The sequence below is a fragment of the Maniola hyperantus genome, chromosome 27 (assembly GCF_902806685.2).
Source record: "Maniola hyperantus chromosome 27, iAphHyp1.2, whole genome shotgun sequence".
In the NCBI taxonomy this organism is placed as follows: domain Eukaryota; kingdom Metazoa; phylum Arthropoda; class Insecta; order Lepidoptera; family Nymphalidae; genus Maniola; species Maniola hyperantus.
In genome coordinates this window covers 1,647,744-1,708,691 of record NC_048562.1, presented here as the reverse complement: position 1 = coordinate 1,708,691, position 60,948 = coordinate 1,647,744, and the positions used below count along the sequence as shown (strand labels likewise).

Sequence of the window (60,948 nt, the reverse complement as noted above, 5' to 3'; positions counted from 1 at the left end):
AAATATCGCTTCCAACTGATGAGGGCGTATTGAGATAAATTCAGGATTTGTACAATATACGAGTACTAGCTTACGCTCGCGACTTCGTCCGCGTGGACTACAGAAATTTCAAACCCCTATGTCACGCCCTTAGGGGTAGAATTTTCAAAAATCCTTTACGTAAAAGCCGACGTAATAATCTATCAACGCAAAGCTCAAACCACTGGACGGATCAGGTTGATTTGGCACGCAGATAACTATTATGGCGTAGGCATCCGCTAAGAAAGGATTTTTTAAAATTCAATCCCTAAGGGAGTGAAATCATCATCATCATCATCATGATCAACCCATCGCCGGCTCACTACAGAGCACGGGTCTCCTCTCAGAGTGAGAAGGGTTTGGCCATAGTCTACCACGCTGGCCATGTGCGGATTGGTAGACTTCACACACCTTTAAGAACATTATGAAGAACTTTCAGGCATGCAGGTTTCCTCACGATGTTTTCGTTCACCGTTAAAGCAAGTGTTTATTAAATTACATAAAACGCACATAACTCCGAAAAGTTAGAGGTGCGTGCCGGGGATCGAACCCCCGACCTCCGATTGGAAGGCGGACTGCTTTTTTATGGGGTGAAATAGGGGGTTTAAAATGTGTGTAGTCCACGCGCACAAAGTCGCGAGCATAAGCTAGTCAAGCATAAAACCGAAGAGTTAGAAGTGTGTGCCTGGAATCAAACATCAAACCCTGGACCTCCCGAATAGGACGCCAGCGTCTTTACCACTAGGCTATCACCGCTTCCGCAAACGTCAGTTACTTCATCATTATCAACCAATAGACGTCCACTGCTGGACATAGGTGTCTTGTAGGGACTTCCACACGTCACGGTCTTGCGCCGCCGCCATCCAGCGGCTCCCTGCGACTCGTCTGATGTCGTCCATCCACCTAGTGGGAGGTCTTCCAACACTGCGTCTTCCGGTGCGAGGTCGCCATTCCAGCACCTTGGGACCCCAACGTCTATCGGTTGTACGAACTACCTATGTAAGTTACTTATTCCCACTATACCTAATGTTTATTAGGGTTCCGTACCTCAAAAGGAAAAACGGAACCCTTATAGGATCACTTTGTTGTCTGTCTGTCTGTCTGTCTGTCTGTCTGTCAAGAAACCTACAGGGTACTTCCCGTTGACCTAGAATCATGAAATTTGGCAGGTAGGTAGATCTTATAGCTGACATTTGGGGAAAAATCTGAAAACCGTGAATTTAGAATTAGATCACACAAAAAAAATTAAATTGTGGTCATGAACTAATAATTAGTATTTTCAACTTTCGAAGTGAGTGACTATATCAAGTGGGGTATCATATGAAAGGTCTTCACCTGTACATTCTAAGACAGATTTTTATTTATTTTTATGCATCATAGTTTTTGAATTATCGTGCAAAATGTCGAAAAAATACGACTGTAGTACGGAACCCTATATACGTTTTTCTTATCAGTAACCTTCAGCGTACATTTAATAGTTATACAACCTACAAGTTCGTATTATCATACCTACCTTATATGTACCTCCCTACAAAAATATTAGAGTTAATTAATAAAATAATATATAGAGTTTCTTCCGAGTTTCTTGCTGGTTCTTCTCGGTAGGAAAGGCATTCCGAACCAGTGGTAGATGCATCCGACTATTCGTAAGTACTTGTAAAAGTTTATTCGAATAAAAAAGATTTTCATTTTATTTATTTATTATGTTAAGAAAATAAGGATTCATATTTTCATACAAATAATCACTAGGTAGGTACATGATATAATTATTCCTACATATTTAACTACATATAATCTATTAGAATCTAGCTCTAAGAAGCTGTGATAGGATAGTGGTTAGGACGTCCGCCTTCTAATCGGAGGTCGGGGGTTCGATCCCGGGCACGCACCTCTAACTTTTCGAAATTATGAGCGTTTTAAGTAATTAAATATCACTTGCTTTAACGGTGAAGGAAAACATCGTGAGGAAACCTGCATGCCTGAGAGTTCTTCATAATGTTCTCAGTCAGTCATTCAGTAGGTCACCTTTTCATTTTATATATATAAAAGATTTGTTAAAAAAATCTATCGTAAAAAAAATAACTTACCAGTTTTCAAAACGCAAATTCGATTTTCAAAATCACTGCACTACGCATAATATGCACTCCATATAATATTATTTACATACCTAGCTCTTTGGTTTTCAAAATCAACACAACACAGATTAAAAATCGAAATGAATATTTATTTGTTGTGAATATTTAAAAGTCACACACTTGAAAATCATTTTTCCTCGTGTTAATTATTAAACTCGGTTATTTATATTTACACCAATCTTATTATCACTAAAATCCTTAGAAACAAACAAAATGAACGTGTTTCTATACAAAAACACATCTGAGGGAATTTTTTTACGGAAAATTTGTGGAACGGAGAAATGTTCGACACGTCCGCTCCTAACCGGAGTTCGATGGATACTGAACTGAAAATTTTCCCTGAAGCTGAAGCGAGTAGAGTAGAGCTTTCAGCAAATCTATAAGAGAAAGTACACAGTATTAGTGTCGCTTTCTAACTCGTTGGTTTGGTCATACTGTCTCTTTCTTTTCGTCCTGGGCCTGATTGCTACTTTTTTTTTAAATGATTTTCACTTCGGTGAAATTATTTTTTTTCGTCACAGCTATTTCACGGGTGATTTTTTAAAGAAAATATTTTCAACTAGATGATGCCTGCGACTTCGTCCGCGTGGATTTATGTCTTTTAAAATCCCGAGGGAACTCTTTGATTTTTCAGGATAAAAAGTATCCTATGTCCTTCCCCGAGATGCAAGCTATCGCTGTGCTAAATTTCGGCAAAATCGGTTGAACGGATGAGCCGTGAAAGGCTAGCAGACAGACAGACAGACACACTTTCGCATTTATAATAGTAGTATGGATTTTCGAACTTACTTGCAAGCTAAAGTCGTTTGTTGTCAGACAGACCGACGATTTTAAGGTACGGAACCCTGAAATTTAAAAAATCTGTAATTTGTAAAATTTCACGATATATTGCAAATAAAACATCTGACTGACGCTAGAGGTCAAAGAACGTTGCGTAAGAAGGCCACTTGGAGTCAATGCCGCGTCGTAGGTGGGGCATTGACATCAGTTTTGCACGCTATACATTGCGGGTTTGAAAAATACTAAATCACTTAAACTACTTACAAAATGAGGTAAATACAGTGCGACAAGGCTCTCTTGGCACTTGAATGGCATTGACAGGGGGGCGCTGTTGGAGAACAAAGGCTTAGAATATTCAAACAAGAACAAAGGGGACACTTGACGGCAACGTTAGTTCCGATTTTCGCCACGCGACAAGATAGCCTTGTCGCACTGTAGTTATTGGTATTGGATTCTGTTTAGTTAGTATAACAATAACGCTAAGTTTTTGCTAGCGTTCTGGTTTTACCTTGTATAAAAAAGTTTTTCACATGAATTTTCATTATGCTGTGAAATTGTCCGTCTCTACCAGCTGAAGTAAAAAACGTGGTAGCGTGGGACAATATTATCGAATTATTCTCCCGTTATACGTTCTTCGACAGGATCACGAGTGTAAACAAGGAAACTGTGATCCTATAAGATGTTAAGTTTCCTGCTTTAGAATAGAATAGAATAGAATCATCATCATCATCATGATCAACCCATCACCGGCTCACTACAGAGCACGGGTCTCCTCTCAGAGTGAGAAGGGTTTTGGGCATAGTCTACCACGCTGGCCATGTGCGGATTGGTAGACTTCACACACCTTTGAGAACATTATGGAGAACTCTCAGGCATGCAGGTTTCCTCACGATTTTTTCCTTCACCGTTCAAGCAAGTGATATTTAATTAATTAAAACACACATAGGTAACTCTGAAAAGTTCTATGGTTCTCTATGGTATCTAAGTTACTAATTCTGGTACCTAAGTACTATTTACCAAGGGCCACTGCCTACTAAGTTAGCAATTAAGTTAACCAATAAAAGAAATTAATCTTGCAAAGAAGATAAAATAGTTTATTAAGGACGGTACCTACTGGGTGATCGTTAATTCCCCCTCCGTATCATAAATTTTGTCTTAATGTCCATTGGGCGGCCATCTTTTTATACTTCCGTATCTAATCGAAATAAGCGGTGAATGATAAAATAAAATAAAAATCTTTTTTATTCAAACTTTTACAAGTACTTTCGAATAGTCGGATGCATCTACCACTGGTTTGGAATGCCTTTCCTACCGAGAAGAACCAGCAAGAAACTCGGCGGTTGCTCTTTTCAAATATTTGATATAGTTATGCCATGTACTAAATAGTAGGTATTTGCAGTCTTGTGCGTTGCTGGAACGAGCTGCAGGTCAAATCCACGCTCTTTTATCATTTAGATAATCTTCAATTGTGTAATATGCTTTTTTCTGGAGCATATTTTTAATAGATTTTTTAAACTTGTGCAAAGGTAAGTCCAAAATAGTTTGCGGGATTTTATTATAAAAGGTAATACCAATACCCACAAATGACTTTTGGACTTTCCTGAGGCGGAAGGTAGGAGCTGCAAGCTTGTTTCTGTTTCTAGTTAGCCTATTGTGTAGATAGATGACAGCGTAGTGGTTAAGACTTCTTCTTCTTCTTCTTCGTCGTAGCACTCTTGAAAGGGCGGTCGTGGTCATCACGAAGCGACGTCTTTCAGGGCAGATGTTATACGCCTCATACGACATAGCTTTACGGGTTGCGAAGCTGAAGTGGCAATGGGCAGGGCGCATAGTTCGTACAACCGATAGACGTTGGGGTCCCAAGGTGCTGGAATGGCGACCTCGCACCGGAAGACGCAGTGTTGGAAGACCACCCAACATCAGACGAGTGGCAGGGAGCCGCTGGATGGCGGCGGCGCAAGACCGTGGCGTGTGGAAGTCCCTACAAGAGACATATGTCCAGCAGTGGACGTCTATCATTTGATGATGATGATGGTGATGTCTGTACCTATAGTGTGGAAATGGGGATGATCATTCAAAGGTGTGAGAAATCTGCCAATCCGCACTTGGGAAGCTCGGAGGATCATGGCCGAAACCTTCTCTTGCCTCTGCAAGGAATCGAACTTATAACCTCCCACCTATAAGACCACCACTGCGACTTAGAGGTCCTCAAAACATATTGGATGATTATTAATTTAATGTTAATCTATGTATGTAAGCTGTGATAGCCTAGTGGTTAGGACGTCCGCCTTCTAATCGGAGGTCGGGGGTTCGATCCCGGGCACGCACCTCTAACTTTTCGGAGTTATCTGCGTTTTAATTAATATCACTTGCTTTAACGGTGAAGGAAAACATCGTGAGGAAACCTGCATGTCTGAGAGTTCTCCATAATGTTCTCAAAGGTGTGTGAAATCTACCAATCCGCACTAGGCCAGCGTGGTAGACTATGGCCAAAACCCTTCTCACTCTGAGACAGTGGCGGATTTGCCCTAAGGCCCAGTAGGCCCGGGCCTAGGGCGGCCAGGTATAATGGGCGGCCAATCATGAAAAAAATTCACTGATGTTAATTATGATAAAAGTTGGAAATAAAAAAATCGTTAAGAATGTAGTCTATTATCATGAGTGCTAAGAAAGGGGCGGCTGGTACCTACTTACTAGATGGCCTGGGGCCTAGGGCGACCAAGACTACAAATCCGCCACTGCTCTGAGAGGAGACCCGTGGCCCTACCGCGGTTGTTTGACAGCTACAATGTCACGATCGCAATCATCTCTGATTGGTTAATGCTCGCTCACTATTGGCCACAATGCATTGTTGCAACAAGAATCGCACAAATTCAGCCAATCAGAACAATTGAGATTGTAATAATGATTGATGCAGGTTTTAGACAATCGCCCTACTGTTCTCTGTAGTGAGCCGGTGATGGGTTGATCATGATGACGATGATCTTATGTACAATGTTTCTTGCAAATAAAATTTCATTTCAATTTTAAAACTTCGTTTAACGACTGTGCATATTAACTTTTAGAAATCAAATTAAAAATGGCGGACCGCGCGGCGTCGTCACAAAGTTTGATTGTAAAGTAAAAGTATGATTGAAAACTTTTGTTTACCCGATTCTTTCAGGATTCCGTATCCGACGAGTGCCAATGGCACCCTATTACTAAGCCTCCGCTGTCCGTCCGTCCGTGTGTCAGCGGCATGTATCTCGTGAAATTTTCGCAGAATGTGTACAGTGCGACAAGGCTATCTTGGCGTGTGGCGAAAATCGGAACTAACGTTGCCGTCAAGTGTCCCCTTTGTTCTTGTTTGAATATTCTAAGCCTTTTTTCTCCAACAGCGCCCCCCTGTCAATGTCATTCAAGTGCCAAGAAAGCCTTGTCGCACTGTAAGTATTTCTAATGCCACTATAGCAATAGATAATAAAAAATTCAAAATGTCCACCATGAAAATTAAAATAAAATTAAAATAAAAGTTTTATTTCCTGGATTGTACGGAACCCTACGTGTGCGATTCTGACTCACACATGACTGTTTTTATAGTGGCAAGTAAGTAGTTACATAGACCATAACTAAGTTATGGTTTAATTTAGATTCCTAGATTCTAGATAATAACTTAAAAGTCTGCATTTTATTAAAGAATCTAGATGGAATCTAGACAACAACAAGTTGTTTATAGTCCATACAAAATGACTTTTCACCATTCGCCATTTTAACTCTATGGGTCAACTGCGTATACTGAGTAAAAAATCTAGACAAAGGAACGTTTGCTTTCTCATTCACACTAAAAAATTTGAACACGATTTGTAAACCGGTAATAAAGGTTGCAGCCGGAGTGAAACCGGACAGTGTTAAGCCGCCCAAATTTATTTTTATCTGTGAACTTTGACATTAACATTTGAAAATTATTATTTGTCTGTGTAACGTGTCAAAATTTTCAAAAATTCTTCGTTGCTAAACGGTGTTGCTAAACACTTGCTAACTAAACTAAATAATTTTAAAAATTGAAATTTTAAAATATGTTGATTAAAAACTAATATTTCTTACCTCTAGGTATAAAATCCCATTTTTCAACGGTTCTATGCTTATTCCCAGTTTATAGGCAAATTCGTTTTTTCAAGTGTAAAGTTAAGTATCATAAATTTTTACTACGATGTCAAAGGTGAAATTAAATTTGATAGCGGCGGCGTGCGAGAACATGGGTATTGGAGCGAATGGTACACTACCATGGAGACTCAAGTAAGTGTTAATTCGTCTACCATTCAATAAAGTGAAGAACTTACCCTGTACCTACTTAAGAAACTTCAGTTGTTTCACCATTTCAATTCGCTGGCCCATTATGGAACATGGGCCTCCTCTCAGAATAAAAAGGGCTTAGGCCATGATTTAGGCTATGGTCCATCACGCTGGCGAAGTGTGGACTGGCAGGCACACACAAGAACAGCGAACATGGGAAATGTTCAGGCATATGATAGGTTTCCTGTTGTTAAGTTAACTTAATTTTCACTTCATTTTAAGTGAAATAATGCATGTAAACAGTGAATGTAGTAATAAGTTGCAAGTTAAAATTTAGTTTGCAAGTAAACAAGTAGAATAGAATTTTGTCTATTTTTCGGCTATGTAGCTATAAGTTATATTTTAAGAATTAAGTATTTTTTTTAAATGTATTAGTGTAAGTAGCCGTAAGTTATCCTAATAAATAAAATAAAAATGAAATAAAATAAAACATTTCTCTTTCTTTATTTTCCAGGAAAGAAATGGCGTACTTCACCACAATGACAAGCAAAGTGTCATTGCCGGACAAGACAAATGCTGTCATCATGGGACGTAGGACATGGGACTGCATACCATTGAAGTACAGGCCTTTGCCAAATAGAGTCAACATCGTACTGACCAGACAAGTTGATGCTGTCAAAGAAACGGTAGGAGTTGTAACAAACTTCATGACTTCCCTAAATTTCATGATTCTAGGTCAACGGGAAGTACCCTGTAGGTTTCTTGACAGACTGACAACAAAGTGATCCTATAAGCGTTCCGGTTTTCCTTTTGAGGTACAGAACCCTAAAATCATTTTCAACAGATATTAATTTGCTGAACCCATTTAGCTCATCAAAAGCCTTTTTCCTCATGTTTTCCAGGTACCAGAAGGTGTGGTCGTGGTTCCAGGTCTCGATGAAGCCATCAGCTACATTGAAGGTCGAGAGGATATTGAATCCACCTGGGTTATAGGTGGCTCATCCATTTATAAGGTGACTAGCGACCTGGCCCAGATTTGCACGGGTATCTTATTACAAATTTAATAGGGATCTCTAATTCTTTGAAAATAAAATATAGCCTACTGGATGATTCATACAAAACCTTGTAGATATATGCACTCTTGAGGTTTTTTTTTTCTTATTTTTTATTAATTTGATTTTTTATATTTTATTTTCCAGGCAGCAATGGAGCACCCGAACTGTGGCAAAATATACCTAACAGAGATACAGAGGTCATTTGACTGTGATACATTCTTTCCCAACATCGACACACAACAGTTCCACTTAGTGGACGAAGAGGAGGTGCCAGGGGAGAGACAGATGGAAGGCGATATTAGCTATTACTATAGAGTTTATAAACGATTATAAACTATACGATAAGAACAGACGCCAGAGGACTGACGAGGATGTAAAATAAACCCTATTACACTTAGTGAATGAAGGGGCGATGCCAAGGGCCATCAAATTACACTTACTAGGGGACTACCGAGTTTATATAAGCAATTATGAACTATACGATAAGAAAAAGTCAGGGGACTGACGCTGAAGCAAAAATATTTATACAAGCCTAGCTAAAAGATCTGGTTTTGCACAATGCACAGTCAAATGCTTCGTCTTCAGACTGAACTACTTACTTTGCGCGCACTATAAATAAGCAAAATATCTTAAATTCCTTGAGTGTATTCACAGGTAATAAATAAAACACGCAATGATTAATATTATTTTTAATAGCTTGTCCAATATTTATTACATTAAACTTATAAACTAAAACTATTCACAAGGCCCCGAGAAATAAAGTAATACTCAACCTAAACATACTGCAATGGAAATTGCATAGGATTTTGTCATAGAATAATGCATTAGACCAGTATCAATGCCTATATTAGGTAAGAATACCACAAAAAAAAAAACAGTTAAGTAAATAAAATATTAATTTTAAAAAACATTATTTTTTTAATACACATAAAATATTGTATCAACATTTCTTAATTTTTCAAAATAACCAAATTAGTTTTGTAAACAAAATTAAATTGACATAATTAAAAAATCAAGCAATTCTTTTCATGGATGAAAAATGGAAAATGGGGATGGAAAAGGAGCTTTAAGTTTTGTCAATTTAGTTCTATTTTGGATCAAACATTAGGCATTTTTAACTGTAAGAAAAGTTGTTAATTTCTAGTATTATTTATTTATTCTATGACATTATGGGGGACCTATGTGAAATAAATCTATACTTAAAATAATACCTTATGAGTAATCGTTACTAGAATACAGTAAAGTAAGATTACTTAAAAGATTAAAGTAACGCCTTATTTTATGTTTTTTTTCTGGCGCGAATAAGTTGTTCAAGGTTGCCAGTTTTTTTAATTTTAAACTAACCAATTTTAATTAAATGAAAATTTGTATTTCCAAACATAAAATAAAGCGTTTTTTTTACAATAATACAAATTAGAATTAAGGAAATAAAAAACTCAAACCACTTACAAGCTAAGTTATTAATAGAATTTTTTAGGTGTTACGTCACAGTGCTAGGCCGTGGTACACATCGAGTAGAAATACGGGTGTGCTTGTATTTTTTGAATACGTCCAAATTCGTGTGGAAACGACCTTAAATTTTCAAAATATTATGGTGAATATTTTACAAAAAATTAGGTGAAGTGAAAAATTATTACGTACGAACGCGGTTAAAAAAAGCTACTAAAGTCCGTACGAAATGACTTATCACGCGCCATTTTAATTCTATGGATCATGTAACTGCCATGTCAAAAGTACGATTCATCTTTAAAATAAGGACTAAAATCGTACTTTTGACATGACATTGACACAAAGTTAAAATGGCGAGTGAGAATTCATTTTGTACGCATTATATAAAAAATGCAGTAACTATTGCTAAGATGTTTTAAAATGGTGTGGAGTATTTTTTTTTTCAGAAAAGTATGCGCGAACGTACGTTTGATTTTTTTTTAAACAATTTGTTTTTTTTAAATATATAGTACGTAAATGGGAACCGTATAGTAATAATAAACTAAGATTTTTTTTGTCTTTTTGTATTTTTTTTAATTTTTTTTTTTAATTTTTGGGGCACTACCCCGGAGTGGGTAAACATAGTAACATACACGACGACATATACTTTCAGATGATAGGTACAATAATAATATAACTAAGTAAAGTTTAAAGAGAAAAAAAAAATAATGAAAATTTAATATTTCTACCGTATCAGTTTTGAAAGTTCAAAGCTGAAATTGTAGAAATAAAAATTACTACCAAGTACCAACTCGCATTTCATTTGATTACTATGGGCAATTTTTTTTAAATATTGGCTCTGGATTGTCGCCTTTTTTACGATGTTGATGTTTGGCTCTGAAATTTGACGTTTTTTTTTTAATAACTGACTACAGAGATGTGGATTCAAGCCTTTTGAGTATAATCAAGGTATTGCTATACACAAAAAAAAATACTACTAAAAATCAAACGAAATCCAAGTTTCTACAATGATAATACACTAAATCTAAATACTAAGAACGCGACTTGTTTTTAGCGCCTTACCACTATGCAAGCAAGTGATTTTACATGAAAAAGTGCAATGGAATACTGTTATTTTTTTTAATAATACACTTGAGACAGCTTTGAAAAACTACTTTAACTATACCAAAAAAAAAATTGCTGTCATTCGAATCCTGAAACGATTATTAAAATTTAAGGTTACCTTCTAAATGACTTATTTTGACGTTTGGACAAGGACAAGTTTCGGCATTTCTCGTCAGAAAACGTCACTTGACACGAAAAATGCCATACAAATTAAATATCGTTTCAGTACACGTTATACTGTCTTTGGATACACCAAAAAACTACCACTACAAGAGAAATAATATTTTACTTTTTTCCCTCATTAAATTGACGTATCGAAAAAGCTACTAAAATGGTAGAAATTCGTTAGCTGACAACACCAAAGAATGATTGAATTACGTGTTGTAGTGCAAGATGTATTAATTAACTGTTGCATATATACTTAATTTGAAAAACTACCACTAGTACACTACATGAGATTTTTTTGTAATATGAAACAAAAAAGATTTTTTTTTAATAAAATGGTCAAAAAGTGTGGTTTTTTATTTTTTGTTCAGATACAAGTTAGCCCTTCACTGCAATCTCACCTGGTGGTAAGTGATGATGCAGTCTTAAGATGGAAGCGGGCTAACCTGAAAGGGGTTTGGCAGTTTTTAATTGAGAAAAGCTACTATAATGGTAGAAATTCGTTAGCTGGCAAGACCAAAGACAGTTAATTCATGTTGTAGTGCAAGAAGATGTATTCCGGGTTGTTTATCTCTTGCATGAGCGGCGAGTTGGGCGGTAACAGCTGGAACCCCATGAACATGAAGGTGCGGAGCAGGGTGGCGCGATCTGAGCGATTCTTGAGCACGCAGATGATGCAGCTGGAAAAATTATGGCAACATTATTATAGGCCAGGAGTAAGTGATCGTTTTAAGGGATCCCTTTGTATAATTATTGCTCTTGCGCTGGAACCATGTCTCATTAACATCGGCGTGACGTCACCCGAAATAAAAATATACAGTCAGCAATATTTTTTTAGAATCAGAACCCTTATTATAAATGCGAAAGTGTGTTTGTTTGTTGGTTTGTCCTTCAATCACGTCGCAACGATGCAACGGATTGACGCGATTTTTTGCATGGGTATAGATAAAGGTAACATCATTTCGGAAAGTAGATTCTACTGAGTAAAGTAACACCTAAATACTCACTTGGTGCAGCCGAGACGCTCCTCAGCGAAGTCCAGCAGAAGCATGAAACTCTCCTTGCTACCAGACTGCAGGATGCCTGGCACGCGCAGGTAGATGGTACCACCTTTTACCACCTGCAATAATACCATACATGGGGTTATTCAAGGGGCGGACCAAAAAATTCCTAAAAGGCCGGCAACGCATCGGCGGTTCCTCTGGTGCTGCAAATGTTCATGGGCGGCGGTAATCACTTAACATCAGGTGACCCGCCTGCTCGTTTGCTCGCTATCTCTATTTTTAAAAAAATGTAAAAGTGTGTCTGTCTGCTAGCTTTACACGGCCCAACAGTTTAACCGATTTTAATGAAATTTAGTACAGAACTAGCTTACATCCCGGGAAAGGACATCGGCTACTTTTTATCCCGGAAAATCAAAGAGTTCCCACGGGATTTTTATTTTTTTTATATAATTTAAGCAGGTTTTTTACAAATATTCCAAACAAGCTGATGCCCGCGACTCCGAACGCGTGGATTTAATTTGTCTAAATCACGTGGGAACTCTTTGATTTAAAAAAAACCAGCTAAGTGCGAGTCAGGCTCGCGCAACGAGGGTTCCGTACTCAATCGTATTTTTTGACATTTTGCACGATAATTCAAAAACTATGATGCTTAAAAATAAATAAAAATAAAGTTTTAGAGTGTACAGATGAAGACCTTTTTTATGATACCCCACTTGATATAGTTATCTTACTTCAAAATTGAAAACACTATTGGTTCATGACCACAATTTAATTTTTTTGTGTAGTGTAACCACAAATTTACGGTTTTCAGATTTTTCCCCGAATGTCAGTTATAAGACCTACCTACCTGCCAAATTTCATGATTCTAGGCAGACCGACAGACAACAAAGTGATCCTATAAGGGTTCCGTTTTTCCTTTTGAGGTACGGAACCCTAAAAATAATCTACTTATTTAAATAAAACAAAACACTCACAGCCTCCCAGCGAGTGAGAGTGTTCTCGGTGAGGAAGATCTTGAAGTCGATCTTCACCGGCTGGCGATCTTTGCGCTCGAGGATCTTGTTTATTACCTGCAATTTTAAAAAAAACTTTACTACGCAATATAGAGAAACAAATGATGAATTAGTATTTAGTTCCACATTAGTATGATGAACTAGGGGAGAAATGAAAAGTGAAATAAGGATCAATTATGAAAGAAGCTGTGATAGCCTAGTGGTTAGGACGTCCGCCTTAGTTATGTGCGTTTTAATTAATTAAATATCACTTGCTTTACCGGTGAAGGAAAACATCGTGAGGAAACCTGCATGCCTGAGAGTTCTCCATAATGTTCTCAAAGGTGTGTGAAGTCTACCAATCCGCACATGGCCAGCGTGGTAGACTATACCCAAAACCCTTCTCACTCTGAGAGGCGACCCGTGCTCTGTAGTGAGCCGGCGATGGGTTGATCATGATGAATTATGAATGGAATAAGAAGTGAAATGTGAAATGAACTAGAGGTAGATTGTATGATGAATTAGGAGTGAAATGAAAAGTGAAATAGGGATAAACTATGAGTGAAATAAGGATAAGAAGTGAAATGTGAAGTGAAGTAGAGGTAGATTGTAATATGAACTAGAGGTGAAATGAAAAGTGAAATAGAGTGAAAATGAAAAGTGAACTATGAGTGGAATGTAAAGTGAACTAGAGGTTTATTGTATGATAAACTAGGGGTGAAATGAAAAGTGAAATAGGGTGAAAGTGAACTATGAGTGGAAAGGGAAATGAATAGGAATGCAACGTGAACTAACCGCTTCCCGTTGCTCGGGGTGTAGAGCAGGATGGGTCTGCGCGGCCTCGGTGGCGAGGCTTTCGGCGCTGCTGCTCAGAGAACTGGCGCTGGCCCATAGCAGGGCGCTCAACAAGTCACCTGCAAGACAAATATGACGGTTTTATCATCATCATCAACCAATAGACGTTCACTGCTGGACATAGGTCTCTTGTAGGGACTTCCACACGCCACGGTCTTGCGCCGCCTGGATCCAGCGGCTCCCTGCGACTCGTCTGATGTCGTCCGTCCACCTAGTGGAGGGTCTTCACGCACCCAATACAAAATCCAGTTAATGATTGCCAACCTCCGATAGGAGATGGGAAAAGAAGATGTAACGGTAATGGTGACAGTGGTATAACTGTGGAGCTTTTGATGAAAATTTCTCTAGCGCGACTGAAGTATATACAGCGCCACCTAGTTTGTAACATGGGAGTAGTTGGATACTTACGGTTGTTGTCGTCGTGGATGGGGGTGGACGGGGTCGCGGGGCTCGCGACCCCGCTCCTCACCCCTCCGGGCGGTGCTGATCCATGAGCAGGGACATCAGGACCACCTGAACACACAGACAGATATCAGTACCCTTATTATAAATGCGAAAGTGTGTTTGTTTGTTGGTTTGTCCTTCAATCATGTCACAACGGTGCAACGGATGGACGTGATTTTTTGCATGGGTATAGATAAAGACCTGGAGAGTGACATGGGCTACTTTTTATCCCGGAAATTCAAAGGGTTCCCATGAGATTTTTAAAAAACCTAATTCCACACGGACTAAGTCGCGGGCATCAGCTAGTGAAACTATAATGTCAATAATTCAATTCGTTTAGCCGAAATGAACTATCATTTCGGCTAAACGAATTGAACGAACGAATTGCTTGTTAGAACTATCTAACAAGTATAAGTGATTTTGTAAAGTGGTAGTAGTAAAAAAGAATATTCGGCTGAGTTTGTTGTAGGCTCTTCTCAGACCCGGGCGCGTTTGGAACCCTCGTAACTTTAATTTTAAGTTTACGTAATCAAATTATCACCACTACATCATTGTATTGCAAATTCAGCAATTGCCTATCAGAAAGCGTATAATATAATAATACCTAATCTGAATAAATGATTTGAGTTGAGTTGAATATTCAGTTGAGTTTTGGCGGAATATTCCATTGAATTTTAGCCGTATATACAGTAGAAATTCAGATGTATATTAGGTTGAAGTTTAGCCGAATATTCAATTGAGCTTGAGTTGGATTTTAGCTGTATATTCAGTGGAATTTTGGTCGAATATATGATTGAAGTTCAGCCGAACATTCATTTGAAACTTAGCTGAATATTCAATGAAATTCAGCCAAATATTAGCTTGCGTCGAATATGAAGTACCTTAACTGCCTCATTACCCGATCGCCATCTCCAACTGTCGCGGACTATACAGTCATATGTATGACACTAGGTACAAAACAAAAAGCTAGAAATAATTTTCGATTTAAAATGAGATGATCACTTACCACAGAGGCCCGGCACCCAGGCAGAGCGAAAAACACTCGGCGTCCGAAGCCGACAAAGCCGAGCGCTTGCTTCCGGCCGCGCTCAGAGACGCGCCGTCGCCACTGCGAACAAATAAACACTATTAGCCGAATGCGACGAAAAACAGTTTAGCCGAATATTCAGTTGAGTTTCGAAAAATTGACAGCCGCGCTCAGAGACGCGCCGTCGTCACTGCAAACAAACGAAAGCAATAAGCCGAAGGCAACGAAAAATAGATTATCTGAATATTCTGATGAGAATCTTCTAAAAATATTTAATTTAATAAGTCAGTTGAATATTTAGCCAATCAAACAAGTAGTTGTTTAACCGGCATAAGAAGACTCAATCTTGATTAATTTTAACTGAATATTCGGCCAGGCCGAACTATCCGAATGGGACCAAAATATTGTAAAATATTGTAGCCGAATATTCTTGAGCTTTTTAAAAAACCCTTATCCACGCGTACGAAGTCGCGGGCATCAGCTAGTTTATAATATTAGTATGGAAGTATGGATCATCATACTAATATTATCAAAAGTTTGAATGGGTGTGGGTGTATGTGTCTACTTGTTACTCTTTCACGCAAAAACTACTGAACTGATTTGGCTGAAATTTGGAATGGAGATAGATTATACTCTGGATTATCACATAGGCTACTTTTTATCCCGGGAAATAAGAGTTCCCACGGGATAAAACCTATATCCACGCGAAGTCGCGGGCACATCACATTATTATTTTTGCCGAACCGAATTTGCAAATAGTTTGCTCGCTATTTGTTATCAAAAAAATAAGCTTTAATTTCTAAATCGTACCTGATTAGTTTCACGACCATTGCTCTTCAAAAAAAAAAAACCGAAAAAGAAAACACTTGAGTTAGCCCTAATATTAATCAATATAATATTTATACTAACAATAAATATTTAAGTAGTTAAATACACTTCAAATCACAGCAAATAATTTAATAACAAACACACTTTCGAATATCACATCAAAATGGAATGTTTCGAATTTTCAAAAAAAAAAAAAAAAGAAATAACACAAATTTAAAATTTATCGATTTTTGAGCGGTATTTTACGATAGACAATCCGTAAGCTGTATGCCGTATACAGCATATTATTTTTGGGATTTTTTGAAATCTATTTTAATAGATTTTTTTTTTGGGAATTTCTGTCGTCTATTGATCCGCCCGATTAAAAAGGAGTTTTGATATGTACTGACGCTAAATCCCATCTGGAATCTGGATACAAAATAACTAACCGTCTTGCCAAATTATATAAATAGATATGTTACGACGTAAAAGACAAAAGTGATTATTTTCGGATGGGGATAATTGGGTATTTGACTACATCCATCTCTACTCTCTACATAGCATAAAATAAAGTCGCTTCCCGCTGTCTGTATGTATGAACGCGTAGATCTTTTAAACTACCCAACGGATTTCAATGCGGTTTTCACCAATATATAGAGTGATTCAAGGGGAAGGTTTATAGCTATAAATTAGTTCTCAAAAAATTAGAGATCCCTAGAGAAATTGAAATAATGTGAATTAGGTCGGAAAAAATCCTCTCATTTGAGAGTTTCCGAGGCAAATGGGCCTTTCTCTACTAACTGGAAACTTGTCTATTGACAGTTGTCCCAACCCTATTTTTCTAGAAAATTAAAAAAATAATATGTTAAGTCGATAGATAGTTATAATATAAATACATATAAACAAGAAACCATTGTAATTTTTCCTTATTTTTCGAATTATAGGCAATTTTGTAAAAAATGCGGCAGAGGACTGTTTCGCCACCCAGAGGACTGTTTTTTCCACCCCAGAGAACAGTTTATGTCAATGTTAATATGAAGAAAAACACAATATTAATTATTAAATGTAATCAAATAAATTCTCTTCTTTATTGAATACTGTATCACATACAGAAATTAAATACTTCTAATTATCAGGAACAAATTCCGAGTTTAGCTCTCTAAGTAACGAATTAAAATAATTATAATCAAAATTAAGCTTAGGTACTAAGAATCAGCCTTGTTTACTTATCAATGCAGACTTATTTCTCAAAAACAGGTACAGGTATATTAAAATAATAAAATATTCGTTTCCCTTTTAGGGCAATGTCTGGGTTTGGCAACTTCTTTAATACTTGGTCAAAGGACACATCAGAAACATCATTTTCATCGACTCTGAATGTGTGTCCTTTGTCATCACAAATTTTTAAGAAGGTTACTGTTAGTTCGCCTTCTTCCATGTCTATCTTATTGATTACTGCAGCATAACAATATTCAGTGTTTCTTACTAGAAATTTAACCAAGACGTAATCACCGATGGTGTAATTCTGTTGGTTGATTGAACTAGGTCCAGCCAGTGCAGCGTCGTCGTCGGTCTCCATTGTGGAATCCTGTGAGTAGTCCATGTTTTCACTTGCAGAGTCTGTGTAAATATCATCTACGTTAAGTTTTGTCTTGTTTTTGTACTGTAACACTCCTAAATTGAAATGCTGGCACTCGTCTTCACAAGGGCAACTTAAACTTTTCATTATGAGTTTAGCGGCAATTGGAGCTGATTCCAGAGGACTTCTTAATATTTCAGCCTTTACTTGATGTATTTTTAGAGTGCCACTAAAGCTTTTTAAATTAACTGTTTCATTTTGAAGGTCGTCTGTCAATTCTTGGATGGCTTTATCGTTGATTGTGAACAAGGTAATTGCGGAACATCTTCGTTGAATAGCCTCTACAAATGATTCCAAGCTATCAATATCACCTCCTGTAGCGACGACGGCATCAGCGGTCCTCTTGCAGGTTGCTCCAATGCCATCAGGGGCCCCTTTGCCATGGCCACTCTCAGAATAGTTCCACGTAAACTTCTTCACATTAAAAACCTCTTGTTGAAGCCTTGATGCCAGGATGTAAAACATCGTTTTGTTTCTGTATTGAGTTACGGGTCCATCGCTGACGAAGTGGATGCTCTTTATGTTAGGTGTGAGAGTTTTAAAGATTGGCCGCAAATGTGCCCATATAGCAGCTGGTGAATGTGTGAGATTTTTGGAAACGGTACAATAAGACTTGATAGAGTTTTTGGTATACACCACCACAGTATGAAGACTTAGCTGAAGTCTCGACCCTCCAAAATGAAATGCTTGTATTTCTTGACCGTATTTGGAACAATAATTTTCTGAAAAATCCATATGTATGATAGCGTCTTCGCCAGTAAGGTTTTGTTTGTATTTCTTGATAGCATTGTATTGATGGGTAATGTTTCTCTCGTGTTGATAATAGGCTTGCAAATCCTCGTGCAGCTCTTCTATTAGTTCTCGAGGGCGAACCGTGAACGTTTTCTTTAGGTATTTGGTAACTGTTCGAGCATTCTTGGTCTTGGGGTCGTTGTAAGTTTGTTTCTCGGATATCCATTTTTTAAATTCAATAGGCTTGCTGTCATCAAACTCCCTGTAGTCAGGATTCTTGTCGATACAGCGTTGGCAGGTTCGTGACAAACATAGCTCGTCATAGCGATTACAACATGTTTTTTCAAGCAGTGCAGTGTGACTATTGTAAGTCAAAATTCTTCGCCTGTGCAATGCTGTCAGTTTCAGATCGATGTTCGCGTGCTTTATGCAGAGGCACGTGTCACGTTCGTTTACATTTGGTGTTATGACCCAGAAAGGACGTAGACGACAAAACGTTGTGTAGCTTATTTTAAAATGTTCAGCTTGAAACTTCTTGTATAAATTTGCGATGCTATCCGATAGATATCTTTTCTGTTTTTTAACCCCTTTTCTGGTCAGGCATTCTCGTTTTCCTGCGCCAAGTCTGCTGTTGTCATCATTTTCATAGAAGGTTTGTACAGTATTTATGCAATCAGATGAAATTTTGTCTTTACGAGTCCGAAGCTTGGGTACTGAAACTGATTGACGCGCTGACTTCTGAATTGTTTTATAAGATATAGCACTATCTTTGCTTCGCCATAACTTGTACTTGTGTATTAGTTGACCGGACACGACTTTTCCGAATATTTGTTTTTCTTTGCAGGTTTTTAAATTAGCGTAGTTTTCTTTCAGCTGTGCATTCAACACTTCACCGAATAGCGCCTTTTTGACTAGTTCTCTGCGAGTTTCTGGCGAATCACACATTTTGGTAAGTTTAGTGTTAGGTGTGTCTACATTTTCCTTTGTCTTAGCTTTTTCCAAACGTTCTAATCTCTTCCTATACTTCTCTGATTTTTTTTTTGTAATACTCGATCTTTTTGTCTTTATCCTTTATAATTTTGTCACGTTTCTTTCTAGCATTACGCTTTCTCGCATTACTTGCATCACTTCGTGGAATGGTCATAGTTAGTATTGATGGAGAGACAGAACTTTGAGGAGGTGAACCCTCGGATTCGGGGGTATTTTGTCGTACAAAATTGTTTGTAATTTCTTTCAAAGCTTTTTTTTTTGCGCGATAGGTAGCACAGTGCTTTCTCCATTCTTTAGTCACAGCTTTGTGTTCACGTCGACTCATATCTTTAACTGGCTTTCTTGTACCTTTGTCCTTCTTTCTCTGGTAGTTTCGTCGTTCTTTTTCCTTCAATTGCTCTCTTTTTACAGGGTCATTTTTTAGCCGTTGATATCTTAATCTTTCTGCAATTCGTTTCTGCTCTTTTATTTCTTCTTTGGTTTTAGGTTTCTTCTTTGGTGGCATTGCGGCAATACTAAAACAATAAAACATACTTTCAATATTTAAAAAAAAACGTACAGGTTTAAAAACACGTATGTTACGTTAACTTTACGTTACTAATTACTATTATTTTATATTCCAAAATCCATAATAATAGAAAACAAAAGACCTGAATTAGCGTGACAATATTGGTAAGAAAGAAAGAGGCTATCGACAAGCAGTAGGTTAGCGCAGACTATAAAGAATATTAATAATAAACACGGACGTCAAATAAAACAGTCCTCTGTCACATTGAACAGTCCTCTGTGTTATAAATTTCCAGAAGACTGTTGCACAGAGGACTGTTATTTTTACGTAAAAAATGTCATACCACGTATCAGTTTAAATATTACTTCATAACACAGAAACAGCTATAAATTATCACACTGAGCAATTATTTTGTTAAATAAATATAATTACAACACATAAAACACCGTAAAATAGACTTACCAGAGGAATGTTCACTCGACACTACAGAAACGTGGCCCCCACACAGACGCGGAGTTGTCACTGCGCAAAATGGCGGCGACTTGTTTAGCATGGCGACCGAGCAAACTTCACACTGTTAACGTTCGGTTTCAAGGGAAATGTAACCACAATAGTGTTTAATATTTTTGTGGCGCGATATATTCAAATTGTTCAGAGGACTGTTCAAAAATGTATGGACAAAATTCGAACACTAGTTTTTAGTACTAAAAAATTATCTAAAATTATAATTGTTTTTTGTTCACATGCATTCAATATTCTTTATGTTTATAGAGTTATAAGATTTTACATTTTTAAACACAACTAATAAAAACCGAACCGAATCATACTCGATCTGGAATTAGGACATAACAGAGGACTGTTTTTAATGGCTTTTAGACCGAATTTATTAAATGATAATGATTCTAAATATTGATTAAGCTTGGCTCCTTAAATAACAGGTTATATATTGTGTGTTTTAATAAATAAAACTATGCATTAATATAGCCAAAGTAAAAAAAATGCTAGGACAATGATTTTCCTGTTAGTAGAGAAAGGCCCAAATACACCTCAATGACACCACATTAGTATCTACATTGCACCCATGCGAAGCCGGGGCGGGTAGCTAGTACTATCCATACTAATATTATGAATGCGAAAGTGTGTCTGTCTGTCTGTCTGTCTGTCTGCTAGCTTTTCACGGCTTAACCGTTCGACCGATTTTGACGAAATTTGGTACAGAGGTAGCTTGCAACCCGGGGAAGGACATAGGCTACTTTTTATCCCGGAAAATTTAAGAGTTCCCACAGGATTTTTAAAAACCTAAATCCACGCGTACGAAGTCGCGGGCATCAGCTAGTTATAAAATATGTGAAAGTGTGTCTGTGTCTGCTAGCTTCTCAGGGCCCAACGGTTTCACCGATTTTGATGAAATTCGGTACAGAAGTAGCTTACTTCCCGGGGAAGGACATAGGCTACTTTTTATCCCGGAAAACCAAAGAGTTCCCACGGGTTAAAAAAAACCTAAATTTACGCGGACGAAGTCGCGGGCATCATCTAGTAATCAGGAATAATGTAGCTTTCTACTGGTGAAAGAATTTCCAAAATCGGTTCAGTAGTTCCAGAGATTACTCCCTACAAACAAACTTACAAACTTTACCTCTTTATAATATTAGTATAGGTGATGACGTGTGCGTTCAAAAATAGTTCTATAATGATAATGAGTATAATATTATTGTAACGATTGCCAAAATATTTTGTGGCAAGTGATAACTTGGCATTTCTAGACGAACATGTTATTTATTGTTTGTTTTGATGAAAAAAAATTCGCTAAAAACACTATCAAGTATCCAGGGTAGGCTATAGGAACTCATATCGGCGGGGCAGCGTTCGGGAAACTCTGATAAATCTCTATCTTATAATATAAAAACCGGCTAAGTGCGGATCGGCTCGCGCAACGAGGGTTCCGTAACACAGTTGTATTTTTTCGACATTTTGCACGAGAATTCAAAAACTATGATGCATAAAAATAAATAAAAATCTTTTTTAGAATGCACAGGTGAATCATGTGATACCCAACTTGATATAGTTATCTTACTTTTAAAATTGAAAATACTAGTTATTAGTTCATGACCACAATTTTTTTATGTGATGTAATTCACGGTTTTCAGATTTTTCCCCAAATGTCAGCTATAAGATCTACCTACCTGCCAAATTTCATGATTCTAGGTCAACGGGAAGTACCCTGTAGGTTTCTTGACAGACCGACAGACAGACAGACAGACATACAGACAATAAAGTGATCCTATAAGGGTTCCGTTTTTCTTTTTCTAAAAACTGTCATCGGAGCCAGTATATGTCTTCTCGTCCAAAATTCCTCAGTGCTTGAAGACCAAAGTCTTGGAACAGTGCGTGTTGCCAGTGATGACATATGGATCCGAAACATGGTCGCTAACTATGGGCCTCATAAGAAAGCTCAGAGTCACTCAGCGGGCGATGGAGAGAGTTATGTGCGGAGTTCTCTACAGAAATGAGATCAGTAGGAGAACCAGAGTAACCGACATAGCTCAACGGGTAGCAAAGGTGAAGTGGCAATGGGTCCCAAGGTGCTAGAAGCGCGACCTCGCACCGGAAAGCGCAGCGTTGGAAGACCCCCCACTAGGTGGACAGAGTACATCAAATGAGTCGCGGGGAGCCGCTGGATTCAGGCGGCGCAAGACTGTGGCGTGTGGAAGTCCCTACAAGAGACCTATGTCCAGCAGTTTACGTCTATCGGTTGATGATAATGATGATGATAGTTAAAGACCAGGGAGAGTGACATAGGCTACTTTTTATCCCGGAAAATCAAAGACTTCCCATGGGATTTTAAAAACCTAAATAGTTCTAGTTTGGTACATAATATGACCTCTTTTGTCAGGTTATGTGATTTATCAAACACACTACTCATAAAAACTTATGGCGCAGTTTCCCCCTACTGTAATAGTGGAAAATTACAGCTAGCAATGAGACTAAATAAATTCAATAAATAACCCGTTACTATGTTGATACTAAACTAGGTACAATCAAACAATACTAATCTAAGTACATACATACATTGTCTTGTTCGTTATCATGCTTATCAGTGTGCAATACTTAGGTATAAGAATATAGAATGAGAAACTGTCGGTTTTACGAACTATGTGCCCTGCCCATTGCCACTTCAGCTTCGCAACCCGTTGAGCTATGTTGGTTAATCTAGTTCTCCTACTGATCTCCTCATTTCCTCATTGATCACGTAGAGAAACTCCGCACATAGCTCTCTCCATCGCCCGCTGAGTGACTCTGAGCTTTCTTATGAGGCCCATAGTTAGCGACCATGTCTCGGATCCATATGTCATCACTGGCAACACGCACTGTTCCAAGACTTTGGTCTTCAAGCACTGAGAAATTTAACTATACCCATGCAAAAAATCACGTCGAGCCTTTGCGCAGCCTTTGAAGACTCCCACTAGGTGGACGGATGACACTGGGAGAGTTACAGGGAGTCGCTGGATTCAGGCGGCGCAAGACAGTGGCGTGTGGAAGTCCCTACAAGAGACATATGTCCAGCAGTGGACGTCTATCGGTTGATGATGATGATGTGTAATGTGCGAAGACCTTTAGGAATTCAAATTTGGAAGTGCAGGCGTCGGCCATTTTAAAAATAAATGTAAACAGAATTCGCGCCAACTTTCCACGTGACATTGTTTATTTGGGTTGGGCATCATTATCTATGGTTAGGGTTGCCATAACCAAATCTCTAGATCCACGGTCGATATTTTAAAAGTGGCTGTCAAGTGTCAATAACCAGTTGTTTTTTTAGGGTTCCATATCTCCTGAGAAAAAAAGCTATTTAAAAAACAGACTTCTAATGGCTATAAGACCTACCTAACTGCCAAATTTCATGATTCTAGGTCAACGGGAAGTACCCTGTAGGTTTCTTGACAGACCGACAGACAGACAACAAAGTGTCCATCATTGACAACAAGTGACATCCTATAAGGGTTCCGTTTTTCCTTTTGAGGTACGGAACTCTAAAAATAACCGGAAAATTCCGGTCCTGCTGCGCTATTGCGGTAAATTGACAGCTACAATGAGACGATCGCAATCACCTCTGATTGGTTGACGCTCGCTTACTTACAATGTATTGTTGCAAGAAGAATAGCACAAATTCAGCCAATCACAACAATTGAGATTGTAATAATGATTGTTGCAGGTTTTACTAAATCGCCCTGCGTGTGGTAACCCTATCTGCGCTCGATATTTTACAAATGGCTGACAACAGGCAGCTGTTTTTTTTTTATATCTGGCAATGTGACTCATCGATATAAGGACTTTATTATATCAGGTGTTGTTGATGTATTGTTTTTTGCTATCAATAATTTTGATAACAGGTCCTTGCCATAACTCATGATATCACATTTGAGATAGAGGCAGGTAGCCTTATTTTTCTTTGATTTTACGTCACCATAGCCTAATAAGTGACTTATCGTCGATTCAGGATCAAACCGAGAGTTCGCTCACTCTAGTTCACTTTGCCCCTAGCCTAATATTTGACATCAAACTGAGTTTCCTCACTCTAGTTCACTCTGTCACGAGGCAGAGAAATATCGACATCATCATCATCATCATCATCAACCGGTAGACATCCACTGCTGGACATAGGTCTCTTGTAGGGACTTCCACACGCCACGGTCTTGCGCCGCCGCTATCAAGCGGCTCCCTGCGACTCGTCTGATGTCTGTCCACATAGTGGGTAGTCTTCCAACACTGCGTCTTCCGGTGCGAGGTCGCCATTCCAGCAAATAGGGACCCCAACGTCTATCGGTTGTACGAACTATGTGCCCTGCCCATTGCCACTTCAGCTTCGCAACCCGTTGAGCTATGTCGGTTACTCTAGTTCTCCTCATGTCCTCATTGATCATGTAGAGAAACTCCGCACATAGCTCTCTCCATCGCCCGCTGAGTGACTCTGAGCTTTTCTTATATCAACATAGGTACATAATATTATTACTTATCTTAAAAAACGTTCTAGATCTTACATTATTAGCAAGGTCAATTCTTTTATTGAGACAACATACAATTTGCTCCCACGTACTCTCAATTTACAACCTTATCTACATACATAGTTAGAGCTAGTTTTGCCTTGACATAAGTTGCGACAGTGTTTGGATGAATGACCTATAGATTGTGACGTCATTGTAAATTGATCCCTATTGTCTACGTGTTTAAGTGCATTGGTTCATGAACCATGATTGTTAAAAAATAATCACTCATCAATCACTACCCAACCCGTATTATAAATGCGAAAGTGTTTGTTTGTTGGTTTGTCCTTCAATCCCATTTGGTTCCTCCCGGTTTTGGCCATAGTCTACCACGCTGGCCAAGTGCGGCACACCTTTGAGAACATTATGGAGAACTCTCAGGCATGCAGGTTTCCTCACGATGTTTTCCTTCACCGTTAAAGCAAGTGATATTTTAATTACTTAAAAACGCACATAACTCCGAAGAGTTAGAGGTGCGTGCCCGGGATCTAACCCCCAACCTCCGATTGGAAGGCGGACGTCCTAACCACTAGGCTACCACAGCTAATTTTGTCCCTTTCGGGTATATGCGTCTGAAAAGTCTCTTGATTCTTAGTCTGGGGTCACCGGGCTATAATCTCATGATTTTTGTTAACTGGCTTTACAGCTCTGGGTTCTCTTTCTCTTTTGAGCCTTGCATATATCATGACAGTAAAAATTTTCAGATTATGTAGGTATTTCTAACAATTATAAAAAAAATCCAAAATGGCCGCCATGTAAATTAAATTAAAAAAAAAGTACAAATTTAATAGTGTTAGGTATATGTATATCTTATACAATGGCACGGAACCCTACGTATGCGAGTCTGACTCGCACTTGACCGGTTTTATTGGTACAAATTGTGGGTGTTCTCCCTTCAGTCATATGTGGGTCCAGGTTGTACCAAAATTAGGAAAGGTAGGTAAGTAGGTACTTAATTTCAACAAAAATAATTGACTGAGTGCCTAACTATCAAAATATCATAAATATTCATAAAAAATCTACATCTACATTCCATATTCAAAATTTAACCTAAAAGTAAATTGTACATTGCATCATTGTTAAACAAAGAAGCGGAGGCATTTCAACATTTCAGTAGATAGTAAGTAGATAGTGATGGTATGATATTGATGACGTAGTAGGTATGCAAGTTAGACCAAGGACGGCCATGGTACAAGTCCCACTTACTTTTCATATCATCACAATAATTTAACACGTGTCGTATTATATAAAATGTAGGTAAAATAGTACTAAAATGGCACTTACTAGAACTTCTTGAGCTGGGGTGACTCGGGTTCTAAAATGGTAGTCGCGACGTCATAATAATTACTACTACTAAAATTAAATTGTTGTAATAACTTGGTCATCTTGGATAATCGTAGTTAAGCCTTGACAAAACGTGGAAATAAAAACACGGTCGGACCGCTGGTTATTTCGATATCACGACGAAAATTACGCACTTGCAAAGTCGCTTGTTTCACTACAGCAAAACGAATGGCGAAAAAATTACAGGATTTCACAAAACTTTCAAGTTTCAAGTCAAATGCAGAACTATAAAAAACAGAAACGTCAAAAACAATAATCCTATATAATTAGAATAATGCTAACTTTGTATAGCAAGAACACATGTTTTGCGGTCGTCTAAAATTAGCCGCATAATAATATTTTCACTATGGCCACCGGTTCTGACGTTCATAGAGCGTTGTACGTTCCAATTCACGTTTAATTGTACAAAATGTCAATTTGTTATTTTGCTTCAGCAGGCCGATTGCGAATCGACTGCATCTATCATTTAATGACAGCATCAATGTCAAAATATGGTTTTCCTATCACGGTTCGGTGAGACAGTCCACAAAGGATAGATGTGGACAAAAAAATGTTTTGACAGTTCATTTACACTATCGATAAAATTTATTGTATGAAAAATGCTATTGCGGACGCGTTTTGAAGTTTGATGTCATATAAGAACCTCGACAAATGTTACGTCAAATGAGGTTTTCATTGAAACAACTCGAGAGGTGTTTTTATCAGTGACATAAGCTATCCGCAAATCGTTTTACTACTCATATTCATTAAAATAAAGTTATGAAAGGGATTAAAAAAGGCTATAGTAATTCTTCTGCTAGATAAGAAATCAATTATTAATTTTAGAAGCTAGTATAATAGTATAAAAGTATTTTTAGATTAATGTAAGTCTCATAAGTACTTTTAAAAGAATATGTGATGACTCTTTCATTAGTAGGTTTGATGCACAGAGTACATTAAATATAGAGGTATACTAACACTGAGAAATGAGAATCACAGAGTACTTTTTACACGCACCTATAACTTTTTGGAGAACAGTTATGTGCATTTTAACTAAATAATTAAATATCATTGCTTTAACGGTGATGGAAAACATCGTGTGGAAACCTGCATGCCTGAGAGTTCTCCAAAATGTTATCGAAGGTGTGTGAAGTGAAGTCTACCAATCCGCATTTGGCCAGCATGGTAGACTATGGCCAAAACTCTTCTCACACTCAAGAGAACCGTACTCTATAGTGAGCCAGCGACAAGCTGAACATAATAGTATACCTTTGACTCCTTTGAGAACAATATGGAGAACTCTCAGGCATGCAGATTTCCTCATGATATTTCCTTCACCGCTAAATCAAGTTAAGTATAATTAATTGTTTAAAACGCACATAACTCTTAGAGATGCGTACCTAGAATTGAACCCCCAACCTTCAATTATTCAGAGGTGGACATCCTAACCACTAGGCTCTTCGGGGAACTTGTCCAAAAGTCAAATCATTTTCTGATTTAATTGATTTAGCTTTAGAAATTACTTTGGAATTTAAATTATTTAGGCAAATAAAACAACAGTTTGATGATTTTTTATGTATTCTTTTATTAAAGTAGATTAGATTCTGACATTTTAATTATATCACCATCTGCTTCTTATAAATCTAATCTGGCACCGTTCATTATTTTATTTGTCTCTGCACGGGGTCCAAGAGCTCGAGTTCACAACATATCCCAATCCATATCTTTGTCAGGATGAAGAAATGAATGCAGCACTGTATCACCTTTGCCTGAAAAAAAATTATGATAACTGAGTAAGTGACCACTGACTGTGTTGCTTAATCTATACCACTAGGCACTACCAGCTTCTGTTTAGGTATGACGTTGTCTGCGAAGACTTTAGAATCAGTGTATATGGTATCTTTGTTACTAATTTAGCTAATCCAAATTGTTTCTTTAAATATTTGTGGTGTGAAGGAGTAAGAAACATCCAAACTTTCATATGAAGAGCAACGTTTTAGGCAGCTCTAGATACATAACGAAACATACTCGAGAAAGCACTTGTACGGTGGAGGTACTTACTATGAAGTCATAACCACCAGTAGCAATGGACTCAATTTGTATAATAGGTAGGTACTTTATGAAACGCTGTTAAAACTCCTCTAACTTTTCGGAGTTTAATACCATTGTAACAACTAAATATCACTTGCTTAGCTGTGAAGGAAAAGGAAGATCGTGAGGAAACCCGCATGAGAGCCTTTACTTGTATTGAATGATAACGTTTGTTAACTTACGAGTTCTAACTTCCAAGCAGCCACAGTCCGTCAATAAGGGTCCCAATACTTAAGCAAATCAGTGCCCAGGCATTTGCGTATAAGTTCAGTGAGAAAAACTAAGTCTCCGGAGTCCGAGGAGCAAGCAAAGTTGCAGAATTAATCACAAAAAACAAACGCGTAAACTAAGGAAAAACAACAAAAAATTGTACTTTGTGGTCTGGGGTTCTAAATAGTTACCACAGACTAACTACTTATTTGTAATAAGTAACGTAGCCAAATTTAGGAGACTGTTATGTCCATGTAAATTGCTAGATTACCAAGTGATTACCATAGATATTCGATTTAGTCGGGTTATAAATAGGTCCGTGCTACCAATACGTCATCAAAATGTCGATAATGACCAAATGCGATATAGTGCATTAGTCGTCCGCGATAGCAAATTTATCAACTGTAACGATCACGATTCTTAAGGATATTTCTATTGCGATGTCACATGTCAGTTTACGGCAATCGGCCTGCTGATTAAAAGAAATTAACTAATAGTTACCTATTATTAATAATAGTTCATGTAGGTCATAATATACCTAATTAGAATTAAAATGTGGTTGTGAAAATCAGTCGTAATAGGTTAAAAAATATAAAGCTTTTAATCTAAGGAACAAAACTAACTAACTACTTGTTTCTTTAATTTATTAACATCTCAATAAAAGATGGTGTCTTTGAAACAACGGTTCTGTTTGGCGGCTATTTTAAAACACGGAGAATTTAACTATACCTAGTTAGTAGTTACCCACGTCAAAATGAGTTAAACGGCTGGGCCGTGAAAAGCTAGCAGACAGACAAACAGACACACACACTCTCGCATTTATATACATACTGGTGTAACATTAGTTGGAATAAAGGAAAGTGAAAGCGAAAACTAACTTTCAGTTTGAAACTTTCATCACATCGTTCCGTAAATTAATTAATATAGAGAGCGTGAAACGAAAGTAAAACTGTATCATGACAATCTGCTAGTCAAAACAACCTCCATCCGTTACGTCACAGCTACGTCAGACCCAATCGATAGTGTTGCGTAGTTACGAACGCCGCATTCTGTTATCGATTATTTTTCTTGCCGATTTTTAAGACTTACCGATTCCGAAATATTAATGAGGGCATACTCGTCGTCGAATCAATACTTTTTGTTTTAAACTTTTGTTCTTGTATCATGTAACTAGCTGCCGGCTGGGCATATAACGTCATAACTTCACTTTGATTTGCACTTCGCACGGAATTAAACACTTTTTAAGGGTTTATTTTTGGTTTTTTCACTTCGATGCACATTAAATTCGGTGGGCGATGCACTGTTTTGGATTGTTCTAGAAAGGGGGATGGTGGGTAACGACATTCAGGCTTGGAAGCGTGTTCTCTACTGGCACCGCAGAATGCTATACCTACATGTTATGGATATAACTGAACCCTCCCCTCTGTTTGGGAGCGCTTATAGGGGTGCTGTTGTACATTAGGGGAGTTTTTTAACCTTTAAGTAGGTACCTATAGTTTCTTCATAGAATAGATCAGTACTCAGTATCCTTACTATTAATGCGAAAGTGTGTTTGTTTGTTGGTTTTTTGGTTTAAGTACCTACCTATTGGTTTGTTGGTTTTTTGGTTAGTCTTTCAATCACGTCCCAACGGTGCAATGGATTGACGTGATTTTTTGCATGGGTACAGATAAAGACCTGGAGACTTGGAGAGTGACATAGGCTACTTTTTATCCCGGAAAACCAAAGAGTTCCCACGGGATTTTTGAGAATCTAATGCGAAAATAATCCACGCGGATGAAGTCGCGGGCTTTAGCTAAGTACTTATTTAATAATTTAAAAAGGTAAAATATTTTGATAGGTAGACAAGAATCTCATGAAAAATACGAAAATGAAATTCCAAAGTTATCAACACTGTACTCTGTTATGTGAATATCCTATGTACTATAGTACACTGAAGTGAATATTGTGGTGAATTATGAATATAATTATACGTGATTGAAAGAGAGGTACCTATTTAAGTAACATTTGGCGGTAAAGATATAGGGAGATAAGGAAATGTAATAATATAAATAAATTTAAGAATAAATTGCATGATTTTTTAATAGACAAGACATTTATGAATTTTTTCAACTTGGACATTTTTACATTTTGAATTTTACCATAGACAAAGACAATGTACGTCAAATTACTTATAGTTATTGTTTTACTAGGTTTACTAATTATTTTGCATGCCTAATATTTAAGGCGTAACATTTCTACTGGACAATTTTATGTAATAACATCTCGTTGTAAAATGTTTCCGCAAATAAAGAATCTTTGAATCTTTGAATCTTTGTTATTTTCAACATAATATCTCTTTCTCTCTCAAGAGATAAGAGAAGGAACTACGCCATTACCTCAGACGCGTACTTATACCCGAAAGGGACAAAACAACAAAAGAAATCATACTTACGTATGAAAGGTTATGTTTCATAATTTGCGTTCGCTACCACTTTTACAGCCGATCAAACAGTAATGCACCTTAAATGGCTTCTACACATATTCAACACTAAATTTAAAACAGAAAACTAAATAAAAACTCACACACAGAGGTTTGTTGGGCACAGGTGAGAACTGTGCCCAACAAAAACAAGCTAAACTATGACAAAGATAAAAAATGTGTTTTTGTCTGTATCACTCTTCAGAGCTTTTCTATACACCTACCTTGCTCTAACAAGGTATTATTATTTTGATGCCAAGTCTCCTTGATTCTTGGTCTGAGGCCAGTGCCGTCGAAGGGGTACGCCACTGACAGTGGCGTGCACAGGGTTTGAACCTAGGGTAAGCATTAGGTAACTAACTACCTATTTAATGACAGGTCATCATGAAAAATGAGCACTAAGCCTTTTCAACTAGGGTAAGCAGTGCTTTTATGCCTCTATGATCTGCACGCCACTGGCCACTGAAGGTATATTCTTCGGGTCACGTAACCAAGTGAGCCCAGTCTGGTACTAATACCAGACTGGGCTCAGTACCTCAGTAGTTTTGATGACCTCCCTGGCGCAGTGGTGAGCGCTGTGGTCTTAATAGTGGGAGGTCCCGGGTTCGATTCCTGGTAGGGGTTTGGAATTTTATAATTTCTAAATTTCTAGTCTGGTCTGGTGGGAGGCTTCGGCCGTGGCTAGTTACCACCCTACCGGCAAAGCCGTGCCGCCAAGCGATTTAGCGTTCCGGTACGATGCCGTTTAGAAACCAAAGGGGTATGGGTTTAATAAAAACTGCCATACCCCTTCCAGGTTAGCCCGCTATCATCTTAGACTGCATCATCACTTACCACCAGGTGAGATTGCAGTCAAGGGCTAACTTGTATCTGAATAAATAAATAAAAAAAACCCCTCTTTTCTCGTCAAAAGTGGGTAAAACGTGTCAAAGAAAAACCACCCCGTGTAACACAACAGCAGTCTTCGCACATGCGCGTTTCCCTCCATGACGTCAGGTTGTTTACACCATCTCCATTCGATTGTTTTGAATCCAATTTTTATTTTACACTAGCTGAAGCCCGCGACTTCGTCCGCGTGGGATTAGGTTTTTAAAAACCCGTGGGAACTCTTTGATTTCCCGGGATAAAAAGTAGCCTATGTCACTTTCCAGGTCTTTGACTATACCCATGCAAAAAATCACGTCAATCCGTTGCTCCGTTGCGACGTGATTGAAGGACAAACCAACAAACAAACACACTTTCGCATTTATAATAAGGGTACTGATTAATACATAGTCTATGACTTTATCATTTTATTTTTATACTTTTAGGGTTCTGTACCCGAAAGATCCTATTACTAAGCCTCAGGACTTAATCTGTCCATCTGTTCGTCTGTTCGTCCGATCGTCCATCCGTCCAGGATCTTGTAAACGGTTAATAGGTACAGAGTTGAAATCTACACAGAATGTGTATTTCTATTGCCACTATAACAAAAAATGTCATTTTCAAAATGGCCGAAATGAAAATTAATTAAATTTTAAAAGTATTATTTCCTGTACGGAACCCTCCGTGTGCGAGTCCAACTTGCACTTGGCCATTTTTTTACTGGCTAATCCTGGCAACTTCATTGGCATTAATTTAAGTTTCTGAAAATTGTTGAATTTCTTAGAATAATGATGTAATCATAATAATTAATTAACTTAAAACTAAGTCTACGAGGGTTCCAAACGCGCCCAGTACCCGTAGTACAAGATTTTACGTCTCACCAAACCAAACCAAATTCGAGAGTCGAAATACTTCCGCGTTACAGTAAACTGGATCTTAAATGCCTTGTTTTAAAGCTCAAGTTTGTTTAGACTTCTACAACCAGCGCTCCAAGCGGAAACATTGCGAAATTAAAATCAGTGGCATTGAATATTTGACTTCAATTCAAGGCTGTTTAGGTCCATTTTACTGTAACGCGGAAGTATTTCGACTCCCGAATTTGGTTTGGTTTGGTGAGACGTAAAATCTTGTACTACGGGTACAGGTCTGAGAAGAGCCCACAACAAACTCCGCCTTTCTTTTTTTCAAACATAGGTAGGTATGTTTGAAAACTTTATTAACTAATACTAATTTACTGCAACAAAATAATATTGCAAAATAATTTATTATCAGTGAAATGCACAATTGACACATTTTAGTGTACAAATTCAAAGTATACTACTTTTATGTACAAATGCACTACTTATTATCGAAATATAAGTAGATAAACGCAATATATCTGGTATATAAATAGTTTACATTCAGTACATTATTATAATTCTTCAATAATAAGCTACAAAATGAAGGCGGTGCTAATTTTCGTTTTTGGTGTTTTCACTCTGCAGGTACCTATCTTTTTTTTTTACTCAGATACAAGTTAGCCCTTGACTACAATCTCACCTGTTGGTAAGTGATGATGCAGTCTAAGATGATAGCGGGCTAACCTGGAAGGGGTATGGCAGTTTTTATTAAACCCATATCCCCATTAGTTTCTATACGGCATCGTACCGGAACGCTTAATAACTAAATAAATAACTCCCACTAGACCAGACCAGAAATTTAGAAATTATAAAATTCCAAACCCCTGCCAGGAATCGAACCCGGGACCTCCCACTAATAAGACCACAGCGCTCAACACTGCGCCAGGGAGGTCGTCAAAAGGTTTTGCATTCATTGCATCAGTTTTTTAATTCGTAACTTGAAGTACCTACTTATATAACTAATTTTAATATTATTCTTTGTACATAATATCCTATTGTTTAAGAAATTCTAGTTTTCAATAATAATATTTTATTTCGCTTTTTTAGGGTTCCGTACCTCAAAAGGAAAAACGGAACCCTTATAGGATCACTTTGTTGTCTGTCTGTATGTCTGTCGGTCTGTCAAGAAACCTACAGGGTTGCAAAACAAACTTTGAGAATTTGTGGCGTAATTGTATTTCTCATTAGTTATTTACTTGTTTTCACATAAAAAACGTTTAATACAAATATTATTGATCGTTAATACAAATTGACTACTAAACAATGGTAATAATTGTCGTGTTATTCATCGTTACGTCGTTCTATCGCTATCTCATACGAGGTTACACAGTACTTCAATCTACCTTTATTACTCTACTACCTGACCCGCCCCGGCTTCGCTCGGGTGGAATTTAGAAAATCGAGATGGGGGATGAATTTCCAAAAATCCTGGAACACGTATTTCTTCATTTGTGACCGAAAACCCAAATACCAATTTTCATGCAAATAACTTGAAAAATAACGGACTTTCTTACAAACTTTCATCCCCTATTTAACCCACTTAGGGGTGGCATTTCGAAAAATCCTTTCTTAGTGGATACCTACTCTTTACAGAGAAGACACCCTCAAAATTTCATGTCTCTAGGACCAGTGGTTTAGGCTGTGCGTTGATATATATGTCAGTCAGTCAGGACTTTGAATTTTATATATATAGATCTACGCTATATACCTAATGTTTTTTTTCAGAACACCTACGCCCAATGCATCGGCACTGCCCCTGTGATCGCACCGATCACCCAAACCAACAGCGTTGGTGTTAAACTAGCTGACACCCTGTCTCTACTCACCGTGTCCAGCCTTCTTGCTGAGAAGCTACCCTTCGACTACCCCTGTGGTTGCAGCACTTGTATACCCCCTTGGGACTCCCCTTATTGCCCATGGGAACCCTCTTGTTGCCCTTGGGACCCCCCTTGTGGCCCTTGGAACCCCCCTTGTTGCCCTTGGAACCCCCCTTGTGGCCCCTACTACCAAACTTACGCCCCTGTTGAAATTACCCCGATTGTGAATACTTGCGGTTGCGGCTACAATGGCTACAGTTACCCCTACAACACTAATTGTCTATACTAATCTATACTAATACTAGCTGACCCGCCCCCGCTTCGCTCGGGTGGAATTTAGAAAATCGAGGTAGGGGTTGCATTTCCAAAAATCCTGGAACACGTATTTCATCATTTGTGACCGAAACCCTAAATACCAATTTTCATGAAAATACCTTGAAAAATAACGAACTTTCATACAAACTTTCATCCCCTATTTAACACACTTAGGGGTGGAGTTTCGGAAAATCCTTTCTCAGTGGATACCTACTCTTGACAAAGAACATACCCTCAAAATTTCATGTCTCTAGGACCAGCGGCTTAGGTCGTTTAACTAAACAACCACTAAAAATAATGCTGAGCTTTTGCAGATTTTCTTGCTTAACTAAACCCTGCCTTTACTCACCGTGTCCAGCCTTCTTGCTGAAAAGCTACCCTTCAACTACCCCTGTGCTTGCAGCTCTTGTATACCCCCTTGGGACCCTCCTTGTTGCCTTTGGAACCCTCCTTGTTACTAACTACCCCACTTACGCCCCACGACGCCCCACTTACGCTCATTAACTCAACCTTATTACAGGTCCCCGATTTCTAATGTCACCCGGACTCACGCCACGGCCTCGGGGGCGTGCGGACTAACCAGTAGTCCAACAACTCTACCCATCCCAACGTCATCCTAAGCCGTGGTCCGAGCCTCACAGGAGGCGCCCTTAGGAGGACGTTGCCCCCCGACCTCTCGAATTATTTCTTCGAGCCCTATGGCTCACCCCTAGGCGGAGCTTCGCGCTCGCCAACCCCCCCGGTGACGCTGTAGCGGCCAGTAGGGCCTACGCAGCATAGTGAATTCGAAACAACACACACAAAAATGTGACTTCTAACACGACAGTTGACACACTATAGAGCAAATATGGCGAGTCCTTTCTCATAAATGACGCTTTACATATCACATAATATGTACCACCTATAGACGCCTAATAACCCCGATCGCCAAGCTTAGGCAGTTGCTTAGCATAAAAGTCGGCCCGCACCCGTTCGTTACCCTCATTCCGCACATTGTCATCATAACGTGACTTATGAGTCCACCAATCACCACAAAGTATTCTTCCCTGTCCCCCGACAACATATTACGATTTCATGCAAAACCTTGTATATGCGTACTCTTGAGGTTGAATTCTGTGTGTTACAAGTAGGTACCTATATATTGTTACATTAATTTGTTAGCCGTTGGTCGTATACGCAATAAATTCAAAGTTGCCTAAATTTTGGGTATTTGACTCCAATTTTTTATTACTTTATTATAAACTAGGATAAAAATAATGACGCCAACTGAAAAATCGAATTAAATCGATCAAATAATAAAAAAGTTTTAAGCATTTAAATATTTCTGATTAGACAGAGATAGCGATATAGAATTTTGACGTCACACCTTACTAATGCCATAGTAGCTTCGTGCGGTTTCATACAAATTTTCGTTTTGCAAGAAAGGGATAGAAGACCCACCCACTCCAAAATTAAAATGCCTGTAACTTTGTAAATCTTTGTTGGATTTTAATATATTTTTTTAGCGTAGGTACGTCATTATTTTTATCCTAGTTTATAATAAAGTAATAACATTTACCAAATTCAAAAGTAGGAAAATACCCAATTGTTGAAATAAAAATATTTGACGAATATTTGCCGTATTATGTTCTAAATTGTTGTGTAATAATAAAATAATGTACCTCAATCCTTTATAGTTATATAATATTATTATCTACTATGTAATATACCTACTGTGTTGAATAAAAGTATACAATAATACCTATAATTAATTATTTTATTGTTTTCCCGCTACCTACTTCCTCAACGCTTGTACCTACTGCTCTCAAATCAAGTTAAATTAACCAACCAATAAACCAACAAACAAACACACTTTCGCATCTATATTATGGGTAGGCAGTGACATCAAAATAATTAAAGTTAAATTTAAAACACGAGTTTAAATTTAGCATAAGTTTAATTAATATAGTAGTATGTTATGTGCATAATATTAAGAGCGCCACCTCGCCAACAAACTGGCCCACCAGTTTGGCGAGTTAGAAAATAAATGTAAGAGCCATGTAAAATTAATAAGAATAAATAAATATTGAAAAAAAATCTATTAAAAGTATGCTTCATAAAGAAACATAATATACAGTCGATGACTATGTACTTAAATAATTTAAAAAAAACCGGCCAAGTGCGAGTCAGGCTCGCGCAATGAGGGTTCCGTACTACAGTCGTATTTTTTCGACATTTTGCACTATAATTAAAAAACTATGATGCATAAAAATAAATAAAAATCTGTTTTAGAATGTACAGGTGAAGACCTTTCATATGATACCCCACTTGATATACTCACTTACTTCGAAAGTAGAAAATACTAATTATTAGTTCATGACCACAATTTAATTTTTTTGGTGTGATCTAACCCTAAATTCACGGTTTTCAGATTTTTTCCCAAATGTCAGCTATAAGGTCTACCTACCTGCCAAATTTCATGATTCTAGGTCAACGAGAAGTACCCTGTAGGTTTCTTGACAGACAGACGGACAGACAGACGGACAGACAGACAGACAGACAGACAGACAGACAGACAGACAGACAGACAACAAAGTGATCCTATAAGGGTTCCGTTTTTCCTTTTGAGGTACGGAACCCTAATACGTCAAATTACGTCAAATATATTTATGAGGTCACATTTATGTACCTATTTCATATACGCTCCCTAACTAAGCAAGCGTTTTGACTGTGATAAAAAGTCATTGATTTGATTAGTAGGCCCACGTTACCTAAATAGGTTTGGTCATCCAAAAAGGCAATGTTGCCAGCATCTTTGCTACAATGGCGCGCTGCGGTAGTCTCGATCAGGTTTTAGATTCTATTTCTTTTAGAAATTTCTAATTTAATTTTTTTAAAGTTTTAATTTAGATCTATGTTCATTTTAAAGAATTCATTATTAAATATTATATTAATAAAAATTTGATAAATGAATTCCGTAATTAAGTATGTTAAATTATGTAAACATGCAAATACAGGGGTCTAGGCTCCGAATATGAATTTGTCCCATTCGGTGTCGAGACCCTTGGTCCGTGGGGTCGTAGCGCTATAAGCCTTTTTAAGGAAATAGCAAAAAGGTTAGTCGACATCACAGGAGACCGAAGAGCTGGCAGCTACCTCGGACAAAGAATTAGCTTAGCTATTCAAAGGGGGAACGCTGCCAGTATTTTCGGAACCTTGCCTAAAGGGACTCCTTTTAATAATATATTTTAGTTATAATATAATATTTTTTAAGTTAGTTTTAGTTTAAATTATTAATTAATTAACATTTACGCATAAAGTAAAAAATATATACCATTAGCATTAAGTAATTTATGATGACATCAATTGATATGTAGTTTGTAGGTAATTAACAGGTTGAATTGATCACGCGTGCTTGAAAAATCACGTACAAGTATAAGTCCCGCAAATTGCTAATACGCGTGGCCACCATTTTAGTGACGTCAGCACTAGACTGAAGTTTCGAGCTACTTAATGGTATATTTTTATTTCAGCTGACGTCGGAATGACGTCATTTTGATGTTAATGATACATGGTTCCAGTGCAGGACTTATATAGAGCTTTAGAGTATGTACCTATGTTTAGTGTCTGGTGTCAGCACACACACACACACAACACAAACTGAGAGCTTCCTTCCTGAGAGCTTGAGTGAACTAGAGTGAGGAAGCTCTCAGTTTGATCCTGAATCGACTTTGTGTGCGTGGATTTAGGTTTTTGAAAAATCCCGTGGGAACTCTTTGATTTTCCGGGACAAATATCTACTAGAATTTTAAATGCCAAAGTGTGTCTGTCTATCTGCTAGCTTTTTACGGCATTTAATCAATTTTTTCGAAATTTGGTACAGAGATGACTTGAATCCTTGAAAAGTGATAAAGGCATTTTGTGCTAGAAAATCAAACAGTTCTCAAGGGATTCTTAACAAACTAAATCCATCAATTTAAATTTTTTTTGTGTGATGTAGCCACAAATTCATGGTTTTCAGATTTTTCCCCGAATGTCTGCTACAAGACCTTCCTACCTGCCAAATTTCATGATTGTAGGTCAACGGGAAGTACCCTGTAGGCAGTGGCGGCCTTACCCATTGCGAGGCTACGGGGGGCAGGTCTTTGCGAGGCCCTTTGTCCTTCGTGAAAAGTATGTGATGCGAAAGTAGGTCGGGGCGGGGGGGGGGGGGGGGGGGGGGGGGGGCTGTCCACAGATTTACTACTACTTTTTATCACGGCAAATTAAAGAGCTGGGATGGGAAATGGGATTAACGGGATTTTTAAGAACCTAAATCCACGCGGACGAAGTCATGGGCAACAACTAGTACAAAATAAAAGCGGGAGCGAAGCGAGCGCAAATTTTTTGATACATTTACAATACATATTGGTAAATTCATGAGTTAGTAAGTGTATTAAGTATTTTAAAAATATTTTTCCATTTTATGAATGGACGGGCCGTGAAAAGCTAGCAGACAGACGGAACTTTCGCATTTAGATTATGCTCGCGACTTCGTCCGCGTGGACTACAAATTTTGTTTGGACACAAGACGATGCAGCTTGGGTTGTTGCGCGAGGCCCCTACTAGAGCGAGGCCCGGGCGATTGCCCCGTTCGCCACCCCCTAAGGCCGCTACTGCCTGTAGGTTTCTTGATAGACCCACAGACAGACAGACAGACAGACAAAAAAGGGATCCTATAAGGGTTCCGTTTCTCCTTTTGAGGTACGGAACCCTAAAAAGTAAACAAATGGCATCGATTCTTTTGGCGTTTCGCTAAATTTAAATTCGCTTATACATAATATATTAGATTTAGAGAATTGTGCTATTCTGAAAAATAACAGGTCTAACTTAAAATTGAATTTGACTTCAACCTAAAATTAGAGAGGACCTCTCGAGGTGCCCACTAAATTTAAAGAGTCGGTTTATATCGTAAAATCGACGTGTTTTAATCATCATCATCATCAACTGCGTCCACGGATGGACATAGGTCTCTTGTGGGAATTTCCACAATATATTGTCACGGTCTTGCGCGCACCGCCTGATACCAGCGGCTCCCTGCGACTCGTCTTATGTCGTCCATCCACCTAGTGGGGGGTCTTCCAGCACTGCGTCTTCTGGCTCGAGGTTGCCATTCCAGCACCTTGAGACCCCAACGTGTTTTAATGAAAGAAGTATTTTTATTTGAGTTCTAAATGTTATGTTTTATTAAAATAAAGATAGACTTATTTATAGACTTATTTATAACACCTGTGTCAACAGTTTAAGTTACGCCGACGACATGGTCATTCTCAGCCCGTCTATCAAGGGACTTAGGAAGTTGCTTTCAGTCTGTGAGCATTTTGCCAATACTCACTGGCTGAAATATAACGTAACTAAGTCTGAAATGTTAGTGTTTCGAGCAGGCAAGGGTCCGGAGAGGGTACCTGAGGTAATACTAGATGGTTCGGCAGTTCGGGTTGTGACAAAGTTCAATACTTGGGACATGTTCTTACTGAGCACCTGAAGGATGACTGTGATATTGAGAGAGAAAGGAGGGCACTCTCGATACGCTGTAACATGTTAGCTCGAAGAAAATGTAGCAAATCCGTCAAGATTGTACTGTTTAACGCGTATTGCCAGTGCTTCTACACTTGCCAACTTTAGGCAAATTTTCTCCAAAAGTCCTACACGGCATTGCGCGTGCAGTATAATGATGCTTTTCGCATATTGATGGGTTTGCCTAGATACTGTAGTGCCTCTAGTATGTTTGCCGAATCGAGAGTGCCTGATTTTTATGCGGTAATGAGGAAAAGAGTGGCTGCCTTCTGGGAGAGACTCCGGGCATCTCAGAACAGTATTCTACAGATGGTTTGTGACGGAATGCCTAGCAATATTTTTACATATTGGCTATCTGTTCATCGTAATAGTAATAAGAAATAGAAATAGATTTGTTGACAAGGACGCCTGTGAAGAGTTTTTTAACATTCACAGTTAGTTTATAAGTTTGTATGTACATTTAGTTCATTTTACTTTATTTTATTTTAATTTATATAATGGTATATTTTATTTTATGAATAATATGTATACTGGGTTCTTTGCCTTTAATAAAAAACTTTATTATTATTATTATAGGAATATCTTAAAAATTGACTAAAACAATGAAACTAAAACTAAAACCTTAAAAAATATTGATATAAAATATTTATATTATAAAGTTCTAAATTAACTTTATTTCTTTTATTTACATATTTATTTTTGTTGACAGGAACTTAATACAAAACAATTTTCAATCCATAGATTAATTATTGGTCTCGCTCCGCTCTTTCAATCCAATAATCAACTGAAATATTGATTGGCACACCTAGGCATACCATCAGCTATTTGGTTGCCAAACGAGTCTGTCACTACGGCCGTGCCAGCCGATGGCACAATACCATCAAGCGCGATCATGCCATAAACAGGTATACAACCGCTAACCTTGATAGTGCCACCGATTGGCAAATCCCCAGCCACAGTTACATCACCAAACTGTAAAGAAGGCATTAACTCTGACAATACAGGAGTAAATTGTACATTGGTGAATTCGATATTGGCAATGTTGTTTGGTATAATATTTGCACTGGCAATTGTATTTGGTACGTTACAAATAACCTCATTTGGCATTATCGAGTTGGCAAATATATTCGCGTTTGCAGCGCTGGGAAATCCTACCGGCGGTAAATTATTTATCGCTAAATCATTTAGCAGGTATGGGTTTCCATTGGCACAGTTCTGTATCGGCACACCACAGGCTTTCTGTAAGTAGAACAAAACAGAGTTAGTTTATTTACACGACTGCTCAAAAAACCGGCTAAGTGAGAGTCAGGCTCACGCACTGAGGTTTCCGTACTACAGTCGTATTTTTTAGACATTTTGCACGATAAATCAAAAACTATGATTCATAATAATAAATAAAAATCTGTTTTAGAATCCACAGGTGAAGCCCTTTCATATGACCCCCCACATGATATATTTATCTTACATTGGAAATTGAAAACACTAATTATTAGTTCATGACCACAATTTTTTTTTTTTGTGTGATGTAACCACAAATTCACGGTTTTCAGATTTTTACCCTTGTCTGCTATTAGATCTACCTACCTGCCAAATTTCATGATTCTAGGTCAACGGGAAGTACCCTGTAGGTTTCTTGACAGTTCTTCATACAGACAGACAACAAAGTGATCCTATAAGGGTTCCGTTTTTAGTTTTGAGGTACGGAACTCTAAAAAGCAGCGTAGGCAAAGTTTTCAAGATTCATGGAGCTGGTAGTTGCCAATGTGAGTTTCTTCCATAACTTTTAAATGCCAGAACAGATTTATAAGATGTGCGGGCTCTCGTTAAAATCCCTTACATCATCCCGAGTTATGACTACCTATAAATTTTTCGAAAAAAATCTAAATGTGCCATTTTCAAATGTGAAAAAATCTTTTTAGTTCGTTTTTTCCCAGGGCACTCGTGTTTTTTGAATTCATAGAACTAATATTAAAAGATGACTGAAAAGTTAGTAGATAAAAAACTGGTCAATAAATCGACAGAAATCACTCTTTATAATTTCGAAATAACCATCTTTTATCAAGCTCATAATATTAGGTAAGTATTATAAGTGGCATGCCATTAAAACACAGATATTTGTGCCTTTTGACCTAGATAAACAGATATAATTTTGAAAATGATTTCGAAACGGCTGAACCAAATTTCATGGGAACCTCACAGGCCAGTAGAGGACTACATATGCAAGAAATGAGCAAAGCTTCTTTTTATTCCTGAAATCTAAAAATATAAAAGGAAAAGTTGACTGACTGACTGACTGATCTATCAACGCACAGCTCAAACTACTGGATGGATCGGGCTGAAATTTGGCACGCAGATAGCTATTATGACGTGGGCATACGCTAAGAAAGTATTTTTGAAAATTCAACCCCTGAGGGGGTGAAATGCGGGTTTGAAATTTGTGTAGTCCACGCGGACGAAGTCGCGAGCATAAGCTAGTCAAGTATAAAAATAAAATATAGAGGTGTAGAAAGACATGTAGAAAAACGAGCAAAAACTATCTACTAAAAAACTAACTAACTAAAAAAGAAAAAAACTAAGGTAAAACAACTGCATCACTGCATAGTGTCAGGAAGATTTGAAAAAATTAAAATAATTTTAGAAACGGCTGAACCAATTTTCGTGGGAGTCTCACAGGCAAGTAGAGGACTAGGTATTCAAGGAATGATTGAGGCTTCGTTTTGTTTCCTGAAATTTCGAAATAGGCGATTTTAAAAAATCTAATTCAATACGGGAAAAAGCTAGTAAATGATTTTTTGAAATGCTTACGTTTAACACAACTGCGAAAAATACCAACGATATAAATGACTTCATTTTTAACAATTGTTTTTTAGTAAATGAAGCTAGATTTCACACACGATTTAATTTATACACTTTTATAAATGTGTTATCAGCAGATTTGAGTAATTTTTTAGTGTAAAAAAATGTGGATTAGGTATAAGTTTTATCAATATTGCCTAAAATTATTATAAATGATATCTTAGGTAATGAGTATAAATTCCAAATGCAATAGCTTTCTTGAAATTTTCATTCACCCCTCACATACGCTTACGTAAACATTTTGGTCTGGTGGGAGGCTTCGGCCGTGGCTAGTTACCACCCTACCGGCAAAGCCGTGCCGCCAAGCGATTTAGCATTCCGGTACGATGCCGCGTAGAAACCAAAGGGGTATGGGTTTAATAAAAACTGCCATACCCCTTCCAGGTTAGCCCGCTATCATCTTAGACTGCATCATCACTTACCACCAGGTGAGATTGCAGTCGAGGGCTAACTTGTATCTGAATAAATAAATAAAGTCCGCGTGAGTTAAGGTTTTTTATAATCCCGTGGGAACTTAGATTTTCCAAGATGAAAAGTATACTATCGTCGTCTCTAGGATACCTGGTGGGAGGCTTCGGCCGAGCCGCCAAGCGATTTAGCGTACCGGTACGATGCCGTGTAGAAACCAAAGGGGCATGGGTTTAGTAAATTAAAACAAACTGCCATACCCGTTTCAGGTTAGCCCGCTTACATCTTAGACTGCATCATCACTTATCACCAGGTGAGATTGCAGTCAAGGGCTAACTTGTACCTGAATAAAAAAAAGCTATTAGGCACAATGTATGATGCTCCTACTTCGTCCGCGTGGATTTAGGTTTATTAGAAATCCCGAGGGAACTTTTTGATTTTTCGGGACAAAAATAGTCTTTGGCCTTCCCTGGGCTCTAAGCTATCCCTGTATTAAATAGATGATGCCCATGTCTTTGTCTATGTGAAGTTAGGCATTCAAAAACCCTGTGGTTTTTTTTCCGACTTAAAAGATAGCCTGCATCTCCAGGATGTAAGCTATCGCTGTACCAGACGTCAAATTCGGTTAATTGGGCCGTGAAAAGCTAGCAGACTTCTTTTCTTTTTTCTTTCTTCATTCTGGGCTGGTTTCCGCACTTTAACACGCTAGCAGTCTGATATTTATCTTTTTATCTCGGAAAGTAAAATAGTTCCCAAAAATTTTCAAAAAAAAACCCCAAAATTTTCTGGGATGAATTCGCGGGCATTAGCTACTCTACTTGTAGTAATATAATTAAGTAAAAGTTGAGTCGTGAAAAATTAAGTTAATTTGGAATAATATAACTACAAAAAAATTGATATGTTAATATATAAAATGTGCCTAAGCAATATAATTTACAAATTAATCTTATCGGAAATTCTGAAACTACAATATAATAGCCTAATCGCTATTAATTATAACGCAATGCATTGAGTCAAGATTTATGTAATTATTTTATATGTTACATAATATAATATGTAATTTATTAGATATATAAAGGGTATTACAATCATACAACAATCATTCTTAATCATAGCTCAGAGGTTAGAGGGAAGAAACAGTAAAATATACAAAAAAATGGGATTCAAAGTTGTTTGTGTTATAGTTTCAGCGATTCTGATACAGGTATTGTAACAAACTAAAGTATTGCATTAATATTGATAACTAGCTGACCCGGCGAACTTCGTACCGCCTAACAGTCGATTCTTTTACAGGATTTTTCTCTCCGTAAGAACCATCCCCGTACTTCAAGGAATATTATAAAAAAAGAATTAGCGAAATCCGTTCAGCCGTTCTCGAGATTTGCGATCAGCAACACATTTAGCGATTCGTTTTTACAATATCATAGAGACTAGAGTAGGCGGCAGGTTGGAATGGCAATCGGGGAGGAATCATCCCGAGAACCCACACAACCCCCGCGCTAACCCGGTGCGGGCAAGCACTGATGACGTGCGGGTGTGCGGGGCGTCCCCCAGCCTCATACCCCGATTGACATCTCGACCTGTAGCGGATTATAGTTTGTTAAGTTATTAGTCCGGGTCATGAATCACAAAATAGTGGGGCTTTTCCTATCGTCCTTCCGTATCATCATCGTCAACCGATAGACGTCCACCGTTGGACATAAGGGACTTCCACACGCCACGGTCTTACACCGTCTAGAACCAGCGGCTCCTGCGACTCTTTTGATGTCGTTTGTCCATATCCACCAAGTGAGGAGTCTTCCAACGCTACGCTTTCCGTTACGGAAACGCGTACCGTTCCGAAAGTCGCCATTCCAGAACCTTAAGAAACCTTTTTTTAAAGTCTGTCAAAAATAAGTCATCATCATGATCAACCCATCGCCAGCTCACTGCAGAGCACGGGTCTCCTCTCAGAGTGAGAAGGGTTTGGCCGTAGTCTACCACGCTAGCCATGTGCGGATTGGTAGACTTCACACACCTTTGAGAACATTATGGAGATCAGGCATGCAGGTTTCCTCACGATGTTTTCCTTCACCGTTAAAGCAAGTGATATTTAATTACTCCGTAAAGTTAGAGGTGCATGCCCGGGATCGAACCCTCGACCTTCGTCCTAACCTATCACAGCCTTTTAAAAAGACGTCAAAAAACCTCCTTTGTTTTGGTGACGATTAAAAATAAGCTTTTTTTTTTTCACAGACTATCGCCGGCCAATGTCTCCGAGCACCATATCCAGTAGCCCCTTACCCCAACGAAATCACTGCAGCCAATTTAGCAGCAGAAACGTTACCATTGGCTTTCCCTGCCTTAAGCCCGATAGCAGCCAACACTTTGGCCTACGAACTCGCACAAGGACCTGGCGTACCTGGCTTAACAATGGGCTTATCTTTAGCTGAACTCGCAGCTTCCAACGGCCCAGGATTGCGCGTTAACAGTGCATCACCCATGGCTTGCACTGGTGTTAATGTGGAGACTGATAAAATGATCATCGAAGGACCTTTGGCTATCACTGGTCAGTTGCCTTTCTTAGGAGTGGTGGCGTTAGAAGGACCCCTGCCAGCTACAGGAACTGGTGCTGTGGCTTATGAATGTGGTAATGGTAATGTTGGCATCGTAAACGAAGGTGTGGAACCTACCCCTGTACTTACTCCGGCGTACCCAAATGGACCACTTGCAGGGTACCCGAATATGCCACTTGCTCAAGCGTACCCAAACAATCCACTTGGTCAAGCGTACCCGAACATGCCACTTGCTCCAGGATTCCCAAACATGAACCTTGGGCCAGGATTCCCTAATGCAGGGCTTGGTCCGCTTGCCAATGGTATTGCCCCCGGTTTTTTTACAACTCCTCAACCATAGATCCAGTTGTATTAATTAGGTAGCTAAAATTGTTATGTAATTATTTAGTACTATTTTAAGGGATTTTAAATATATTTGTTAACATTAACAATATATGCTTTTTATCATTCCAACCAACCTTTCTTAGATATTATCTACAAAACATCAGCTGCTAATAACTTGCATGGTTTGATACTGTTACGAAAGATAAATTGGTCGTAGAAGATTATCTTTGGGATAACTGGTCAGTTGCCTTTCTTAGAAGGTCCCCTGCCAGCTACAGGAACTGGTGCTGTGGCTTATGAATGTGGTAATGACAATGTTGGTATCATAAACGAAGGGGTGAAGCCTACGCCTTTACTTACTCCGGCGTACCCAAACGGACCGCTTGCACCGTACCCAAACATGACATTTGCTCAAGCGTACCCACATATGCCACTTGCTCAAGCATACCCACACATGCCACTTGCTCAAACGTACCCAAACATGCCACTTGCTCAAGCGTATCCAAACATGCCACTTACTCCAGGATACCCAAACATGCAACTTGCTCCATCCAGGATACTCTAATGCGGGGCTTGGTCCGTTTGCCAACGGTCTCGCTCCAGGGTTTGTTTCAACTCCTCAAGCATAAATTCAGCTGTGATAAACAGTTAAAATTCTTATAATTAAGTTAGTAGGTAGGTAGGTACAGTTTTGTAGTTTTTGTTTTTGAATACTGGCTGCATTTCCGCGCTGGGCAGCTGGGCTGATCCGTTGTGCAAAAAAAGAGCCAGCCCTTCTGTCACCAGATGAGGCTATTAATCGCGGTAAAATGTCTCGTAATTTTTTTTAGTACTAAGACTCCATGGCTCCAGGGTCTCCGCGGCAAACGGAACCAAAATGTAACTCTCGATAAGAGAGGCTTGTGCGGCTTGCCGTTTTCAGTCATTTCTGCTGCGGCTCCCGGTCTTGATGCTGTCTCCCTGATATGACACGGGGCCAATGTGTCAACGCACGTTGCGTCCCACATTAGAGCCCGTCCCCGTTCCCAGGGAACGACTATTCCTACTTACTTAAACTAGCTTATGCTCGCTACTTCGTCCGCGTGGACTACACAAATTTCAACCCTCCATTTGAGTTGAGTTGAGTTTTAAAAAATATTTTCATAGCGGATGCCTACGCCGTAATAGCTACCTGCATACCAAATTTCAGCCCGATCCGTCCAGTAGTTTGAGATATGCGTTGATAGATCAGACAGTCAGTCAGTCACCTTTTTCATTTTATATATTTAGATATTTAGATTTTAAATTTACTTTATAAAAGTTATGTAGAATTAGCGAAATATTATTTCACAATTTTATATTGTCATCATAACTTTTGAAATCTGATAGGTATTATTATTATGAAATTTTGATAATAGTAACGTATATATAAATATCGATAAATAAAAAATGAAATTAATTGTGGCATGTACCCGTTATCTACATTAAAATATATATCGATATATATTTTTCGTTATTATGTAATGTTACTAGCTGATGCCCACGACTTTGTACGCGTGGATAAATCCACAAACGAAAAAATGGCGAAATGGTTTATGAAAATCCCGTGGAACTAATCGATTTTCCGGGATAAAAAGTAGCCTGTGTCACTCTCTAGGTCTTTAACTATACCCATGCAAAAAATCACGTCGATCCGTTGCTCCGTTGCGAAGAGAATGAAGGACAAACCAACAAACAAACACACTTTCACATTTACGATAGGGGTACAATAATAGGGGTAGTTATTTAATTTTTGTCTTTTTAAACAACGTATCTTTTGGATATCTGCGTAGAAATGAATAAAAATAAGAAAGTTTTAGAAAGTAAATGGTTTTATTTCGTCAAATCATTTAGTAAAAGTTGTTATAAGGTTCTCAGTAGAGGTAGGGTCCCCTGCAGCCGCAGCCGCAGCTGCCGGCAATGGACACTCCGCCAGCGGCTGGCACGATGCCTCCGAACTCCACGGCGCCCAAGATCGGCACCTGTCCGGCGACCAGGGTGGTACCAGCGACCGGCAGTTCACCGGCGACCACTACATCGCCGATGCCTTCGCCGCCGTAAGCTGCGCCGCATCCGCCGTAAGCGAGCGGAGCGCCGAGACCGAGTCCGTAAACACCGTCAGCGAGGCCGTAAGGGCCGATACCGAGTCCGTAGGGAGCGCCCAGACCGTAAGCGCCGACACAATCGCCGGCATAACCGCCGAGATAACCGCCGTAAGCTGGGCCAATGAGCTCAGCGCCGCGCAGGTACTGACCCCATACATTCTGGAACATCGAAAAACAATTTTATTTATTGGCAAAGACATGTAACATATTAGGTTACTAGCTTAGGCTCGCGACTTCTTCCGCGTAGACTACACAAATTTCAACCCCCGATTTCACCCCCTTAAGGGTTGAATTTTCAAAAATCCTTTCTTGGCGGATGCCTACGTCATAATATCTATCTGCATGCCAAATTTCAGCCCGATCCGTCCAGTAATTTGAGTTGTGCGTTGATAGATCAGTCAGTCAGTCAATCAGCTTTCCCTTTTATATATTTAGAAGATGAGTTCTTAAATCCTTAACAAACTCATTCTTTGTTCAAAAACTTAGTTCGTGAGGCATTTTTAACTGATCTTATTTTAATTTAAATTAACTGAGTACTTAGTACAATAATTTCACTTACCTGTACCAAGCAAGCTTGGACGCAGAGCAGCAGAACAGCGAAGGAGTTCATGTTGTAGTGTTTGTATTGTGCAGACACGAGGATACAATGATCGGACTCAACTAGGGAATGCTTTTATACCAACTGCATTTCATATCTTAGGATGTAAATTCAGTATTTCGAAAGCTTTTAAAACGTGTGACTCATTAAACTATTTTTAAATTTTTTAAAAACCTGGTTTGTTTGAAAATGGTTTCCTGTGCACGTTTACTTAATTAAATTTATTGAATAATAATTTCCTTTCACTTACTAACATACAAATCAAATGTTCTAAAAGTCACGTTTTATCGTACAATATGTTATTACATAAATATTAATCAATAATCACTACGTAGTAGAAATACTGTAATAATAATGATAAGGTATTCGTCTATTTTTATATAAAAGACAATAAATTCGTTTATGACCCATTCTCAAGTTTAAACTCCAAGAATTAACAATCCAAAATGGTCTTCAAAGCCGTACTCTTCGTCTGCGCTCAGGCTCTTGTGATGCAGGTTCGTAGACAAACCAAACTTACCAAGTACCAAAAACGAGCTTATAAAGTTCATGTAAGTTTATATAAGATGACAGGTACTTGACCATTTTTGTGTTGCTTGCAGTCCATCTCCGGACAGTGCATCGGCGCCGGCTGGGCTGGGGCTTCATGGGGCGGTATTGGGGCTCCGTGGGGCGCTATCGGCGCTCCCTGCGGCTGCGGCGCCGAGTGGGTCGCCACTCCCGCGTTCTCCGGCGGCGGCCTCCCAGTGGCCAGCGCCTCCGCTATCCCACCGAACGGAGTTTCCGTGCTATCTGAGAACGCTTATGCAGGAGAGCTCGCTGTCCGCGGCGCTCTGCCGTTCTTGGGAACTGTGGGTCTAGAGGGCGTCGTGCCGACTGCTGGTGCTGGTGCGGTCGCGTACGGTTGCGGCAACGGAGAGGTCGCTATGTTGACTGAGGGTGCTGCTGGTATCGCTGGCCCACTCGGCTATGGCGCCGCTATTGGTCCCTTCGGCTACGGCTATGACGGTCTGGGCTGTGGCGCCGCTATTGGTCCATTGGGTTACGGCTATGATGGTCTGGCCCGCGCTGGCTGCGGGTGCGGACGTGCTTTCATCTAAGAAGTCTAAGAAGAATGACGATGTTTCACTTAAACTGATCAATAAACTGAACTGAAGAATTTATTTATTTATTTTATTTATTTACTTAGTACTTATAATTGTCTACTTTTGAAATTGGGGTATTACTTATGTATGTCATGGAATCCATGAAAAAGGAACGTTTTATGAAAAGAAGAAAAGAGTGGCAATGACATGCGTATTGCGTAGTCGGTGGTCGCCACTCAGAATGGAAGACTCGCATTTTATCATAATATTAGCTAGGTTAGATGGTTGGCGCAGGTGTCGCTAAAAGGGGTGGCGTGGAGGCGACTTAGGTAGGGCTAGGTTAGGTTTATCTAGTTACGACGTGCTGATGGTTTCTATGTGCAATAAGTGAGAGTTACGGTGGTTTAATTGAGAGTAGTGCATGTCATTTGGTAACACATGAATATTGTTAGTAATTGCAACCTGATTTTTTATGAAAGTAGGTAAATCCTGACTTATCCAACAGGTTATTTAAAGTACTGAGAACTGTCTGCAAAGAACATTGATTAAAGTACCTACTGTTTAGTTATTGCATTTGTGCATTTAATTTGAACTAGAGGAAGCCCGCAACTTCGTCCGCGTGGATTTTTAAAAATCCCGTGGGAACTCTTTGATTTTTCGGGGGTGAAAAGTAGCCTATGTCCTTCCCCGGGATGTTAAATAACTTTGTACCAAATTTTGTCAAAATCAGTTAAACTTTTGGGCCGTGAAAAGCTAGCAGGCAGACAGACACACACATATCGGCAGAGGATTAATAATGATTATTGGTCTTCCTCCTTGTACTCGCCGCTCAATATACCTAAGTCATTGTATTTATTGCTGGTAGGTAATGTATCTCTAGAAAACTAAAAAAATAGCCATTTTTTTTTAATTTATTGATCACGTTAATTTTCAATATACCTACATTTAAAATACACAGTTCGCCATCCTCTAGAAACTGTTGAAGTTTATGTGAGGATGGATTTGAAACAGCGAAATTTGATACAAATACAGTTTGCATCCTCTGGGGAAGGACATAGGCTACTTTTTATCCCGGAAAATTAAGGAGTTCCCAAGGGATTTTTAAAATCTAAATACACGCGAACGAAGTCGCGGGCATCAGCTAGTAGTTTTATATAGGTAATATCTAACAATTCAAATCAATTCTCAAAGATACCCTAACAGTTAGTATAGTTTTTTGGCATCTATCTATAAGTACGCGACAGGTCGAGATAGCAACCGGAGAGGGAACGTCCCGCACCATTGCATAGTTCGTGCGCTAACCCGGTGCGGTGCTCATACCCCTATTGCCATCTCAACCTGTCGCTTAGCAGGTTAAAAAAGGTATTCTCCAGGTCTTTGACTATACCCATGCCAAAAATCACGTTAATCCATTGCTCCGTTGCAACGTGATTGAAGGACAAACCAACAAACAAACACACTTTCGCATTTATAATAAGGGTGCAGATTACTTAACTTAATAAAGTTAGTTTTATTAAGTCGATATTTAACTCATTCGATGTCATACGATAAGGCAAAATTTTTGCAAAATAATTTTGATCATCCCCCTGATTGTGTAAGAAAAACGTATTCATCGTTATCGTAATCGTCAAAAAATTCTGCCCTTTGCTTGGTTGATTCGCTGTTTACATTTTTTCACAGCCAACCAAAGGGCAGAATTTGTTGACGATTATGATAACGATGAATACGTTTTTCTTACACAACTGAGGGGACTGATTAGAAAGAGGCACTGGATGGCGCTGGCACAAGACCATGGCGTGTGAAAGTCCCTACAACAGATCTATGTCAAGCGATGGACGTTTAGCCGTTGATAGTGATGATGATGATGATGAAAAAGTTTGAAAAAGGAACATAAACGTTAATGAAGTAAAAACTCAAAAATTTCAGATAATGCTTTTATTTCGTCAATCATTTAGTACGAGTTGGTATAAGGTTCTCAGTAGAGGTAGGGTCCCCTGCAGCCGCAGCCGCAGCTGCCGGCAATGGACACTCCGCCAGCGGCTGGCACGATGCCTCCGAACTCCACGGCGCCCAAGATGGGCACCTGTCCGGCGACCAGGGTGGTACCAGCGACCGGCAGTTCACCGGCGACCACTACATCGCCGATGCCTTCGCCGCCGTAAGCTGCGCCGCATCCGCCGTAAGCGAGCGGAGCACCGAGACCGAGTCCGTAAACGCCATCAGCGAGGCCGTAAGGGCCGACGCCGAGTCCGCAGGGAGCGCCCAGACCGTAGGCATAATCGCCGAGATAACCGCCGTAAGCTGGGCCAATGAGCTCAGCGCCACGCAGGTACTGGCCCCATACATTCTGGGACATCAGAAAACAATTTTTTAATTAGGTTTTTACATACATGAAACAACAAGGTTTATGACACGATTTAGTTTAAAAAATAATAATAGAAATATTATTAACAAATAATACATCAGCCGTATTATCAGTACGCATATTATAAATGCAAGTGTCTTTCTTTGTTGGTTAATTTTTTGGTCATTTTTGGACAAAATTAGTATCTTCTTATATATCTACCTAAATAATTTCCCTTACCTGTACCAAGCAAGCTTGGACGCAGAGCAGCAGAACAGCGAAGGTGTTCATGTTGTAGTGTTTGTATTGTGCAGACACGAGGATACAATGATCGGACTCAACTAGGGAGTGCTTTTATACCAATTATAGGATGTAGATTCAGTATTTCGAAAGCTTTCAAAACGTGCCTATTAAAGTGTTTTAGAAATATTTAATTTTCAATAATCATGTTATTCAAGTTATCAATTGGTTATTGCATATTTTCGTATTAAGTGCATACCTAGGAACCTACTGACATACAAAGCAAATCTTCCAAAGGTCACGTCTCATCGTACAATATAATATTATGTACAACTATTTTACTATTTACGTAAGAAATGCTATGGTGATAAGGGATTCGATTGATTTTGTATAAAAGCCAATAATTTTAATTTTCATACCATTCTCAACTATTAATTTGAAGAATAAACAATCCAAAATGGTCTTCAAAGCCGTACTCTTTGTCTGCGCTCAGGCTCTTGTGATGCAGGTTAGTAAACAAATCAAATTAATTTTAACATGTTAACAAAAACGACTTATAAGATAACGTAACGTTTTATAAGATGACAGGTATAGTATGCGACAGGTCGAGATAGCAATCGGAGTATTATCATAATTGTTTTGTTTCAGTCCATCTCTGGACAATGCATCGGCGCCGGCTGGGCTGGAGCTCCGTGGGGCGGTATCGGGGCTCCGTGGGGCGGTATCGGCGCTCCCTGCGGCTGCGGCGCCGAGTGGGTCGCCACTCCCGCGTTCTCCGGCGGCGGCCTCCCAGTGGCCAGCGGCTCCGCTATCCCACCGAACGGAGTTTCCGTGCTATCTGAGAACGCCTATGCCGGAGAGCTCGCTGTCCGCGGCGCTCTGCCGTTCTTGGGAACTGTGGGTCTAGAGGGCGCCCTGCCGACTGCTGGTGCTGGTGCGGTCGCGTACGGTTGCGGCAACGGAGAGGTCGCTATGTTGACTGAGGGTGCTGCTGGTATCGCTGGCCCACTCGGCTATGGCGCCGCTATTGGTCCCTTCGGTTACGGCTACGGCTATGATGGTCTAGCTCTCGGCGGATGCGGATGCGGACGTTACATCTAAGAAGTCTAAGAAGAATGACGATGATTTTACTTAAACTGAGCAATAAACTGAACTGAAGCATTTATTTTGGTTTTACTATACTATCATGCAAATGGATACGAACCCACTTGCACTCTATACACAATTCTTTATTTACAAAACATAACTGGCGTGACCTTCTTTGTCCATAAATTCCTTTTTTACTGCATAATAAAAATTATGAAAACTTTTGTAAAACGCTGAAGAGCATTAAAAAGACTTAAGTATTAATAATAGTCATCTAATTGCTTAGTTACTTTTGAATATATATTTTGCTGGTTATTTATGTCTGTAAAAAATTTGAATCAGCAACACATTTTTGGTATTAAAATATACCTAGCTTTGGCTACATATACTAAGCTTATTCTCCATAAATAAATTTCTAAGAAAACTCTTGAGATAAATTAATCGTACTTAAATCATAGGGGATTATTTCAGAAACAAAGAAAATTGTGATCACTTGTAGGTTACAATACAAGTGTATACCATATAACTTTGGAGAACGAAGTGAGTTGGAAAACCTGACAAAATATATTATAGTGGAGTCAATGAAGCCTTTTTATCGGAAGTCCTCAGTAACAGCTCTGATTTTGATGTTTTTTTTTAACTTTTGTTTTTTACTTATGTATTACTAGCTTATGCCCGCGACTTCGTCCGCGTGGACTACACAAATTTTAAACCCCTATTTTACACCCTTAGGGTTGATCTTTAACTATGAGATTTTAACATAAATGAGCTTAATAAAATATGTCATACTGCTAATTGCAAAAATATTAACTACAAAACTTCTTTATAGACACTTCAAAACTGACAGACTTTCAAACAAACCTCAAACCCCTATTTTACCCCTATAGGGGTTGACTTTTGAAAAATCCTTTCTTAGCGGATGTCTACGCCAAAACATCTGCATGCTGAATTTCAGCCCGTTGCGTCCAGTAGTTTGAGCTGTGCGTTGATGGGTCAGTCAGTAAGTCAGATATTTTTGTGTATTTGCATAATACTTATCTAATTTCTAAACTTCTTAGTTAAAAAGGAGATCTTCACTATCATTATTTGAGAACATTTCACGAAGTCACATGTTTACAAAACTAACATAAATAAAGAATAGACGCCCGCCCCACCGCGCCCACACCACCACTAGATGGACGGACGACATCAGACGAGTCGCAGGGAGCAACTGAATTCAGGCGGCGCGGCGCAAGACCGTGGCGTGTGGAAGTCCCTACAAGATACCTATGTCCAGCTGTGGACGTCTATTGGTTGACGATGATGATGATGTGCTAGAATAGTGACCTCACAACCACTAGGTGGACAGACGACATCTAACGAGTAGCAAGGAGCCTCTGGATTTAGGCGGCGCAAGACCGTGACACGTGGAAGTCCCTACGAGAGACCAATGTCCAGCAATATACGTCTATTGGTTGATAAATAATTAAGACGATAAAAAATAGACAGGCATAAATCCTATAAAACACTACTCAATACTACATGATGAAAAAGATTTCTGTCAAAATCGCTTATGATTTTTTTCATTTTATCCTACTGATAGCTCAACTAGTTTTATGTGTTAGGGACACAATGGTGATCCGATAATCATGATCATCCTGTCGCCGGCTCACTACAGAGCACGGGTCTCCTCTCAGAGAGAAGGGGTTTGGCCATAGTCTACCACGCTGTCCTTGTGCGGATTGGTAGGCTTCACACACCTTTGAGAACATTATAAAGAACTCTCAGGCATGCAGGTTTCCTCACGATGTCTTCCTTCACCGTGAAAGCAAGTGATATTTAATTAAGTACTTAAAACGCACATAACTCCGAAAAGTTAAGAGGTGCGTGCCCGGGATTGAACCCCTGACCTCTAATTCAAAGGTTGACGTCCTCCTAACCACAAGGCTATCACAGCTTCAGTGATAAACAAACGTAAATAAAGTAAAAACTCAAAAAGTTCAGATAATGGATTTATTTTGTCAATCATTAAGTAGGAGTTGCTATAGCGTGTTCAGTAGAGGTAGGGTCCCCTGCAGCCGCAGCCGCAGCTGCCGGCAATGGCCACTTCACCAGCAGCTGGCACGATGCCTCCGAAATCCACGGCGCCCAAGATCGGCACCTGTCCGGCGACCAGGGTGGTACCAGCGACCGGCAGTTGACCAGCGACCGCTACATCACCAATGCCTTCGCCGCCGTAAGCTGCGCCGCAACCGCCGTAAGCGAACGGAGCGCCGAGACCGTAAACGCCGTCAGCGAGGCCGTAAGGACCGATACCGAGTCCGTAGGGAGCGCCCAGACCGTAAGCACCGGCACAATCGCCGGCATAACCGCCGAGATAACCGCCGTAAGCTGGGCCAATGAGCTCAGCGCCGCGCAGGTACTGGCCAAATACATTCTGGAACATCGGCAAACAATTTACAATTACGGCATTTGTTTATATATATTTACTAGCTTATGCGAGCGACTTCGTCCGCGTGGACTACACAATTTTCAAATCCCTATTTATCACACAATTAAGTGTAAAAATAATAATAATTGGATGGCTTAGTACCAGAATTATTAATTGAAATCTGTTATTTTAAAATGAAATACGAACCTAGATTATTTAACAGAGCTTTTTTCAAACTACTTAAGTAATATGATTTTCTAAATAACCAACTCCCATCAGCGACGTTCCCACTAGATTATGACATGGGGTTATTCAAGGGGCGCACCAACAAATTCCTAAAAGGCCGGCAACGCATTGGCGGCTCCTCTGCAAATGTTCATGGGCGGCGGTAATCACTTAACATCAGGTGACCCGCCTGCTCGTTTGCTCGCTATATCTATTTAAAAAAAAATCCCTTACCTGAACCAAGCAAGCTTGGACGCAGAGCAGCAGAACAGCGAAGGAGTTCATGTTGTAGTGTTTGTATTGTGCAGACACGAGGATACAATGATCGGACTCAACTAGGGAGTGCTTTTATACCAATTGTAGGTATATGCAACACATTATGTAAAGTTAGACGATTCCGAAATATTGACGTGTCTATCTAAATGTTTTCGATAAGAATTAAATTAGATTTAATGCTATAAAATGCTAACTTTAGTAACAGAGTAACATGGATTTGTTATCGAAAGCATATTGAAACATTTTGATTACTGACATACTAACCAAACGATGTAAATAATTGTAATAAATATTTAATAATCTAATTTAATGCAATATTACATTGTAAATACCTAATTCAATTTTATCTTATATGTTCAAATAATGTACTAAATCCTATTGCATGTTTTTTGGAAATAAGGCTATTTTTATTTTTATTTTATTTTTTTAACCAAAATTACACGTCACGTGCCTACAAACGATAATTACCTAATTCCTCAATAAAATTCTTTTTCAAAACACTCTAAATGATAAGGTTTTGATTACATCCAATTAGTATAAAAGGTTATAATTATTTTTTGGATTTATTCTCAAGTTCAAACTCGAGGAGTAAACAATTCAAAATGGCGTTCAAAGCTGTACTTTTCGTCTGCGCCCAGGCTCTTGTGATGCAGGTTGGTAAAATAATATACTGATGCAATTCAATTCAATTAATTTTTTTTTAATTCATTATAGGCGCACGTTTGACCACGATCGCACCTGATGGGAAGTGATGATGTGGCCTAAGGTGGGACGCGTTTGTCTAGAAGGTGCCTATTCACTCTTGTTTTAAAGATATCCGGATTATAATTGGCAGGAAACACTGATCTAGGAAGAGTATTCCAGACCCTAGCCATGCGTATAAGCAATGATGATGTACCTGCTGTATGTAGCTGTACCACGCCAAGCTGGCATACAGATATCTTAAACATACCTACTTAACAATCTATATATATAAAATTCAAAGTCCTGACTGACTGACTGACTGACATAGATATCAACGCACAGCCTAAACCGCTGGTCCTAAAGACATGAAATTTGGAGGGTCTATTCTTTGTGAAGAGTAGGTATCCACTAAGAAAGGATTTTTTGAAATTCCACCCCTAAGTGAGTTAAATGGGGGATGGAAGTTTGTATGAAAGTCGGTCATTTTTCAAGTTATTTGCATGAAAATTAGTATTTGGGTTTTCGGTCACAAATGAAGAAAAACGTGTTTCAGGATTTTTGAAAAATTTGCCCATAAGGGTGGTAAAATAGGGGATGTAAGTTTGTATGGGAAAGTTTTAATTATTGATATTATAATTGACTCGAAATTTGGAAAGTAGGTTTTTTCTTGAGGTTAGGTGTCAGCTAAGAAACGACTATGAGAAAATCCCCCCTCCCCCCCTAAAGGAGTGAAATGAGGGTTGGAAGGTTATATGTGTTACTCGGTGCTGTTCAGAGTGCGCGTCCTGATGTTATAATGTTTGTTTCTGAAATAAATGCCATTTGTTTCCTGTAGGCCACGCGACCGAAGCCGCGGGCAGAAGCTAGTTAATAATAAGTACAAAACAAAAAAAAATGTTTTTCGGTTAATTGAAATAAAATTAGGTTGCTAAATAGATTTTCAATTTTGAATACCTAGCAATTTACAATTAACATGCAAATTAGAACGAAACAAACAATAGTTTTAATTTTGACTAGCTGATCCCCACGACTTCGCCCGCTTGGATTTAGCTACTTGAGGATCCCGTGGGAATTTCTTAAAATCCTTTTATAAGTGTGGCTCTACGTTCTAGAGAGAGCCTATATAACAAATTTAGCAGTTTAGCCTGTATTGTCTGTCAGTCAGTCATGGTACGGTTTTGTTCAGATTACTTTTTTCAAGTTCGTTCCGAATATCTAATTATTATTTTAATGATTACAGTCCATCTCCGGACAGTGTATCGGCGCCGGCTGGGCCGGGGCTCCGTGGGGCGGTATCGGGGCTCCGTGGGGCGGTATCGGCGCTCCCTGCGGCTGCGGCGCCGAGTGGGTCACCACTCCCGCGTTCTCCGGCGGCGGCCTCCCAGTGGCCAGCGGCTCCGCTATCCCACCGAATGGAGTTTCCGTGCTATCTGAGAACGCTTATGCAGGAGAGCTCGCTGTCCGCGGCGCTCTGCCGTTCTTGGGAACTGTGGGTCTAGAGGGCGCCATGCCGACTGCTGGTGCTGGTGCGGTCGCGTACGGTTGCGGCAACGGAGAGGTCGCTATGTTGACTGAGGGTGCTGCTGGTATCGCTGGCCCACTCGGCTATGGCGCCGCTATTGGTCCCTTCGGTTGTGGCTACGGCTATGATGGTCTGGCTCTCGGCGGATGCGGATGCGGACGTGCTTTCATCTAAGAAGTCCCGATGACGATGTTCTTACTTTAACTGATCAATAAACTGAAATGGCAATTATATTTTTTTTTCATTCATCACTACACTTATCACAACCCTTATTATAAATGCGAAAATGTGTTTATTTGTTGGTTTGTTGGTTTTTTGGTTTGTTGGTTTGTCCTTCAATCACGTCGCAACGGTGCTACGGATTGACGTGATTTTTTGTATGGGTATAGACAAAGACCTGGAGAGTGGTAAACATACATTTTATCCTGGAAAATCAGAGAGTTCCCACGAGATTTTTAAAAACCTAATTCCACGCGGACGAAGTCGCGGGTATCAGCTAGTTCATTATAATTCCCACTTACACTTTGTGTTTATTTGTCATTCCTATCTACCTGGTGCTTATTGCATAGTACATATAATGTGTTTTAGGAACTTTCGTAAAACGCTATGAAAGTTCTTTCTATATAATTCAGGCAAGACATCACGTCTTAGTCTTGATAACATCACACATTACTTTTGATCATCTGAGTAAGCAGGTAATTAATTGCTGGCAATGTGTCTCTAGATAAAATATTTAAAAAAACGGGCCAAGTGCGAGTCAGACTCACGCACCGAGGGGTCCGTACTACAGTCGTATTATTTTGACATTTTGCACGATGAATCAAAAACTATAATGCATAAAATTAAATGAAAATCTGTTTTAGAATGTACAGGTAAATCCCTTTCTTATGATACCCCACTTGGTATATTAATTTTAATTTGAGAGTTGAAAATACTAATTATTTGTTCATGACCACATTTTAATGTCTTTTGTGATGTAACCACAAATTCACGGTTTTCGGATTTTTTCTCTTACTTGTGCTATAACGCCTACCTACCTGCCAAATTTCATGATTCTAGGTCAACGGGAAGTACCCTATAGGTTTCTTGACAGACACGACAGACAGAGAGACAGACAGACAACGAAGTGATTCTAAATGGCGCCGTCCTATTGTCATCGGTCGCGCGATGATGCGATGTGATTTCATCGTGCGATGAATAGACAATATGAACGCATCGCATGATCGCGCGATCTTCAATAGGACATTCAGTAAAACACAGTTTGTTTGAACGCACGGGACGCGCGATCATTTTCGTCGGACGCACGCATCATCGCACGAGCGATGATAATAGGACGGCGCCATATAGAATCACTTCGTTAGTTAGAATCACTGTTTATCGATTACAACTTAGCCATTGACTGCGATCTCACCTGATGGTAAGTGATGATCCAGTCTAAAATTGAAGCGGACTAATTTGGACGGGGTAGGTATAAAAATGATTATTAAACCTATACGCCTTATTAATTTTTACACGGCAACGTATCGGAACACTAAATCGCTTTTCGGCACTGTTTCGCTCGTACGGTGGTAACTAATTACGGCCGAAGCCTCCCACCAGACCCCCATGTAGAATATCGACTGCTGACATGTAACTTTGCGCTGATTTTCTATACTTTGAAACTTAAAATTGACCATCGCTTC

The 60,948-nt window shown here is 39.0% G+C and overlaps 8 protein-coding genes, 1 long non-coding RNA gene and 1 pseudogene across 9 annotated transcripts; 5 read left to right on the top strand and 5 right to left on the bottom strand.

Annotated features, from left to right (window-relative positions):
• The first annotated feature begins 6,930 nt into the window (after positions 1–6,930).
• On the top strand, positions 6,931–10,177 carry Dhfr (dihydrofolate reductase). Its single transcript, XM_034982772.2, has 4 exons — positions 6,931–7,208; positions 7,720–7,891; positions 8,108–8,218; positions 8,405–10,177. The coding sequence occupies exons 1-4, from the start codon at positions 7,123–7,125 to the stop codon at positions 8,591–8,593; spliced, it is 558 nt and encodes a 185-aa protein (XP_034838663.1). The 5' UTR covers positions 6,931–7,122; the 3' UTR covers positions 8,594–10,177.
• Oda (Ornithine decarboxylase antizyme) lies at positions 8,935–26,563 on the bottom strand. The gene is given in 8 exon segments (XM_069507994.1): positions 8,935–11,658; positions 11,986–12,098; positions 12,957–13,052; positions 13,770–13,888; positions 14,238–14,334; positions 14,336–14,342; positions 15,280–15,381; positions 26,300–26,563. Coding segments are annotated over 8 exon segments (789 nt in total). The 5' UTR covers positions 26,401–26,563; the 3' UTR covers positions 8,935–11,504.
• LOC117994564 (repetitive organellar protein-like) lies at positions 16,894–20,729 on the bottom strand (annotated as a pseudogene).
• Positions 26,564–33,325: 6,762 nt separating the features above from the next.
• On the top strand, positions 33,326–36,733 carry LOC138404360 (uncharacterized). Its single transcript, XR_011238345.1, has 2 exons — positions 33,326–33,448; positions 34,589–36,733. It is a non-coding gene; the product is annotated as an uncharacterized lncRNA (long non-coding RNA).
• Positions 36,734–48,501: 11,768 nt separating this feature from the next.
• Positions 48,502–49,508, bottom strand: LOC117994820 (chorion class CA protein ERA.1-like). Its single transcript, XM_034982792.2, has 2 exons — positions 49,356–49,508; positions 48,502–48,955 (listed from the first exon to the last, which is right to left on the bottom strand). Exons 1-2 carry the CDS (start codon positions 49,404–49,406, stop codon positions 48,566–48,568), a joined length of 441 nt encoding a protein of 146 aa, XP_034838683.2. The 5' UTR covers positions 49,407–49,508; the 3' UTR covers positions 48,502–48,565.
• A 229-nt stretch (positions 49,509–49,737) lies between these two features.
• LOC138402208 (chorion class B protein PC10-like) lies at positions 49,738–50,557 on the top strand. The gene is made up of 2 exons (XM_034982774.2): positions 49,738–49,891; positions 49,997–50,557. The coding sequence occupies exons 1-2, from the start codon at positions 49,841–49,843 to the stop codon at positions 50,492–50,494; spliced, it is 549 nt and encodes a 182-aa protein (XP_034838665.2). The 5' UTR covers positions 49,738–49,840; the 3' UTR covers positions 50,495–50,557.
• A 1,842-nt stretch (positions 50,558–52,399) lies between these two features.
• On the bottom strand, positions 52,400–53,218 carry LOC117994817 (chorion class CA protein ERA.1-like). Its single transcript, XM_034982788.2, has 2 exons — positions 53,064–53,218; positions 52,400–52,826 (listed from the first exon to the last, which is right to left on the bottom strand). Exons 1-2 carry the CDS (start codon positions 53,112–53,114, stop codon positions 52,455–52,457), a joined length of 423 nt encoding a protein of 140 aa, XP_034838679.1. The 5' UTR covers positions 53,115–53,218; the 3' UTR covers positions 52,400–52,454.
• A 191-nt stretch (positions 53,219–53,409) lies between these two features.
• LOC117994808 (chorion class B protein M2410-like) lies at positions 53,410–54,226 on the top strand. Its single transcript, XM_034982776.2, has 2 exons — positions 53,410–53,571; positions 53,712–54,226. Exons 1-2 carry the CDS (start codon positions 53,521–53,523, stop codon positions 54,162–54,164), a joined length of 504 nt encoding a protein of 167 aa, XP_034838667.1. The 5' UTR covers positions 53,410–53,520; the 3' UTR covers positions 54,165–54,226.
• Positions 54,227–56,127: 1,901 nt separating this feature from the next.
• Positions 56,128–57,177, bottom strand: LOC138404304 (chorion class CA protein ERA.1-like). Its single transcript, XM_069508024.1, has 2 exons — positions 57,019–57,177; positions 56,128–56,565 (listed from the first exon to the last, which is right to left on the bottom strand). Exons 1-2 carry the CDS (start codon positions 57,067–57,069, stop codon positions 56,182–56,184), a joined length of 435 nt encoding a protein of 144 aa, XP_069364125.1. The 5' UTR covers positions 57,070–57,177; the 3' UTR covers positions 56,128–56,181.
• Positions 57,178–57,551: 374 nt separating this feature from the next.
• On the top strand, positions 57,552–59,497 carry LOC138404300 (chorion class B protein M2410-like). The gene is made up of 2 exons (XM_069508012.1): positions 57,552–57,713; positions 58,985–59,497. Exons 1-2 carry the CDS (start codon positions 57,663–57,665, stop codon positions 59,438–59,440), a joined length of 507 nt encoding a protein of 168 aa, XP_069364113.1. The 5' UTR covers positions 57,552–57,662; the 3' UTR covers positions 59,441–59,497.
• Positions 59,498–60,948: the final 1,451 nt, after the last annotated feature.

Bases quoted from the DNA above. Each gene is read 5' to 3' on its own strand.
- Dhfr (XM_034982772.2), top strand. From the start codon at position 7,123: ATGTCAAAGGTGAAATTAAATTTGATAGCGGCGGCGTGCGAGAACATG. The intron at 7,209-7,719 runs GTAAGTGTTAAT...TTTATTTTCCAG, and splicing joins ACACTACCATGGAGACTCAA to GAAAGAAATGGCGTACTTCA. The intron at 7,892-8,107 runs GTAGGAGTTGTA...CATGTTTTCCAG, and splicing joins TTGATGCTGTCAAAGAAACG to GTACCAGAAGGTGTGGTCGT.
- LOC117994820 (XM_034982792.2), bottom strand. From the start codon at position 49,406: ATGAACTCCTTCGCTGTTCTGCTGCTCTGCGTCCAAGCTTGCTTGGTA. The intron at 48,956-49,355 runs GTAAGTGAAATT...TCGATGTTCCAG, and splicing joins TCCAAGCTTGCTTGGTACAG to AATGTATGGGGTCAGTACCT.
- LOC138402208 (XM_034982774.2), top strand. From the start codon at position 49,841: ATGGTCTTCAAAGCCGTACTCTTCGTCTGCGCTCAGGCTCTTGTGATG. The intron at 49,892-49,996 runs GTTCGTAGACAA...TGTTGCTTGCAG, and splicing joins CTCAGGCTCTTGTGATGCAG to TCCATCTCCGGACAGTGCAT.
- LOC117994817 (XM_034982788.2), bottom strand. From the start codon at position 53,114: ATGAACACCTTCGCTGTTCTGCTGCTCTGCGTCCAAGCTTGCTTGGTA. The intron at 52,827-53,063 runs GTAAGGGAAATT...CTGATGTCCCAG, and splicing joins TCCAAGCTTGCTTGGTACAG to AATGTATGGGGCCAGTACCT.
- LOC117994808 (XM_034982776.2), top strand. From the start codon at position 53,521: ATGGTCTTCAAAGCCGTACTCTTTGTCTGCGCTCAGGCTCTTGTGATG. The intron at 53,572-53,711 runs GTTAGTAAACAA...GTTTTGTTTCAG, and splicing joins CTCAGGCTCTTGTGATGCAG to TCCATCTCTGGACAATGCAT.
- LOC138404304 (XM_069508024.1), bottom strand. From the start codon at position 57,069: ATGAACTCCTTCGCTGTTCTGCTGCTCTGCGTCCAAGCTTGCTTGGTT. The intron at 56,566-57,018 runs GTAAGGGATTTT...CCGATGTTCCAG, and splicing joins TCCAAGCTTGCTTGGTTCAG to AATGTATTTGGCCAGTACCT.
- LOC138404300 (XM_069508012.1), top strand. From the start codon at position 57,663: ATGGCGTTCAAAGCTGTACTTTTCGTCTGCGCCCAGGCTCTTGTGATG. The intron at 57,714-58,984 runs GTTGGTAAAATA...TAATGATTACAG, and splicing joins CCCAGGCTCTTGTGATGCAG to TCCATCTCCGGACAGTGTAT.